General features: G+C 38.8%; 1 protein-coding gene across 1 annotated transcript; it reads right to left on the minus strand.

Annotated features, from left to right (window-relative positions):
• Window positions 1-345: 345 nt before the first annotated feature.
• LOC124875849 (short transient receptor potential channel 4-like) lies at window positions 346-42,545 on the minus strand. Its single transcript, XM_047378246.1, has 15 exons — window positions 41,961-42,545; window positions 33,130-33,359; window positions 32,310-32,528; window positions 20,041-20,181; window positions 19,581-19,757; window positions 17,958-18,158; window positions 7,924-8,269; window positions 7,115-7,254; window positions 6,820-7,020; window positions 6,616-6,737; window positions 5,810-6,005; window positions 5,524-5,718; window positions 4,641-4,682; window positions 4,231-4,320; window positions 346-2,666 (listed from the first exon to the last, which is right to left on the minus strand). Exons 2-15 carry the CDS (start codon window positions 33,286-33,288, stop codon window positions 2,022-2,024), a joined length of 2,874 nt encoding a protein of 957 aa, XP_047234202.1. The 5' UTR covers window positions 33,289-33,359; window positions 41,961-42,545; the 3' UTR covers window positions 346-2,021.
• Window positions 42,546-72,089: the final 29,544 nt, after the last annotated feature.

Raw genomic sequence — 72,089 nt, forward strand, 5'->3', positions numbered from 1 at the left:
TCTTAGAGGCAACATCATACTAAAAATGGTAGCCACAAGGCTGCACCAAAGACTTGCAGTTTGGTAAAAGGCAATTTTAGGCACAGATATGCAAAAACACATCTGTGTTCATTGACCCCAAAGCTAAAATGTCAAACCTCTACTAAGTTTAAGCTGCAAACATTAGTCCCCACAAGCACAGCAGCTGTTGGCCATGTCCAGAAATTTTCATGGCTCTTGTTCACACAAAATCTAGTCATATCTATGCAGTTTTTAAGGGTAACATGGCATAAAATAGCGGGAATTCAACAATAAAAATGATTTCAAGCAATAGAAAGCACATACATAAAAACAGTCAAGAGAAAATAAAGAGAATATTTTATTATTTTGGCTTGTTTTAAATGATCTCCATTAATGTAAACTAACATACATCTTAAAAACATAATATCCTATCAAAATAACATGTTACTTTTCTGCTTAAGTGATGAGACTTGAGAAATGTGTTGTCTGAAATGGCTGATAGGTTGTGTTCACATTTTTTTGTGTTCTAGATAAGAGAATTAACCGGCGGCGCAGAGGTCTGCCCGTCAGAACGACATGAATAACAATCCAAGTTTTTTTTGCATAGAAAAACATTGACAAAATGTGTGCATGATGAGAGCTCGACACATCTGTGAAAGACTGAATGCCGTTTTAAATTGTCTAAAGTGCAGAAACAGACAGTGTAAGGCAAAAAGTCAGGTTGAAAACAACACATCTATTGCTCTAGTGAGATAAGGGAGATGCAGGAAGGTAAAGTTGTCCAGAGATAAACAGGAAAGGAAAAGAGGTAGAGAGATTGTATAAGGAGAGGGTAAACAAGATAGTTTGAACAAAATGCACATTCCCGATAAAGACAAGGGAAATAAAGGAGAATTACAAAGTGAATGGTTTGTTTTGGAAAATAATTACTTTTCGATCATCTGTAAGGAAGAGATAAGATGAAATGATCATATCGGCACATGTTAATCCTCGGCATGCTCACACATGAGTTCAGTCACCTTTGCTGCATATCCTCCGCTGATCCAAATCACTTCAACTACAAGCCGTTCCAAATCTCCAAAGATCAAAGCTAATCGTTAGTTTAGCAACAACTGGAAAAGTTAGACTCTGCAAAAGTCATGGCAAACGTTCTCTGCTGAAACTAGCTCTGATTGTCACTCCTGTCTTCAGTAAAACTTCACCTGTAGTTCTGAGTACAGTGCCTTGCAAAAATATTAATACTCCCTGATTTTTATTTACAGTTTATGTTACAGCCACAAACTTCTATATATTTTTTATACAGTTAATATGACAGACCAACACAAAGTAGGATGTTGTTGTGAAGTGGTGCCAGCAGAAACAGCTGAAGAAAAGCCCACCTCACAGCATGATGGCGTATTGGGTGTATTGAGGGTGATGTATAGCGCAAGTTTTCATCGATGCACAAACTTTTTTTGTAGGGCAAAACGTTCAGTTTTCATTTCAGCTGACCAGAGCACCATCTTTAACATGGTTGCTGTATCCCCTACATGGATTGTTGCAAATCTTGAAATGGGAGTCTTTATCGCTTTCACCCAACAAGTTTTGTTCTTGCGACTCCTCCATAAAGGCCAGACTTGTGAAGTACATGGCAAATAGTTGTCCTGTCACCATTCTCTCACCTGAGTTGTGGAGCTCTGTAGCTCCTCTTGGCTACCTCTCTGAACAATGCTCTTCTTGCCGGGTCAGTCAGTTTAGCTGGAATGTAAGACCTTCACCGAACAGCAGAATTCATGCTGAAATTTAATAACACAGATATGTCCTCTGTTAAGTAATTAGGTTCCTTCTGAAGGCAACTGGATTTTATTTAGGGATATTTGAGAAAAGGGCCTAAATACAAAAGCACATCACACTTCATAATTATGTGGTGTATGTTGGTTTATCACATAAGGTTTTAACAGATACACAGATTTGTGACTGTCACATGAAAGAATTTATGGAACACGAATGCTTTTGCAAGGCACTATATGTATATTCATGTCTCATCCTTCCTTTATTGGGGACCCTGCATTTTCTACCTCTTCTTCAGTTTGTTTACCTTCACATTCAAGGCTGCTGTTAATGTTTAACTCTTTTTTATTATCTGGAAACTCCACAAATTTATTCATGAGTAGTTCTTCTTCAACCTTAACCTTGGCCATAAGGTCTTTGCTCTGCTCTTCCATCTCTGAGCCCCCTGACTCCCCTGCCTCCTCTGAGAGAGAGTACATCTCTCTCAAATTCTTGCTTGACCTTAATGGGACTTCTTTGCTGCTCCAGTGGCGTTTCTGAAACAAACTAATTTCGCTAATATCTTTGGAGCAGTTTCTCCACTGGCTCGAAGATTCGCTGCAGCCCTCATCTGAGGCCAACAGTCCATTAGGAAGACCGTTGGATGCTTCAGAGGGCCTGGGTGAAGCTAGAGAACTGCTTTGTTTAAGGATGGATGCGGTGATCTTGAATCGGTTGAGCTTGTTTTTTGTGTGGCTGGCCGGAAGGCCAGGAGAAATCTTGAGCGAGGAATTTGGATAAGCCAGGGTGGATTCCACAGAACTGCCATTGGCTATTGCACCCTGTAGAGCAGGCTTTCCTGTCTTCATCATGCCCATCACCTCATAACGGAAGCTGGAAATATCTTGCTTTAGTTCCTAAGAGAACAAAGAAATAGTCGGTTCACTCTGAAATAACTAACGCATGTCTTTAATTATTTGTTTCTATGGCTGTAGAAAACTCAGTCTAGGAAAATATTACTGCAGGAATTATTTAAACAGAGCAGCAAAAAACCCTTATGCTGCGTTCAGACCAAACGCGGTTTGAGCATCAGGGGCGTCTGGTTTTCATGCAAAGTCTATGTGGACGCGCCTCTTGGAGCGGCGAGAGGTCCTGCGGCGCGTTTCACGAGTCCGGCGGGGCGCATCTTAACGCGTTTCGAGCATTTCAAACCTCTGACACACGTTACGCGCATCCAAATCGTCCGACGCTCGAGTTGGGAAATTTGAACTTTTGGAGGGTGACGCGCCACGTCAACCAATCAGAGAAGCTCAGCTTTCTGACGTAGTGAGGTTTTTTATCATGTGACGGAAAGACCACAAAGATCCCGGGAAATCCCACAAAGACAATGGAGGATAAACTTATCGTTGCGGTTTGTGCCCATCCAATTATTTATGATACTTCCAGCTACCACTACAAATTGAGCGCCTGTAGTTGGTGTTCTGGTATGAGATGCGGGCGCCGATGCGGGTCAGAAAGTTGTCAAACTGGGCCGGGGACAGACGAAAATAGCGCAGAAAGCAAACTGTTTTTGGTGTTTGTAGAAATGGTTTATACCAGCTTTTAGCCGAGATTCTACAATTTCTGTGGATACCACATTTGTTTATGTTTAGCTAATGAAACTTTCAGTAAAGAAAGTAGAAAAAAAACAAAAGTTAAATTCTGCCCCCAGTACTGGGGGTTGGGCTTAAGAGGTGCTTCGCTGACTAAAAACATTGCAATTTCTCTTTAAAAATTTTGAACCGCTGAAAACTATAAAAAAGAGACCTATTTACACTTACAAATCAAAACCAGACATCTTGCTTCCCTTTCTGGCACTGTAGCTTTTCAATTATTGTTCTGCATCAACAGACATGCTGTTTGTTGATGCATTTGTAGAATGAAAAAGTAGGGTTTTCCAGTTTTGATGTATTTAGTGAACAAGGCTTGATCCAGGCAAAACTGCACAATTCTGATCACTTTCCGACTGAGAGACGTATTATTTTTGTAAAAGCTTTATTTTACTAAACAAAATGGTGTCAAGATGATGTTTTAGCAAAGTCGGTCCAGCCCCTCATAGAAATTGTTTACATTTTTTCTAGCACAGGCCAAGCACCTGGTGCTGCCTGTAAATATTTATGTATATATGTCTGTATATCTCTTGCATATAAACTAGGAGATTAGTCACTATGTTTTTATGTTATTGCTAATTGGTCATAACAAAAACAACTGATGTGATGGAGACAGATTACATCTGTCAGAGAGAACCAAAAATAGCACTGCTATGTGTCAGAAAAACAGTTCTCTGCAAAATATAGCATAAATCACCACTGTGACTCTGACAAGCAATTTTTACAAGTAGATTTGACACTACTAGGGAAGGCAATCATTTGATCTACTATATATAGAAATACTGAAAACAGCTGCTTTTGGTTATTTATACTCTGTGGGACCTGATTATACCTTGAAGTTGTCCTCAGTCAGGCCTTCCTCTGTCTTAGCATCTCTGATCATTGCAGCAACATAACGTTTTACCAGGTTCCTTAATACCTCCTAAAACAAAATATGAATGCCTTATTAAAACATCTGACAAGAAAAGGACAGCAATATATACACAGAAAATAAAATCTATCCATAGCAACATCTTATATGCAGACAATGGAACGACCCCATGCGGATGTTGGCAAATAGGAAATCCTCAGCAGAGAATGATAATAAATATCCCACTGGCTGTAATTGTCAGGCCTGCTGAATGTGACAGTGTGTGCTCAAATTAATATTGGAAGTGCAGAAAGACATTTGTGGGACCCGGTTTCCTGAATGCACACAAACAACAGTGCATTGAAGTCATAGTATTCAACTTGAGTTTTTACCTGATATTGAAGGTTTAGCCTCACATTCTCCGCTGCTCGTCTCTGCAGACATATTAGAGAATTTACATTGAATAAGAAAAGAGGAGAAAAAAAAATAAAAGAAATCTTATCAGGATATTCCTCATAACATTACAGTTGTAAACTAGTGATACTTCTTTAACCTTACGAGAAGCATATTAGTGCTACTTCTTTACCCTTACTAGATGCCTCACTGTAACTGGATTGAAGAAAGATTGGGGCCCAGTCAGATTTTATAACACTACATCTAATTTCACATGTATAGGGAGAAAGGTGTTGGAAATAGTTGTACAAAAAATTTATTATTCTCTTGAACTGTGAATGATTCACAAATGTCTGTTGCTCCTATGGTCCTTTATATCATTTAAAATCTCATGTTGGAGGTGAAAACAGCACAAAGACACAATTTTTCATTTCATGTGACAGGAAGGACAACATACATATAACTGGGCGTCATCACCTTTTCTGCATCAACTAGTAAGGGCCATCTTCTTGCTCTTTCTTCAACTTCTCAATTTTTTTTACTCTTTTTTTTTTACGTTTTTAGTGGGACCAGTGGCCTTTCCTCACAGTAATCAGACAGGAAAAGGGCAGAGATAATAAAGGTGGGAGGGACAGGCAGTAAAGTGCTGGAGTCACTGTGTTGGATGCTTCTGTTGAGAACTAATAACCTCCATACATGGGGGGCCCAGTGTATTGCAATGATTCCTGATTCAAGGATCTGAATTGACCTAAAGAACCTTAAGTCAACAACAGTGGTCATTATGCAAAGATATATTGCAAAGTGTAGGTTGTTTCTGTTTGGTCAACAACATATGACAATGAAAATAAAAAGTATGTTGTTTTGTCCAGTAAACCAACTTACTCCAAGAGTTCCAAGGCTTTCGGTTCTCTTAGACTGTGTCCTCTTACACACTTGTCTCTTGATCCAGCACATGAGGTACCAGAATGTTTTGGGGCTCGGGATTATGTTGAAAGGGGCTGGAACAGTGGCCCCCTCCTCAAAGTAACTCATCCACAACTTTGTCCTGGCAAACTTCCACTCAATGTCTGCATGGTCCTGAAACCAGATTTTGGTACTTTTGAAAAACATGTTCTGGGTGAGTGTTGTGACATTATTTTTTTCTTCATGTATGACCTCATGTACTCACAGCAATGTGCTGGTAGGAGTTGTTCATCATGGCAATGAGCATGTTGAGGAGCACCACCAGGGAAATGATGTTGTATGTACCAAACATGGTGGCACCAACAAATTCAGTGAACTGGTGGTCCGGATCCACATTGGTCACATAGAGGCTGATCAGCCCGAAGATAGACCAGAAAAGGGATTGCAGGGTTTCAAATAACCTACAAGAGATTTAGAAATATTGTAAATGTTCTACATTGTACAGATCTACAGCTTCATTGTTCATCACATGCTTATACAAATACCATTCCATTGGTATTTGTCAGTCAGTCAGTCATTTTCTATACCGCTTCTTCCATAGTGGGTCGCAGGGAAGCTGGTGCCTATCTCCAGCAGTCTATGGGCGGGAGGCGAGGTACACTCTGGAGAGCTCGCCAGTCCATCGCAGGACAACACACAAACACACAACACTCCTTCACACACTTAAGGGCAATTTAGAGAAACCAATTAACCTAACAGGCAAGTCTTTGGACTGTGGGAGGAAGCCGGATTACCTGGAGAGAACCCATGACCTTCTTGCTGCAAGGTAACAGTGCTACCAACTGTGCCACTGTGGGTGGTTGTAACAGGTACCGTAACAGGTACTAAATAATGCACAATCATTTGTGAGTGATAATTTAGGAACGTAAGCAGGATGTTTCAGTTTCTCTTAGCAACAGAAAGCTTTTCACACATTTTACAGTCAGTAACAGTTTACAAAGTAAAAAGTATTTTTCTTTCACACCTATTTTCACAGTATCACACATTGGCTCCACACATGCAGAAACTCACGAAGAGAAAGCGTTATTCTGCTCTACACAGCGGATCCCTTTGCATTTTCCTTTCTCTTCTGAAGCCTTTGTCTCATAATAAAAGTATAGCTGGTTAAGCCCATTAGCGAAGGCCAGGAGAACCTGAAGAAAGAACAACAAATTTCAAATATACTTTCCCATTGTGCATATCTACTGTAAGGCTAGAAGCATTTGTTGAGTTTACCAGACAGTAAATAAAAAGGAACTTCAGAATATCCAGCAGCATTCGCCCAAGTGAAATCTGCAGAGGCCCCAGATGGGAATTAGCTGTGAAGAGGGAGATGAGGCGCAGGGAACTAAATATGTTCGCTATAGCAAACACTGCCTCAGCTACTAACGTTGGGTGCCACATTTCCCACTGGTTCCTGGGTTTAGTACCACTGTACTGAATAAGGAAGAAGAAAGGATGGAACAGGAAGTGAAAGCACAGAAGATGTCACTCTCTGACATTTCTACAGCCGTACAATACAAATGATTACCTTGGTGTAGGCGACAATCTTCAGGGAGATGGTGGCCAGGTACAGAGAGTTCATGACAAAGTCCATAAGGTTCCACCAGTCATGGACGTAGTCCTGGAAACCACCGTCCCACATTTGCTTGATCTCCGCCCAAATAAATCCTAGGACAAAGGTATAAGGATGATAAATGTTTGGGTCTGACTGACTAATTAGCAGGTGTGTAGGGAGAATCAAAGCAGAAGATCTTAGTAATAGTATAAGCATTAAAATATTTTTTTTTAGATACAGTGCTTCACAAAAGTATTTCGTTTTTTAATGTTTTATCACGTTACAACAGGAAACTTTAACATCTTTGTTGAGATTTTAAGGAATAGACAAACTATAACAAACTATAACCTTTGGGTAGAAGAACCATTTACTCTGATATCCATAAAATTGATGAGTGCTGAGGCTACCTTGTGATGAAGAATGGGACAGAAAAGATCCAAAATACTCACAGCTATAATTTGAGTGATAAGTAACTCTACAATCTCCAAAGTTTTGATTGAATAAGAGTGAATCAAACTTTTGTTTTTTTAAACATTTGAAAATGCTTCATTTTTGTCCTTCCGCTTTGCAATTAGGCACTTCTTCATGTTGATCTATCACATAAAATTCCAAAGAAATTCACTGAAATTCCTTTTTGTAAGGTGACAAAATGTGAAACAGTTCAAAGGGTAACATTCTTTTGCATGGCATAGGATCAACAACCAACACAAGGGCTCTGAAGTTTACTTTTGGTGTCATCATGCTTAAGCACTGATAGAACCACTATTTGCTGTTATACTCACCCAGTACCCATGGTAGTATCATCCACTCCACAGTGGTCGGTGGAGGGCCCTGTCGGTCCTGCCTGTCTTGTTCTGTGGTGACAATGTGCTGAGAAGCGAGCAGCAGTAGGAACAGGAAGGTCAGGTATGATGCAGTATGGCAGATAAACTTGATGAAGGGCTTGCGGATAAAGTTGCCATAGCGACTCTTGGGAGCGATGAGGTACCAGAGGGCAAAAACAGGGTAGAGGAGGCCAATGAAAACACAAGTGATGAACTTCCCGGCCCAGTGGCGCCGCCTCCAGCCGGGAAACTCATCGTACCACCTGGACGCCAGAAGCTGCTGACAATTTGGCTGAGCTACAAACTTCAACAAAAATGAAAAAAGTACAGGGTTATGAGAGTTAAATTTACCTTTTTTTCTCATCTACAGACATAAATCAAATGCCTCATAGGACCTTTTCATACATTATTCCAAAGTAAGGCTGTGGCATGTAAGCCTGCTTGGAAAGAGCTTCCTCCCGTAGGCTGTTTTTTTTGTTTCCAATAATATGATGCGGATGGTAATAATCCGCCCAAATTAGGAACTGCAGCAAACGTGAGCAATAAATCATGGAGTGGGAAGCATTAGGAAAGTGAAAACAGTGAAGGGTTGGTCATCTACATAGACTGAAATTTTAAAAAGTTGCACGTTTAAGAAAGATTAAGGTGTAATCTCTACAGCGATGTGCAAATATAATCTCTGCTCACAGAAGTACATGTTTCACATCCACAGGAGCATAGAGTATTTATTTTATTTTTTCAGACCGGCTAAAAATATTGTGTCATTTTCTTCTGTGTCTTTTGCCTGTTTGTTGTGTAGTAGTGCTTTAAACACGTGGCTGCAAATTAAAAGACTTGATGTTGAATTTCTTCTTAATATGGGTCCAAATGTTGTTATGATTCAGGAACAAAGGCAAACAGTAATTATCTAAAGCTACTGAATGTGGCCTTTATGGGCCAGCATACATATATGCAAACAGTTATATAGATGCAAACAATATTGTGAAATATTATGCTGAGTATTTATATCAGCGTGCTGACCGACCCTGGTGGGTTTCAGTTCATTATTTCTGCAGCTTTGTTTCCATGGGAACCACAGACCCCCCCCCCCCCCCCCCCCCCCTATCTGTGTTGGGGTATGAGGCAGAAGGGCTTATCTTCCTCTGCTTCAGCTACAATACAGGTACAAACTGTGAGATCGAAAGGGAGAAATGGCAAATTTCATGAACAAAGGAGAAGATATGTACTTCACAACGGGAATATTTAATGGCCATAATTTAGAAAAAATAAATGTGAAGAGAAGGAGAAAAGGCTTCATCTGATTTCCTTTAATTCCCCCTCTTACATAAGTTATATTAATAAGCTAATTGTTTAAAAGAGATAGCTGGGTCTAGTAATAAAAATCTTTAAGTCAGAAAGTAATGACATAAAATCTTGTACTGCAACTTTCAAAATAGCTCTTTTGGTCTCTTCCAGGAATGCTTTATACATTTTATGTTAAATATGTTTCTATGGGAAGAGTTGGCAACAAAAGTGTATTATGCATTCACAAACAATGGTTGATTTTCAGATTACATCAGAGATGTTCAAAAATTATTTTTCCAAGTTGAAGTTAAGTCTCAAAGCACTAATGACTGAAATGATATATAGCTGCAGACTGCATTTAGCATTTCTGACTTGCATGTATCAGTTTTTACAAGTTTATGACAAACAAGTGATTTTCAGATTCAAGAAAAACACTGACAAGTAAAGAAAAGAATGTAGATTTTATGTAAATTCTTATAAATTAATGAACGGGTCCAAACATATCTTCCTGAAATTCAGATTCAGTAAGCACTAATCAACCCAGGAGAGGAGTAGATTTTTATCTGCACACAGTGCCTTCCTCTGAGACTGTTATCTTTGAGTCATTTTCCAGAACTACTTTTTCTTTTCAGCTTTAAAACTCTTCCTCTTTTCCCTTTTCCCCAGTGAGAGAAAATCTAAACAAGGCAACATCAATGTGATGGTACCCCTTCTTTTGCCTTTCCCAGTCACTTAGAAAAGCTTGCTGCAGAAAAGAGCGAAATTTGCCTGAGGTGGCTGTTTCACACAACTCAAATCCAGCTGGAAAACCACCTCTTCACAAAGCACCTCATCGACTGTCATCTGTCCATAAGTGCTCTTAAAAAAGTGCTCTTTGCCAAGTAAGTTCAGATGGTTTCAACCTTGGTGAGGACAAGTTTACTTGCAGCTTTACAGACATATAGAGTCTGTCTAAACCATACCTCACTTTTAAAAACAAACATTGAAAAGCACATTTTGTTTTTATTTGCAAAGATCTACCATTTGGATAGAGATGAAGGCCATATTTATATTTTTGGAAACCAACAGGCATTATTAGGAATAAATAAGTTGCTACTGTGAAGAAAGATTTTTTGTTTAAACTCATCATGTACATGAATTATTATCTTAGCATAAATTTCTAAATTTAAAAAATCACACCTATGCAATCACAACTGCACTTTTAGTATTGCATGTCACTTCATAAAGGTTCCACAATATGATAAGAATTAGAAGATGGCTTTAAAAAGCATACATCTGGACATTTACATTTTATGGACATTTCGAAGTTACTGTCTAAAAGGACATTTAAGTTCTAATTCACTGGTGGGAACCAACAGAATTAATACTATTCAAAACTGAACCAAGAGAGAATCTCTACAAGATTGAATGCTTTTGTTCACTATGTTTCAACAAGATTTGTCTTGTAAAACCCTGTAGTTTAGATTCCTTGTAAACTTCTGAGACTAAATATTATAATTCCTAAGAGCAGAGTCTCACAGTCTGTAAAACAGATGGTTGTTAGTTCACTCTTATTTCACAATAAATGACTTTTCAACACTTTTGTTCAGAATAGTGAAGTGTGTGCTTCTTAGTTGCATATATATGTTATGTGCATTTCCTGAAGCTACATAAAAACAATTCTCATTATCCCATTCTTTTGCACACTTATTGTCTTGACTGTACAATTTTAAAAGGCAATATTATGACACTACACTCTTCAGATTCATAAGGTAAAAAGAACTTCTAAAAATGTATTATTGTAGTTTTTTGGAGATCAACGCATCTATTACTTATTTTACACAAACCAAATCCCAAATGTTTTCAAGCCATGCTCTAGGATCATCTTGAATAGACATACTGTATGTTGTGTATAATGTAATGTAACATATTACATTGGTAGAATTCTGATCAAAAAGCCCAAGTAATTTAGCAAAGGTATAATCTCAATAATAATAACGAAATTATGAAAATTTAAAAAATATATACTTGTAGTGTTCTAAATGGGGATTCACTTGTATGATTATTTTAGAATTGTACTGGGATCAACTGCATCCATCATTCCCTCTTACTTGTAAAATAAGCACTTTAATTTTACTGACTTGTTAGGAGGGAAGTTTTCTGCAACCAAATGCTAAAATTAAAACTTTAATGGTTGCTCTAGCCTGTCAGTCCAATTTAAAGGAGCTTTTAAAATGCTTTACCTCTAAATTGCAGTTTTTATCAGAAATCACAAGAGGGCAACATAAAACTATAGTATATAAAATTGATAGCATCCCTCTTGGTGCCTTTGACCATTTTAAGCATTGAGGGGGAAAGCTATTTTTATTCTTACCACTTCCAGAATGCTCACCGACAGTTTTGCTAGTAAAACAGTAGAAATACAACCAAACCACAGGCGTGTATGGGGATGGATGTAATCAGTACCGTATCTTTGTGTTACTGATAATATTTATCTGATTTGGCCTCCTGCTGAAAGAAATAGAGTGCTGTGTGAGCTTAGTTACTCCTGTGGAGATTTGTCTTCAGATCATTATGAACTGCCTTTTCTTAACCCTTGGAGCACAGCGGCAATAAATTAAAGGAAAAGAAATAAGAAATGTGATTATTAAGTACAAAATAACTAAATCCCGCACACAGCAAGGGTTAATAGGCAGAGATGTTCTTCATTTTGTGGAGGGTCAAAACCAGCCTTCTCATGACAAACAGCCTGCAATTAAAAACACGAAATCTCACATTCAGGCTGAGCTTTGTGCCAATTATAGGTGCTTCTGTATTTGCCTGGAAAATTGGTGAAGGGGAAAAGATAAAAAAAGGGAAAAAGAGTGTTCTTTGTAAGAGTAAATAAGCCCTTTAAGTCCAACTAAAAAGTGTCTGCCTTTGTGTGTCAGAGGGCTAAACCCCTATTTGCTGCGGAGATAAGGTGTCAAAGGAACAAAAAATTTGTAGGACGACCTTTTTTTATTGTCTGTGTTAGTGTGTTAGGTGTTTGAGGGGTTGTGCACACAGATGGTATTATGTTCAGGACATAGCTGCAGAAAATGTAGCCATTTTTCAGTTTATTCAGTATTTCTAATCTGGGTTACAAGTCTGAGCTCAAAATCTTTTATAGACCACAAACCTTAAGCTTTCTTTTCCAAACGAGCAAGGGTTTACTACAGGAAGATACTTTTTGCACGTGAAGCAGAAGTAAACCTTTTTCTGCAAGCGTTGTTTGCTCACAATAAACTGGAACTGTACTGAAATACGCCTTAGGCCGAATTACCAACTAATTGTATTAAACAGAGTAAACACGTTGGTGCTACCCTAGCACTTCAACAAAATGCTCTACATGTACATGTTGTCAACAGGAACAAGATGTGATCTCAAGGTCAACCCTAATGTAGAATAATGCAATGGGTTATTTTCCTGTATGTATATGGTTATTTCTAATCTAGTATCACCTGGGACTCTATGTTGGCATATGCCTAATCCTAAATCAATTTTATCGATATTGGGAACCATATGCCAGTAGGGATATTCAGATTGTAACACTTTTATTTGTTTACTTTATATTATCTGCAATCCATCTCAGTGGAGAGAAACTTAAAAGCTCATGAGGCAGCAACAAAACATCCCTTTACACAAATTACAAGACAAATTTGTTAATCAGACTTCACAACAAATGTTACCTGTTTGAAGCAAAAAAAATTTATAAAACATCAGAAACTTGGAGATGGTGAAAATAACATCATATCAAGACTGAATAAAATCATTAACCACACAACCATAGTCATCTTTAGCAGAATTACTTCACTATAAGTTGTCTCCCAGCAAATCATCTTTGCAGGACCATTTATCATTTAAAAATGGCAGCTGGGTGTTTTTTTTTTTTTTTTCCACAACAGGACACAGTGTTGTCTGTCAAAGTCCTGCTACTGTTGAAGGACACCAAGATGATGCTATAGAAGGGCATGATGGCACATTTTAAATATAATTAACACACATCAGAAGACTGGAAAATGTTAGGAGATGCAAATGTGATGTAGGTACCTGGCAGGATGTATTCTTGCAATTTTCAGTGGAGATCAAAAGATAATGTTTGTTAAGAGATTAATTAAGATGACAGGGCATGGTCTATCATCTCGGCCACCTGTACACCTGCCAATTCATTGCTTTTTGTAACTCACTGCATTCATCTTCAGTGTGTGTGTGCATATGTTAATGATGCAATATAACTAGGAAGAAACAGTCATAAATTAAGATTCCTCTGAAAAGTGCATCTGCTCTGACGGCCCGACAGAACTCCTAGCAAAGAAAAGCAAAGTGAAATTCAAATTGCCCTTTGGGAGTAATGTACTTGCTCCTTCATCATTTTGCATTCACCTTTATATTTAGCTGAACATTTCTGCAGTGAAATATAATTTTAACGGCTTTTATTGCCTTCAGCCTTCCCCTAACTTTGTAAGTGCATTAAGGATTCTACTTCCCAAATCCATTTTCCATTAAGAAGCATCGTAACTCATGCATTAATAGTGAGGCACTTTGCAAACATTATCTTTCCTTTTTCCAGCATACCAAAAGTACCAAAAGTGTGAAAATGTTAGCATAAACAGTTTAAATGTACCCTCTAAATGACTGTTAAGCACTACATTCTTTAAAGGAACCTCTTTATATAATTTGCTATGCAGTAGATTTGCAAAGAAGCATAAAACAAATATGCTAATACTTCAGCCGATTTAAATTACCCTATTTGCACACTAATTGTTCTGCCCACTAGGAATGCATTATATACTGTGACGGAAGTAAACAGTCGTGACAGCAGAAGTCAGTGGCCTTTAAAAATGTATATATTTTAAACCTATAGGTGCTGGTCATATTAGAATATGATGAAAAAAAATATTTATTTCAGTAATTCCATTCAAAAGGTGAATTTTGTATATTATATTCATTCGTTACACACAGACTGACATATTTCAAATGTTAATTCTTTTAATTATCATTATTATAACTGACAACTAATGAAAACCCCAAATTCAGTATCTCAGAAAATTTGAATATTAATTAAGACCAATACAAAAAAACTGATTTCTAGAAATGCCGGCCAACTGAAACATATGAACATGAAAAGTATGAGCATGTACAACACTCAGTACTTAGTTGGGGCTCCTTTTGCCTGGGTTACTGTAGCAATGCGACGTGGCATGGAGTCGATCAGTCTGTGGCACAGTTCAGGTGTCATGAGAGCCCAGGTTGCTATGATAGTGGCCTTCAGCTCATCTAAACAGGGATACCATAGTCCTTAAACCAGGTACTGGTAGCTTTGGCACTGTGTGCAGGTGCCAAATCCTGTTGGAAAAGGAAATCTGCATCTTCATAAAGTTGGTCAGCAGCAGGAAGCATGAAGTGCTCTAAAACTTCCTGTTAGATGGCTGCGTTGACCTTGGACCTTAGAAAACACAATGGACCAACACCAGCAGATGACATGGCAACCCAAACCATCACTCACTGTGGAAACTTTTCACTGGACCTCAAGCAACGTCGATTATGTGCCTCTCATCTCTTCCTCCAGACTCTGGGACCTTGATTTCCAAAGGAAATGCTAAATATACTTTCAACAGAGAACATAACTTTGGACCACTCAGCAGCAGCCCAGTTGTTGTCTTTAACCCAGGCAAGATGCTTCTGATGCTGTCTCTTGTTCAAGAGTGGTTTGAAACAAGGAATGTGACAGCTGAAATTCTTGCATACGTCTGTGTGTGAACTTTCAGCTGTGAAATATTAGAGGGGTTTCTTGTATGTACAGCCTGCTTTAGGTCATCCAACAGCATATTGAGATCTGGGCTTTGATTCAGCCCTGGAGTTTCCATTTCCTAATTTTCAGAAAGTCTTTGGTGGATTCAGTGGTACGATTTGGGTTTATGTGTATGTTTCTGACAAACTTTAGTATGGCCTTTATGTCTTCCATGAAAGTTAAACTTGTGCAGTCTTTTTCTGTTTGTACAGGTAAAAACTTTAATATTAAAAGTATCAAGAGCATGCTGTAGTTGATTTTAGGGATTTTGGAGATTGTTCTTATCATCTTTCGTCTGCTCCCAGACTGAACTTGCTTGGCAGCCAGACCTGAGCTGGTGTTAGTGATATCGAATGACCTCCACTTGTTGACTAATATACAATGCCTGATTTCAAAGTCTTTTTGATTTCTTTAAACCTCTTTCCAGATTCATGAGCAGTCTAATTTCTGAAGGTCCCAGACAGCTCTTCCAATGTTAACATGGTGTTCATTCTCAGTTTAACTGTCAGGAGCACATCAAACTAAATTTGAGAGGTTTTAAAATTGGAAACCAACTTCAAACTGTTGAGTAACGCTGTTCCAATCATGTACAACTGATGTTTCGTGACTCTGTGTAACTTTAGGCATTATAAGTGCAACTAAATGTGTGGATGTCCTAATTTATTCTTCACCAGAAATTGCATTGATTACTACAATGTAAAAGTTTTTTTTGTTCAGTTTTACTGTTTATTAATATCACAATCTTTCAGCTTTTTGGAACTAGTTAAAGTTAACTGCAGGTTAAGTGCATCCTTGGTTGCAGCTGCAATAAGCTGCATACCTACATATTTTCTGATGAAAAATGTATTGAAACCAAACCAAGGCTCGTAAATGCATTCAAGCTTTGTCATGTGTTTTTGGTATCTGTCAAAACCTCCATAGCTGAAACATACTGGTCCTTCTCAAAATATTAGCATATTGTGATAAAGTTCATTATTTTCCATAATGTCATGATGAAAATTTAACATTCATATATTTTAGATTAATTGCACACTAACTGAAATATTTCAAGTATTTTATTGTCTTAATACGGATGATTTTGGCATACAGCTCATGAAAACCCAAAATTCCTATCTCACAAAATTAGCATATTTCATCCGACCAATAAAAGAAAAGTGTTTTTAATACAAAAAACGTCAACCTTCAAATAATCATGCACAGTTATACACTCAATACTTGGTCGGGAATCCTTTGGCAGAAATGACGGCTTCAATGCGGCGTGGCATGGAGGCAATCAGCCTGTGGCACTGCTGAGGTCTTATGGAGGCCCAGGATGCTTCGATAGCGGCCTTTAGCTCATCCAGAGTGTTGGGTCTTGTGTCTCTCAACGTTCTCTTCACAATATCCCACAGATTCTCTATGGGGTTCAGGTCAGGAGAGTTGGCAGGCCAATTGAGCACAGTGATACCATGGTCAGTAAACCATTTACCAGTGGTTTTGGCACTGTGAGCAGGTGCCAGGTCGTGCTGAAAAATGAAATCTTCATCTCCATAAAGCTTTTCAGCAGATGGAAGCATGAAGTGCTCCAAAATCTCCTGATAGCTAGCTGCATTGACCCTGCCCTTGATAAAACACAGTGGACCAACACCAGCAGCTGACACGGTACCCCAGACCATCATTGACTGTGGGTACTTGACACTGGACTTCTGGCATTCTGGCATTTCCTTCTCCCCAGTCTTCCTCCAGACTCCGGTACCTTGATTTCCGAATGACATGCAGAATTTGCTTTCATCCGACAAAAGTACTTTGGACCACTGAGCAACAGTCCAGTGCTGCTTCTATGTAGCCCAGGTCAGGCGCTTCTGCCGCTGTTTCTGGTTCAAAAGTGGCTTGACCTGGGGAATGCGGCACCTGTAGCCCATTTCCTGCACACGCCTGTGCACGGTGGCTCTGGATGTTTCTACTCCAGACTCAGTCCACTGCTTCCGCAGGTCCCCCAAGGTCTGGAATCGGCCCTTCTCCACAATCTTCCTCAGGGTCCGGTCACCTCTTCTCGTTGTGCAGCGTTTTCTGCCACACTTTTTCCTTCCCACAGACTTCCCACTGAGGTGCCTTGATACAGCACTCTGGGAACAGCCTATTCGTTCAGAAATTTCTTTCTGTGTCTTACCGTCTTGCTTGAGGGTGTCAATAGTGGCCTTCTGGACAGCAGTCAGGTCGGCAGTCTTACCCATGATTGGGGTTTTGAGTGATGAACCAGGCTGGGAGTTTTAAAGGCCTCAGGAATCTTTTACAGGTGTTTAGAGTTAACTCGTTGATTCAGATGATTAGGTTCATAGCTCGTTTAGAGACCCTTTTAATGATATGCTAATTTTGTGAGATAGGAATTTTGGGTTTTCATGAGCTGTATGCCAAAATCATCCGTATTAAGACAATAAAAGACCTGAAATATTTCAGTTAGTGTGCAATAAATCTAAAATATATGAATGTTAAATTTTCATCATGACATCATGGAAAATAATGAACTTTATCACAATATGCTAATATTTTGAGAAGGACCTGTATTTTATCCATCTGATAGCCCCCTCTGTTAAACTTGATGCGGATCTAGCATCATTATTTTGGGCTTCGGCACCTCTGAGATAACTTTGGCTTGATGCATCTTGGCTGCATTCCACAGCACAGGGCGGATGTAGCCTGGAGAAATCATGAGGCAGACCAAGAAAAGAAAGGATTTGATGCCTTATTGCTCTATTAAAAGGCTACATCAGTGGTAGCAAAATCAACCTCTTTAGTAAACCAGCAACCATTCCTGTTGTCATCTTGTTCTATTCCCTGAAGTCTATTTCAAACGGTAATATGAAATAAAACAACACCTAGGTAAACCAAAAAGAAAGGTTGCAATTCTTATTATTGACAGTTTCATGTTTAACCATACCTCTTTTTGATGGTACTTGATCGCTAGTTTGAGTCTTGCAAGATCGTTGTTGCCCTCCTCTTCCAATAAGTTGGCATCGTCTCGGTAGTTAAGGATCATTTCCAGCTCTCTGGAGCTCCTCGTTTGGTCCAGGAGGTCTTTAGCGAACTCTTTACACTGCTGCGAGAGCTCCTCATACTCAGATTTGAACTCATTCTCCACCTGAAAAAAGCCATGTAGCAAATGCATTAAAATACAAATGTGATCCAAATTATCAGCTAATATCGGTAAATGTGAAAACACATAAAAAAATATTTTTACCTAAACTTTGCTTCTGAGTGTTTCATGTCATGAAGTCATTTTTAAATTGGTGTACATAACAATAATCTTTTGTTCTGGATTGGAAAGTCTGTCTCATCTTATCATAATATGATTGGTATGGTTATATCGTAGATTTAAACCTCCTCTTCAGGCACTGAGAAATTATTTGAAAAAGTACAGTTCTATAATATTACAGTTAAATTACAGATTTTGTTTCAGACAATTATCCTCTTCCTATCTTTTGTTAAAAAAATTAAAATGTTTAAATATGTTAATTACCCTGCCTCTATCACTGCTGCTTTCGTGATGCAGCTGCTTAACTCCACTCCTTAAAAGCCCTTGAGTTTTTCTCAATTATGATCAGCAAAAATGTGCCTCTTATTCATTTTAATTTGTCAGCTCTGACAAGATGATGAGCCCTTTTAGTCACATTTTGTCACATTACACCTACAAACATTACTGTATAATCTTTGGATTTTATGTGATAGACCAACACAGCATGGCTTTCAGACTATTTTCTAGTAAATATAAATCTGAAAAGTGTGGCATGCATTTGCATTTAGACCCCTTACTCTAGTGAATCACAAATTAAAACCACTGCAACCAGTTGTCTTGAGAGGTCAACTAAATACAGGGCAATTCTGAAAGTAACAAGTAAAAACTGCAACAGACTATGCCTCTAAACATACAGCTACAATTAAATGATTTTGATTGATCAAAGCATGTGTCTGTGCTGCCCCAGAAAAACTCAAGACCCAAGTTTTGACTGAAAATGAGTTACGTGCAAACTGGTAGAAACATACCCCAGAATATTTTAGGACGAGGTTCTACAAAGTACTGACCCAGTGGGGCTGCATATAAATGCAGTCTACAGTTTTCTGATTTGTATTTGTCAGAGTACTTGATGAAATCTGACAAAATATGAAATAGCTCTTGTCATAAAGCTGTCACTAAGGAAAGGGATCTTCAATTCTGAAACATCTTCCATCATTTATTGACGTGATGAAACCATTAAGCTTTTGGCTTTGCTATAATTTACTAAAATTAAGTTTGACAAAAAGTCAAGCATGTAGATTTAAAGATAACTTATGTATTTACAAAATTTTAAAATAATTCTTTCTTTATGAGTAGTTCTTGTATTAGATATTTCCTTCACTAAATTTAGCTCTGTGCACAGGCACAGGCAAATGTTTGTCTGATAATACGATTGGGAAAGGACACATGGTTAATTAATGAGCATGCTGCCAATATTTCAGGTCTTTAAAGTCTAATTTTAGTAACGTGTGCCCCAGCTCAGCACAGCTGTGTCTCTCTTCTCCGCACCTTGCTGAGCTCCTGCAGCTCCCAGCTGAGCCTGAACGCGGTGAGGAAGGGGTCCTCGCTCGAGAGCGCTATTAATGAGGGGCTCGACAGGGCTTTGTAGATGTTCAGGCGAGACCGAGAGTGCCGCAGGCTGTCCACGTCTGAACTGGACACACACTCCACACAGTTGCAACGCACCTGCAAGATCAAACAAAGCATGGACACATTTTAATGAGGCTTCCCTGTGTTTAGTCATGGATCATGATCCCATGTAGCAAAGTAAGCCCTGAATTTGTTACATCTGCTAAGCACTTGTCTGGTTGTAATATTTAGACAATGCAGTGTATTTCTGTCTTTTTAATTCATGTGTACTTTGTGCAATAAATTCCATTTTAAACAAGATACAAACTAAATACAAAATGAAAATAAAAAAAATTAAACACAATTTAATCCATGACCCAAAGAGGTTTGTCTTGCTCACCTCGTGTGGCTGTGGCATAGACACACCTTTCTGCACCAGAAGCTTGATAATTTCATAGTTATTGGTGTGTGCAGCCAGGATGATGGGAGTGATGTCAGGGGTGAAGCCGGAGTACTGCTTGTCCAATAAGATAGGAGGGACCTAGGAGAGAGGGGGAAAATAAAACCTTTAGTCTCACACACATACCAACTGAAATGTTTCAAGCAGCACATGAGGCCATGGACTGGAAGCCAGTTAATTCCCCTCAGAGTCTTTTTTATTACTATTTCATACAGAATTTTTTTTCAGAACATGCAATGCTGTAAAAAAAAAGCTCTGCCAGAAGAGATTTCTTCTGAATTTGTGTCATACTTAGATGAGTCAGATCATTTTAATAACAAACACAATGGGAAGATTCGCCGCTCTTCTATGTTTTCTTAATTGTGGATAATGGCTTTCTAACTCTTTCCAGGCTGACAGATGTTAACAGCTGTTGCTTATCTGTTCCTTAATTCCTTTAGTTCATCGCACAATTTGCTTTTTGAGATATTTTAACGTGCTTTATTTTGCGAGACAGGTTTTACGAAAGTGATTTCTTCAATTTATGATGAGGCCTGAGCCAAACACATTATTAATCGGGCGTTAGACTGAGCCTGGTATTATGAACACTGGTCATAGGACCAGGATGTTTAGCATTTCACCCTTACTCAATAGAATAATACTTTTAAAAGTATTTGTTATTTAATCAGGTGATCTTTGTCATATTAAAATATGTATGGTTATCTGAATAGTTTAAGTCTGTCACAAGCCAAAAACATACTCTTTATGGGAGAAAATACTTTTTTATGGCACCGTACCTTCACAAAATACCATCTTTGGCCAAAGAGATGAGAAAAATGTCTTCTGTATTGATAAGCTATTAGGGCCATAGTCCACAATTCTGCAGAAATTTTTATATTTCACACATTTTTGAGGGAAACATGCTCAGAGAAAACCTCGGCCAACCTATCCCTCTTATCACACACTGCAACTAAGTCCTTTTAGCTATTTCCATGTCATTCAGGGGAACAAGTGGGCAGCAGTGAGTTTGCTGCGTTTGACTTCTTTTAATTAAAGGCATATTATCTGATTAACTGGTGGGAGAAAAAGGAAAGTTTTTCAGAGAAACATGAGATGGGTAAGGACTTTCACTTGAGGCAGACTCATGACAGATGGAAAAAAAAAGGTTAGAGCTCCAGTGAGGAGACATTACCAAGATGAGTTTTAAAAAGACAGGAGCAGCTGTTATAAAAAGCTATAGGGAAGCTGAGAAAAATGAATTTAAGGTGAGACCACAGCTGTGACACTAAAAAGCCTCTGTTTCAAGAAAGCATAATTTGATTTAGAAATGTACCTAAGTAACATGTTTCTAAACAAAGTTGTGACAGCTGAATAAGGTACTTCACAACCTCTCTTAACATTCTGCATGAATTCAATAGAAAGAAAACCAGCTGTGCTAGTTTAAAAACGCCAAAATGTCTTACTCCTTCTCCTCAGATTGCAGCCTCTCTTGAAGTATTCTTGGATTTCAAAGCACCGGATTTTGACTCATCCAGACTGCACCGGTATCCTTTATTATAAAGACCCAGTGCTTTAATACATGCACAAAATGTTCTGATGTTATCTTACAGGATGGTCGCAAATGTCACTCTTCAGTGGCTCCAACCGGCAAATAATATTCACCATTAATGGTGTCTTCACAGATGTGCAAATTCCCTATGACGTGCACTAATGCACCCGCATTCCTTCAAGGATGCTGGCTTTTGATCTTTATTCATAGACAACATTGATCTGCTCTTTCAAAGCCTGAAGGATGTAGCACTCAAAATTTAAGGTGTTGAATTACTACTAAGAATTCTTCTTGGTTTAGTAAAAAAAAATGCAGTTTGCATGAAAAAAGGTTTATGCACATTGCAGCCCCTTTATTGCAGCTTTACTGCATTAAACTGCTGTACTCCAGACACAACTGCCAGACCAAGTTAGTAGGCCAGAGAGATAAACTTGTCTTCATAATTTATGTATAAACATTTATCAAACAAATAACATAAAGTGTTGTTGGCTTGCAAGTTAACTGTGGAACTACAGGGCTGTTAAATGCACACCCAAGTCAAGCTTGGATATTTTTTTTGTTTTGCTTTAATGTCTTCTCTGACAGTTTACACAACGATTCCTAAAACTGCACATGACTCACTGACAGAGAAATACATAAGCAAAACCTATATCAAAAACTATTGAACACACAGAAGAACAACAATGGCTCTTAAAAGTATAACGTTCTAATTTCCAGTGGTGTGAGGCTGTGCTATCGTGCTAATGCTAGTTTTGAAACAGAGATTCAGATCAAACTGTGTTTTTTTTTTCTTTCCAGCTTTATAGCGGAGTTATGACAAAACTTTTGTTTGCATTTTCACTCATGACAATAGACAATGGGTTTTACTGTTAAATCATGTTACCATTGAGTTAAGCTGTAACAACTTGCCACAACTAGAATCAATGTCAACAGTTTAACAAGTGCTTTTCTTACTTTCTGTAGTAGAAAGCTGTGCTGCAGTGCTACTGCTAATACTAATGCTAACACTAGTGGCAATGCCACCTGTCTGATATTACTGCTAAATTAAGGTGCCAAGTAGTGCAGACTGGCCTGTTTAAATCAGAATTTTGCATGTGCTACTTGCTGGGAGAGTGAGTGGCCGTATAAGAAAGATGAAGTTTGAAGCTAGGTAGTTCGAGGTAATAGTAAGAGTTAATAATAATAATAACAATAATAAGATAAAGAACAAGAAAAGCTGAAGTTAAAAGATTAAATATCAATCCAAAAACCTGGAAAAGCTCACTTTTCCGTGCCTGTTTATATCCGACAGTTTCATTCAGTGACGAGTAGATTGATGGAATTGAAGGGAATGACTCACTTGCCCCAATGCATATCGAAGACAGACCCTTAATAAAGTTTATTTAACTCAACATGAATGTGCTTTGTATGGACCCTGTGAAGGAACATTGAGGGAAAAATTAAACAATGATCCCTCTAGCAGTGCACACATTTAGGAGCCCCCAGGACAGTTTTAGTTTAGTTTTAGTTTTTCCTTCATTGTACTTTTTTTGGTTTCTGGTGTCTTTTTTTTTTCAAATTTGTTTGTTTATAAACATGCGACAATGTTTAGGTTTAATAATTACATTTGCATATCCTTCTTTCAGTATTTTGCATTTTCTGATGATCATATCTGCCTGGTTAGTAGATCAGCTTTGTGTGTGCTATCAGGTTTGCACATGTTTTTGTACACGCAAAACATTAATAAATCAGGCCAATTGTAGGCTAGTTAGGTTAACAGCAATATAGCAACATTTTTTACTTCAAAAGTTAAGATATTTAATGGCAGAACAAATGAAATACAAATTCTGGACTAAAAACAGATCCTGAGTTATTGTGCTTTGGCTCTGAAGGTTAGTCATAACACTTTAATTGTCATACCTCCTAATTAATATCTTATTGCGGCTGAGGATGACTTATGCTGGGCTGCAGGGGGAGGTAGGACGGAGCCATGAGTCAGGGAGTTGTGCCAAACCACATTGATCAGAACAGCTGAGACAATTTACAATTTAGACAGTTGGCCAAACACACAGTGGTATTAACGACTGATCTCCATTCTTCAAACACAATTTTGATGCTTGACCTCGTCAAGGTACAATAGTTATACCAAACTTTGGGGGCAGCCCAGTTTCAACTTCATTTATTTTTTTATGCTTTGATATTTGTAGCAACTCTAAAAGATGAACCAATAAGTTTGCATAATGAGTAAACAAATGTAATCCCAGATACAAAATTTTAATTACGGACTATATATAATATAAAACTATATATAATATAAAACAGTTAATGAACACAAAAGTATTTACATGATTTTAGGATACATTTGAATGTAATTAAAATTTACTGATTTGGTGATTTAATTTTGTTTTTAATAAATTGTACTTATATAAAAAAGAATTATTGTTTAAATATTTATATATTCCACTTACTATTTCCCCCCTAAAAAATGCAAAAGACTGCAAGGTATATAAAAATTTGTGTAAAGACACTGGGGGAAAAAAATAATAAGCTCTTGGCTTGTTAGTTAAACTGATCTTTGAAAGATATACTTTAAACAATGTTGTAAATACAATAGAGGCAAAGCATGTATTTGTGTTTTCAGTGGTTTGGTTATATTGACCTTCAGAAAACTAAGCTTACACATTTAGACAGTCCAGCTTCCTCTTCTGTGTGGATTCATGTGTCACTCTGTTGAAAAGACTCCAATTGTATTATCCATAAAGGGGGAGAGTAAACCAGTACTTCAAATTGTATTTTAAACATAAACATTTCCTGCATATACAGGGGTATACATTTCCGGTATATCTTTTCTAATGCCCCCTTTCCATTTGGTCTACTTTGGTCGTCTGTGCTTCACAGCACGGTTTGCAATCGTTTCCATTACTGGCTTTTCTTGGCTTTTTCCGTATCTGCTGGGCAGCAGGTCATACTGGAGCTGAATACAGCCGAAATGTTACGTTAACAGACTGCTGTTCATTGATTGGCCATGGGTGAGAAATAAGAAGATGGCAGCAGAGAAAACATCTCCAGCCATCAATAGCAACACAACAGGTTTCATGCTGAGTAGAGCAAGGTCAGGTGAAGTGATGCCTTGCAGTGCTCAAATTGTGAATGGTTAAGAGGCATAAGTTACAGAGAGTCGCTGCAGAGGGGCTGGAGACCATCATGTAGCTCCAGAGCAGCAGATTGGAGAACTGTGGTCCAGTGTTTGCTTGGCCCAAGGATCTAATTAAGAAAGCATTTAAGCTGATGCCCATTTTTAAATAACCTGAGTCAGTATGGGGGAAAAAATTGCTATTTTTATCAAAACAGACTGCTATACTTGTGTTTATTGTTTGAACTGATTTGTTTGCAAAATAAAAAAGAAAGTTATTTATTCACTTTACTGTCTTATGTTTACCAACTTTATATTTACTGACTGTAGTTTTGCAGTTGAATTAAAAATGTTTTAGTAAAAACATGGTTGAAGCATTTTATTGTGAAAAGATATAATTAAAGCAACACAATTAAAGTTATCAACATGATCAGAATCAGCTTTAGTGGCCAGGATTGGGTGCACAGATGAGGAATTTGACATCACTTTCCTTTGCTCACAGCATGCAGACATTAAACATGAATGACTAAACCTAAGAGAAAATCAAATAAAAAATAAAAGGAACAATATGTACATACATACGTACACCCATTTTTTATGAATAAAAAGAAAACCATGGCAGGTTGTAGTGCAAATATGCTTTTTTTGTTTTACAGTAGGGTAGCTGACTACTCAGGCTGTAAGGTATTCATTGTGTTCATCCGGGAGAACGCCTAGGGAAAGACACAGTCTCCAACAGCTGTTGGGACCCCAGCCATGGATTTCAACATTTAAAGGCCAGTTTGATCTTTTCTGGAATTTTCAAAATAAATCACAGTAACCTACTCCTACCTCAGTCAGGAACAGAAGGACAGCGGACTTCCCATAACGTCACTGTTTATTCAAACAGGGACGTCACTGTTTGAATAAAAACCCCGCGTTCGAACAAACAGACCTATTCCACACAGGTCCCCAGCAGAACTGGAAGGAGAGACAGCGTGTCTCTTGCTGGCAAGCAGACATAACTTTTCAACTTGGATCCAGAGTGACTACGATCACATGTAACAAAGTTAAGTAATGATTTGCTGTTCGGGTATCCAGCATTCATTCAAGTAAAGGGTGTAATGAGACATGCTTGACTTGGCTTTTCTTCTGAGGCCTCCAGAAGCAGCACTAATCAAAGCGGATTTCCCCACGGCCGGGACCGGGTCGTAGCTAGAGCAACTCCGCCGCATCGCGGCCACTCATGGACTTTTATTTAAAGGGTGGTTTTTAAACACCGAAGATTGGCCATAACACGCTGTTCACGCATATGCATTTAAACTCTTTTATTAGCAGTATTTTAAAGGTATGTATTTGATTCTGGCAACCAGCTATAAGCTTCTTTTCTTAGCTCCAACCGCTAACAACTAAGAACACGTGTTCGCCCACTTTATGAGCCAGCTACAGATCATTTACCTAGAAATGTTGTTGGTTTCCAAACTATGAAGTAATATTTCCTTAAAAATTATTTTCCTAAACGTGATAACTAATTAAACACCATTAAGACCCATTTCTCCAAAAGGTTTGGTTCTTATTCAGAATAATATTTCCATAAATATTATTTTAATAAATAAAGGCAGCTAATTTAACACCGTTAAGACTTATTTTTCCAGAAAGGTTGGTTCTTACTCAAAATAATATTCCGTTAAATATTATTTTAATATTTATTTAATAATATTTCTTTAAATATAATTTTAATAAATGAAGGCAGTTTATTAAACACAGTTGAGAATTAATTATCCAAAAAGTTGGTTTTAGTCAGCAAATTATTCTTTAAAATATTATTTTATCAAATGTAATGTTTTATCTGATCTTGCATTGTGAATGGTTGTTTGAAGGGATACCAATTATTGCCCAAGTTAGTTCCAAGACTAACTTAACTTCATTTCCAGATTCTTCAAGATAATCCTTGGTTCTCAAACATAAATATTGCATGGTAATGTTGCATCACTCTTTCATTCATGGTTTTCAACCATCTTCTTGAAGCCATCATCTTGTACATTATATATACATATATTCTTTCATTCTGTTTGGTATTTAGTTGGGTTGTTTCAGCATAGTAAAGAGCTTGTTGATTGGAATATTTTTGACTTATTTTTGTTAGTAAATTCTTGTATTTTAAGAAATTTTGTGAATTCATTCTGTGTGTGTGCAGAGTTTATGCTGTTCAATAATGTCAGAGCTTGGCTCATCTCTTTCAATTTTGTCCTAATACCATCGCCTCATTGGGCTGGTATTCACAGGACAACCCTTAACAGACTGATATATTATTTAATAAAATATTAAAGTATTAATTTTAAATAATATATTCATATTCATAATAACAACACAGCTCTATGTATCAACAACTTGAAGGTAAAAGTCTAAACAGTTTGTATGCAAGATATGTGGGGTCTGCAGAGATGTTAGCTGCCCTTTTCCTGAAATGTGGATGGTGTAAATCTAAAAAGAATATACAAAATGGGAATTTAGTCAACGGAAAGCAACTTTGTTGTGGACACCACCCAAACCAGAGGTGGTGATTATAGATTCTCACAGGAGTGAGACGTCCTGCAGCTGTAGAGGTGATTTAGCTGCATCAAGGGAGCACACCACCAACAACATTTGGTGCAATAACACTTCGAGCATCATCAAAAAGGCTCATTAGTGGCTGTGTTTCTTGAGGAAGCTGTAGGGGAAAGGGGTGAACACAAGAACTATCATCTGTATGTGTGTTGTTGGAAGCAGTCTGACCTCTAGAATCACTGTGTGGTGTAATAGCTGAAAATTGTTACAGCAACATGCAGGGGGTAAAATTGGTACATCCATCATAGACATTTACAAAAGAGGAAGTAAGGACAAGGGAGAGTAGGGAGTCAATACACTTTCTTACATTTTTAGATGTATACATGTTCTGTATTGTTTTCTATACAGTTTGTTTGAGTGATGTATGTTTTTTAAGTGGAAGAGAACAAAGATGGAAATTAGCTCTGAAAGCTATAATCTGGTATGAAGCATGTTTTCTTTAAGAATAAGGCTAAGGTACATGGTCCATGTCCAAAAAACTAAATATATACATATATATATATATATATATTTTTATGAACTTTCATCCAACATTTTAGTAGTTGCACATTAGCTCCCATGTCACATAGTGGTGGTCATTCATTAAGAGGAGGAATTCCCAATTTTTTTGATAGTATTACCATTATATTTCTTCCATAAAAATGACCAGCAGCTTGATAATTCATGCCTCTTCTCAGGACGTTACTAGGACAGGTTGATGGTTTCCTTCTAATGCAAAAACATGCATGGAGCAAATATGTGAATAGGCTGTTGGGTCAGTCTCATATAATCTTCCCTCTTGAAAGGCCGAAAGGTTTCACATAATCCTTCTGGAAATGTGTCTTTCACTCTGTATTTACGAGTAACTTCATCTTCATTCAGTTATAGACTAATTTAATGTTGGAAGGCCACTTTACAAACTTCACTGTGCATGCTATTGGATTTTTTTGAAGCACAAATTTAGCAACCTCAAATATTATTCAAAGAGCCAGAGAGGTAAAGTCAAAAAGAAACACAAGGAACAGAGACAGTTAAGAAAAGATCACTGACATGCTGAATTAGGACTTCTAAAAATGTATCCCTTAAAAAACTATTATAAGAAGAAACAGAAATATCAGAGTAGTTTTATGTAAATATCAGGAATTGTTGTCTGATTCATCCTCAGAAATGTTTCATCATCCATAATGGACCCAAAAGTCACTTTGTGATGTAGACAATAATTACTAGTATAGTTCCCCCTGAAAGTCACTCTGTCAGGTGGCACATAACCATTTCTGAGTCTTTGCATTTCGTAGAGGAGGATGATCTAATAAGTCACAGCATAGACTTTGTTTTTCACGTGGGAGGAGGACAGACTTCAAATAATCTACATCAAACAGCCCTGGCATGTGCCCAAGCACGGACAAGGAGGTACACAAACAGCTAGATGTGAAGTTATTATAATTGTGGAGAAAGGAGATGAAGCCACAACCCAGTCTATGTTATGCATATCTGTTGGTCTTATTAAAATGAGGAGGCCACCATCAGCATATTGATAAAACATGCAACAATAGCATCTGCAAGAGCTCAGTATCTGTGCCACTTTTCGTTTTTGCTGAGCTCTATTTTGAGCCTCCCTACTGGTTTTCACATGTCATCCCACAGCATCACAAACATCTAGAAAGAAAATGGGACACCGAGCAGTTCTGGTTTTGTATTAGATTGCGGAAAACAAAGCTGAGAGCCAAAATTTAGGAATGGATGCCTGTGTTTACATTTTGCTCTTTGCTGTGAAAGAGGATCCTTATGTAATAGTCTTCATATTTTTAAAAAACTGTCAAAAAGGAGGGAAAACACCTACAAGGGGCCTTGTGAATGTGAAACACTGTGAGCTCAAGTGTGCCACTGACAGATGCTTATCTGTACTCCCAGGATAACACATAGAGCTGTATACACAGTTAATATTATATTTTGAAGCCATACAATCTGTTAATACTGAAATCTGTGTCCATTATTTTGCCAAGCATGAAATATATTTTAAAAGTAATGTATGTCAACAAAAAAAGCCTTTTTTGCCACACCTCTCTTTAAAACAGGAAGAGTATCATACGTGGTTGTCAATGTGTCATCTGGTCATCTGCTGTACATAGGAGTTTGACTGTTTTCTTGAGAAAAAAACAAAAACATTTTTAATGTGAATATGTTGGATGGTTCTGTGGTCGCTTGTTGGAAACCCAGAAAAAGAATGGAGTAAGCAGTTGATGCGAAAATCAATTCTTGCATGTAGTAAGCAGCCAGACCACCAAGGTGACAAAAACTGTTGTTTGTGAGCATAAAGTTTATTGAATAAGAAAACTGCAGTACGAAAAAGCAGTTTTTACTGTTTGTGTGACCTCTATTGATGGCAGAAATTTGTTGGTATCTGCAGATTGTATGAAATCAATAACTCTTCCTTCTTAGCCCAACCACTTAGTTTTATCTATAACTCATTTTTTCTGTTTCGGAGCCAAATGAAGGAGAGAGTGTTTTACTGCAGCTGCTTTCTTATCGTTTATCAGTGTTTTTACCTCTTTTCCATCCACCACATGCAGCATTACCTTAAGGTTGCTTTTTAGGAGCAAATATATTATGGAGAAACTACAGATGGAATCACAGAGTTTGAGTGGAATAACTGACAATGTGCTTTAAAAGCTTTTAAATCTCCAGGAAGGGTACCAGATTGTTAGGTCTCCAAGCTATTGTTCACAACATTTCTCTTGACTTCCTCCTCCTAACTGGATAAATCAGGATATAAATCGGATTATATCAGCTCAAGTTGGAGGCTGCTATAGCATTTCTCTAGGGTGGCAACTGTGTTATGCATTGATTCAAACATAAAATCATCACTTTTCAGCAACTTTTAGTTGCATGCCTTGTGCTTGCTTTTTTTTCTATTATGCATTTTGAAATATTTCTTTATTTTGGTCATGGAAATTGATTTAACTATTGTGAGCTACAACACTAAACCAAAATGTCCTTTCAATTTTTAAAATTCACAGTCTTCAGAGGAAGCGCTAATCAAAAAAGACAAAAAAAGCAGGAATAATTCTGAGATTATTAAAAACCAATCATTCAGACATCCTGCAGAATTGAAAGATAAATATCCACAGCTCCAGCAAAGCATTAAACAAACATCCTTATTAATAAGTCTCAGAGAAGATGCTGTCAACAAACAAAACGCATTTTCTCAGAGAGCTTTTTAATCTAAACAATAGACCTCTCTTGGGGGGATTTGGTTGTGCTACAGTCATCCATCTTCACGGATTACTCATGTGATGCAAAGAAATGCTATCTTACAAAGGAATTAAGTTAAAGAGGTAATGTGTCAGCTGATTGATGTTAATGGTGAGGAGTTTGGACTGTGTGCCGCCTCTAGATCCACTTCTGTAAAGACTATGAACTATCACTCTTGTGCCTTAATTTCTTTCCAAATTCATTCAACCTTTTTATTTTCATTTGATTCTTAATCCTACTTTATCCTATAAAAATGGGCTGCATTATTGCACTAAAACTCAAGAACAGCAGTAAAATCTCTCATCACTAGACTGAAGAAGAGAGAATCACGTTTGCTCCTAAGTGATATGGTGTATCACTACCAGTAGGAAGCAGGATAGACAGGATGAGAAATCTGTACATGTAACAATAAGAAAAAGAACTCAGAGTACTCTTCTGATTATACCAAATAAGCTCCATTCTGCCACCTCTCAGTTCATTTAATTTGGGCAGAAATGTCAAAATGTTCATGATTTAAAGAAAAGGAGAACACTACAATGTTGTGCAAATTACACATCATATTTCTATTTGAGAGAATACACTAATCATGTCTCAATCTGTACGATGTGTTTCTAAAGCAAAACAGTCTGTGATGAAGATGGCTTTGTCAGCTTTTGTTGTTGCCAACAATTCTAGGTCAGTTATTTTGAATCACATAAAAAGCTGAAGTAAACATATAAGACACACAAGGAATAAAAGTGTTATTAGGGCTGAGAGAGCAGTTTTCCCTATATTGGACCCAAAAAATATCCTTTTATTTGGGCATGTGGAAAATCTCCATCTTGTTTAGGGAAAGTTATCATTTAGTTATTATTTAGTTTATTTTCTCTTTGTAAACAAACCGGAAAAGCCCACTGGGGGTAATATACTAACACATTTTTTTTGTCCTCTAACATCTTACTTGTTCAAGTTTGTTTAAGTAGAAACGGCACTTACTGCAACACTAGAAGAGTCAGTTTTAGAGCTCAATGTCACTTTTACGCTGTATAGGGCGGGACCATATGTTTACTGAATCCATGTTGAAATTGACACTTTTAGTGCTGCACTGTTCATTTTACTGTGCAGTGGGTTGGTTTGCCTTTTATTGTAAAAACAACCATGAGCTTTTGAGGGTTAGATCAGAGGCATCGACTCTAATAGACCCCCGAAGGTTTGCTGTGGTATTTGGCATCATGATATTAGATGCAGATCCTATAACACCGATCCTATAACACAGATCATCTGTCCTGCAAGATGAGACCTCTACATATTGGGCACCAGCACAATCCTCGATTGGTTTTAGATCTGGGGTATTTGGATGCCAAATTAACACCTAAACCTCAGTATTTTTCTCCTTTTTTTCCTTGTTTTTGATGGAAACAGGGGTAACCTCTGATGAAGCATGAAAGATAATATACAGAAATACTGCCCAACCCACTGATGAAGAAGCTATTAGCTTTGGTGTCGAGAGATGTAACAGGTGTGGCAACGCTCCTGCTGTTTAATCACTTACAGTGATTAAAGTCTTCACGAAAACACTACTTCATTGGTTTGAACTCTTTCTAAATGAATCAAGAAATTATGACCTCAATAATTACAAAAATAGGAGTGCTAAAAATAACTGCAGCCATAGTTTAATTGCAGTTCTGACAGCCATCTGTGATCTGTCAAGCTGAATTCAGCTTAAAAACTGATACTCAAATTCTTGCCTTTTCCACTTGGTCTTCTTCTTACCTGCATGCCTCCACTGGGTTTCTTATGATTTAGCAGCAGCTCCACGGCTCCCACCACTTCCTTGCGGATAGCGTGAAGCAGGGCATCACCAACGTAGACATTGAAGCTCAGCAAGAGTTCGATGATTTCTAGATTCTCATTCTCAATGGCAATAAGCAGAGCCGTGCGGCCGAGGGGGTCAATGCAGTTGATGTTGATCTTGAAGTAGATCTCCGCCTCCTGAAAAGAAAAATGTACAGCCATAAGATGAAAAGTCTGTGTTGGTTTCATGCGGGCTGTTAGCCTTTAGATGTTTTCGGTGTTTTTTTACCACACAAGGAGAAAGATTGTCTTGAATTAACCGGAACAGAACTGGATGAACAGGTTTTTTGGGGGCTAAAGGACAAAGGAAGGTCTTGTTCACTTAATAAAGGGACAAGAAGGAACTATTTTTAAAAGCAAAGATAATCAGGATAGCTGATTTTTATGGCTAGTAGAAAGTGCAATCAGCAATTGTGAGAGAATTTAATAAAGCTTACATTTGGCCCCTCTTTTACCCTCCGGGCCATGTTATGTGGATCGCAAAGAACTTTTATTTCAGATACTGTGTAGAATAAAAAGGTAAGAGAAAATAGAAATGACATTTCTCCCTTGTTCTTTAGGTCTAACAAGTGTTAATGTCATTAACCAGGATCTCATATATTACTAAAAAAAAAGCTACTTTTATAGTGGTTGTAAATGACAGTAACTTTCCAGTCTAAATAGCTCAAATTAAGATCCATCTAATTGTTCATGACTTTCAAATAGAGTTTCATATATCAGTCAATATACTTCTACTAACCTCCAGGGCTTGTTTGACGCTGGCGTAGTCCCCCTTCTCCACAGCTCCGAGGTAGGCTTTTTCCAAAGGTGACAGCTCCGACTCAGCCCGCACAATTCGCAATGGGATGCGGTCCCGGTATGAAGAGCTGTCAGTCCTCCGGTAATACAGCTGTGACATCTCCCAAGGCTTCAGCGTACCGGCACCCTGCTAACACTGCTACAACTGCTGCTAGGCTGAGGGACTTTACACTAGAAGAAAGAGAGACAAAAGTGTTAGGAAAAGAATGAAGCTGTTAGTGCTCACTATCATTTGTAAGGAAAGAAGGGAAAATAGAAAAAAGAGGTGAATACACCAAAGGTTATGCAAGAATGACAAAACGGAGCAAAATCAGTAAAAACGGTGGTACCTGAAAGTAGGTTTGGCTCTCATGGACACAATATATTTCACTATTTGTTTCTGTATTGAAAGATTTTGGTCATTTTCATGATACATCTTCAAATTAACAGTCCAGTTGCTAAGATAGCATCTGTTTCATTACAAACTGAAATAACTAATTTAAAAAAAACCTTATAAAAAATTACTTTTCAAAAATTGCTATAAACTAAACATAAAATCCACTTAAGCACTGTGGAACATAATAGATTACAAGCAACAAATTAACATATTGCATGTTCTTAACTAGTGCTACTTCCTACTTTTTAAGAGCACAAACATATTTCAGTACAAGCTTAAACAAATCCAAATCAAGTTGGCTTGACCATTAGACAACTCCATATTTTCCCCTTAAAATAACAAACTTTTACAATGTCAGGAATAAATAAATGAAAAATCATAGATCAGATGAAGAATCTATCTTTTTGGGTCAACTTGCCCCTTTGCCATGTACAGTGGCAGTTTGGTCGTTGTGCCGTTTACTGCTATTTGTTTTATACTGAACCTGCTTCTATTAGAAAAATGGTTAGGTGATAATATCTAACAGCAAGAGGTCCTTCAAGAGTAATTTTGGTTTGATCAGGGGTCCTATCCATCCATTGTCTAAACCCACAAATTCTTGAGGGTTGCGGGGGAGCTGGTACCTATATCCATGATTGGGCTTGAGGCGGGGTATACCCTGGACCAGTGTCAGTTCATGACAGGGCAACCCAGAGACACACAGGACAAACAACAATAAACATACTGATTCATAAGAATAATTTAATCTAACTTTTTGCACTGTGGAAGATGCCAGTGCGTGTGGGTAGGACATGCAAACTCAATGCAGAAAGACCACAGGATGGGAATCGAACCCATGAACCTCTTGCTGCAAAGCAACTACATTGTTCAGCTCTTCAATAATATACAGTTAAATACATGAGATTAAAATAGGTTATGATGATTTATTTTGAAAATTCATGATAATATGTGACTATATCAAAAATAAACTCACATACTATTATTTGAGTGAAGAGGTAAAAAATGGTTTGTTTTCCAGAAAGATTTGTAAGTAGCTAGTCATAAAATCACAACACATATGTATGAAATGGGGGTTGAAATAGGTAAAGGGGGCCTATTGACTTGAAGCCCCAACATATAACACCAGCAGAAGAACTGCTTTGTTAACACATCAGAGAAAATAAACTACCAGCAGGTTTAAAAAGTTGTAATTTACGCTATAATTAATATGTTTTGGTGATAGAATCGTGGTGTGGACTTGTTTTTGCCTGCATGGACAAAGAAATAAATTAAAGTTAAGAGAAGATGAGTGGGACTGGTAAAAGCTAAAGTGAGTAAAAACTAAATATTTAATGCAAAGGTCCACATACAGAAGCATTCGCATTGCTGTTGTTGGCAATTTGAAAGGCATAACTCAAAAGATTGCTCCCTTTTTCAGAAGTCCTGTAATCCAAACAAGACACCTAAAAACAGACACGAGTCAGACAAGGCGGTAAATAAAATAAACATGAGTATGAATCAAATTAAAGAAGTTTCATATTACTTTAGTAAAGAACGAGTTCACCAGTGCTTAACAGACCTCTCTTTCTTCTTTCTTCAGGATGACTCATTAGGATTACATTAATGAGCAGCCAATTAGTTCATGAGAGGAGGAAGAAACTACCCCCACAGTAAATATGTGTAAATATATGCATGTTTTGCCTGAACCTTTTGGTCCTAAAAATGGCATTTAACCGGAGCAGTTGAATGTTTATTACGTAATAATTGGGTTTCTTCTGGAAACTAACATGAGACAAAAATGATGCCTGAGGGCTTTTTCCGGTGTTTATGTTGAGAGGATCTCAGTTGTAATTTTAAACATTACCAAGTTATCTATGAGCTAAACAAAAATAACAGTTATTTTACTAAAAATAATGTGGCGTTTTTTGGTTTATTGATTAGGTTTTAAAGCAGAGCCACGTTTTCCATAAAACCGGAGAAAAAATGTCAGTGGCAATTTTACAACATCGAGAAACAGTGATATTCAAGGTCACTGATAAAACAAGATACCTGCGTGGCTCTCTCGGCTGACAGAAGGTGTCACCTTCACCTTAATTAGTATTTGTTTGTTGGTTAGCTAAGATGGCACATGTATGCGAGTGAAGTATTTATTTTTGTAAACACATAACTAAATAGAAGTACAGAATAGACATGATGTAGATAGTAAACATATGGAGTCATGAGCAGATTAATTGATATTTTGCCACAAGATGAATGACAGTTTTTTCTCTGACATTAATTTAAAATAATAAATGACTTGTCACAATACTGTAATGATGTATAATCTTGACATAATTACATGGCATATCGTAACTAAACTGCTGTTTAGAGAAAGCAGAGAAGCATTTGCAATTACATTTTTACTTTTGGCAACTATTTTATTGGAAATACTTGATTTTATTATTTGCAATTGATACCGTAAAACTCAAAATATAAATTATGTATTATTTATCCTCCATTAATGTATTAAATATATGAGATTATGGCTCCTCAGAGACACAATGGAGAAATGACCATTAACATACTGATTGTTAAGGGTAATTTAACCTGACAGTCATCTTTTTGCACTGTGGGAAGAAGCCAGAACATTGTTGCTTTGTTTTTGTTTTCCATAAAAAGTAGACCTGGTCTGAGTCTTCTGTGTCCCTCTCTATCTCCATGACCTCCTCGGATAAGGTAGATGACCACACATCCTGAACATTTCTGGTGGAGACATCCTGTTATAATTGAGTTATCCTTTTCCACTGTTGCCCCATTCTTGTTCAAAATGGGGAAATGTGTCAAAATGAGGATTCGGTGCTGATTTTTTTAATGTATTGATACTCTTTCTAATTAGATTAAATTATAACTGCTATTGAACAGTTGAATTTAAATTTGACTTCACTAAATTAAATTATATTGGAATAAGTTGTATTGAAGGAAATGAATTTGAGTTGTATCAGATATATATTAATTATTTTTTGCCCTGCAAAGACTTATTAACAATAGGAAATTTATAAATATAAACAGATTACACTGAACCGTGTCGGATAGCTGGGATTGAATTAAATTTAATTAGTTTGAAATTACTTGAAGTACATAAAATTGATTTGAATTAAACTCAATAGAATTAAATTGAATTAGCTAACTAAACTGAATATAACAGAATTTCTATTGCATTGTATTGTGTTGAATGAAAGACAATGTGTGTTATTGCTTCTGTGGCAATAAATATACTAAAATAACTAATTAATGACAAATTATTTCTTAAAATAAACAGCCTGCCACAACTAATCTAATTAGCGTCTAAACCATCTTTTTTAGTAAAATTAGAAACATTTTTAAGGATCAATGTCCTGCTCATGAGTTTTAAGTGTGATTGTGATCAGCGGGGATGTCTATTAATTGATGATTATTTGTAGTCCTCAAAAGGTGATGATATACAGTTGGTTCAGTTGCTTCTTCTGCTCACCATCTGTTTTGTATCTTTGAGGGAAGAAGTGTAAACACTGAAATAAAGAGTCAAATAGCTAAGTTTAGGTTAGAGGGTTGATGGTAAAAAGAAAAAATTCAAATGACAGAATCGTCATAAATGAGTTTGAATCTGAAAAGTCAAGTCAACATGCAACAGTTTCCAGTATGGTTTTAGGTGCTTTGAATATGTTTGGTAATTGTTAGGTTAAAGTTAGGGTAAGAATGGGTTTGGCTTAAAATTCACTGTTTTACTAAACAAATGTATGTTAATAGACTGGAATGATCCTTAAACACACTGTTTCACTATGTTTATTGTACCAATGCTTCTACACTACAAAGGTAGTCTTTTTTCCCTTCATTTTGACACTGCGAGAGTCCTGACAAAATTGCAGTATGTGATGTGTTGGTAAAAAATATGATTTAAGGTTATTGCACCTGAAGATGTTAGGTTAGAACCAGAGATTATTGATCCATTCGTTATGTGTTACCTTGTTGCCATGCAACAATATTGTTTCAACCAGTGTCACAAGGGCACTATGTAGTTTGTGTTTTTAAACTGCACTTTTTGTGCTTCTGATCTTTTCAGATAATCAAGATGCCATTCATAAATAAAGAAATTCTGCAATTTTAATTTAGTTATTATTTTAAACTAAACAACATTCAGTAAGAAGAACTCTCTTATCTCTTTACTTTTATGTTACTCCACTAGTGGTGGTTTTTAAAATCAGCAATATGGCCCACTGTCATGGGTGGCTTGGCCAGAGAGGCAGTAGAAACCTCATCAAAAGAAAAAGAAAAAAGATATTGATCATATGCATTCCTCCTCCCAGACTTGGACTAAAGCATCCGCCAACTCCTGGACAGTCTGTGGTGCAACGTGACGTTGGTGGATGGAGCGAGACAATCGGATTCAGGTCTGGGGAACGGGCGGGCCAGTCCATAGCTTCAATGTCTTCATCTTGCAGGAACTGCTGACACACTCCAGCCACATGAGGTCTAGCATTGTCCTGTATTAGGAGGAACCCAGGGCCAACCGCACCAGCATATGGTCTCACAAGGGGTCTGAGGATCTCATCTTGGTACCTAATGGCAGTCAGGCTACCTCTGGCGAGCACATGGAGGGCCGTGCGGTCCTCCAAAGAAATGCCACCCCACACCATTACTGACCCACTGCCAAACCGATCATGCTAAGGATGTTGCAGGCAGCAGATCGCTCTCCACGGTGTCTCCAGACTCTGTCACGTCTGTCACATGTGCTCAGTGTGAACCTGCTTTCATCTGTGAAGACCACAGGGCACCAGTGGCAAATTTGCCAATCCTGGTGTTCTCTGGCAAATGCCAAGCGTCCTGCACGGTGTTGGGCTGTGAGCACAACTCCCATTTGTGGACGTCGGGCCCTCATACCATCCTCATGGAGTCGGTTTCTAACCGTTTGTGCAGACACATGCACATTTGTGGCCTGCTGGAGGTCATTTTGCAGGGCTCTGGCAGTGCTCCTCCTGTTCCTCCTTGCGCAAAGGCGGAGGTAGCAGTTCTGCTGCTGGGTTGTTGTCCTCCTACGGCCTCCTCCACGTCTCCTGGTAGCGCCTCCAGGCTCTGGACACTACGCTGACAGACACAGCAAACCTTCTTGCCGCAGCTCGCATTGATGTGCCATCCTGAATGAGCTGCACTACCTGAGCCACTTGTGTGGGTTGTAGAGTCCGTCTCATGCTACCACGAGTGTGAAAGCACCACCAACATTCAAAGGTGACCAAAACATCAGCCAGAAAGCATAGGTACCGAGAAATGGTCTGTGGTCCCCACCTGCAGAACCACTCCTTTATTGACTGTGTCTTGCTAATTGCCAAAGATTTCTCCCTGTTGTCTATTCCATTTGCACAACAACATGTGAAATTGATTGTCAATCAGTGTTGCTTCCTAAGTGGACAGTTTGATTTCACAGAAGTTTGATTTACTTGGAGTTATATTGTGTTGTTGTTTTTTTTTTTTACATTCTTTATTTAAGTATATGCGTTATTATGAACTCAGCATATATGCATTTGTACATATTTACCTGCACACACATAATACAACAGAAAAAAGAAAACAAACAACCAAATAAACAAAAAGAATTAGTGTCTCGGCAAACAGTTAACATCTATTTCAGCAATGGAAATCAATCAAAATGGTCCTCATGGACTCACATGAGGGGTGGGCGAACCCACCCAGCATCTTCCAAGACGAAACTCATAGAAGGAACTAACACAACTTCTTAGAACCCACAACATCTTCACCTGTGTGACCATCCAAAGTGGGAAATAGCTGGGGTCCATACTCTCAGAAAAACATCCATTTTTACTTGAAGTGTTGCCGTTATCTTTTCCATTGTATACACATCTTTCAGTCTTCCTTGCCATTGTTGAAGGGTGGGAGGCAAAGGCTTGAGCCAGGACAGAGTTATCATTTTCCTTGCAACTAATAGAAGAATTTGTAGTAACTGGATTTTCCTTTTCCCAATATTTCCTCCTGGGGTCAAGCCCAATATGTAGTGCAGTGGGTTCAGCGGTAAGGTGAACTTAAGAATTTTTTTAATTTCTGTCTGAACTCCCAGCCATAATGATCTCAGTGTTGGACAGTCCCAAAAAATATGAGCGTGATCCCCGTTTGTTTGAAAAAAAGTCAATAATCTTGCCTATTTTCACTATGCGTAATATTGTTAAAGGTGCTCCTATTTTCTTCCTCACCAGGGACCAAACCCTGTACGTACAAATAATCCACTCATTTTCAACTTTTAAATCTTTCCATTTCTTTCCCTCCATAAATGGGATCACTTCAAGAGGTACCAACTGGCACGCATTGTTCTCCAGACCAATCCAGTTTGTCTCCTCATCTTGTATAAACCATTCGACCATGACACGAAGTTGTGCTGCCCAGTAATACATTTTCAGATTGGGCAAACTAAGACCACCTTTTTTGGGGGGGACTTAATGGTAGTTTCTGTCTGATTCTTTGCTTCCTCCTTTGCCAAATGAAGTTATTAATGATTTTATCTAAAGTTTTGAAAGCAAAGGCCGGTATCCAAATAGGGAGTGCCTGAAATAGATACATTAATCTTGGGAGTAAATTCATTCTCACTGTTTCTATTCTGCCCAATAAGGACAGAGGGAGAATCTCCCATCTGGTTAGGTCCGACTTTATTTGTGTGATTAGTCTACCATAATTTTCATTAAATAGTTGCGAGGTTTGTGGTGTGATCATAACGCCTAAGTATTTAAATCCCCTCTTTGACCAATTAAAAGTGACCTCTTTATCTAAACCTTTTGGCCCCTTGCCCACCAGCATCATAGACTTGGTTTCATTAATCTTGTAGCCTGAGATGTCTCCAATATCTCTTAAAGAAGTCATAAGCCTAGTGATTGAACTCAGAGGGTTAGAAATATACAAAATAATGTCATCCGCATATAATGAGATTTTATGAGTGACTCCTCCTGCCGTTACTCCATGAATTCTAGAGTCTGTCTGTATACTTTCCACCAGGGGCTCGATACTAATTGCAAATAGTAGAGGCGAAAGAGGACATCCCTGCCTAGTTCCTCTTTTTAAACTGAAGTTCCTTGAGGAATATTCCTTCACCCGCACCCTGGATGTGGGTCCAGAATATAACACACTAATCCAATTAATAAAATCTCTATGAAATCCCATTTTTCCTAGTGTGTATTTCAGGTACTGCCAATCTACCCTATCAAATGCTTTTGAAGCATTGAAGGATCCTGTTTTTGTTTCACCACAGAGATCACATTTAAGGTTCTCCTAATATTATTTATCCCTAGACGCCCCGTTATAAACCCTGTTTGGTCCGGTTTAATTATTGTGTGGATACATTTTTGAATTCAATTTGCCAATATTGTTGTCAGAATTTTTACATCACAGCAGAGCAGACTTGTTGGTCTGTAGGATGAGCAATTTATGAGGTCTTTGCCTTCCTTGGGAATTATAGATATTATTGCTTCTGACCAGGACTTTGGGGGGTCATTATTTGTGAGGGCATAATTAAATACCCTTAGTAATAGGGGTGTGACTTCTGTTTCAAAATGCTTATAAAATTCCCCAGGGAACCCATCTGCTCCTGGGACTTTATTGTTTTTTAAATTTGTTATGGCTTCCTCGATTTCTTTTTTTGTAATTGACTCCCTCATTGCTCTAGCATCATTTTCCGTTAATTTTGGTAACCTAATTTTGCCCAGTACCTTCTTAATCTTCTCTGTTTTATATATATTGTGTTGTTTAAGTGTTCCCTTTATTTTTTTGAGTAGTGTACTAACAAACATAATACACACAATTAAAAAAACATTAGACATCCATTTACATCTATTTTATAGGTTTTCAGAGCTGTTAGTTTTCATATTAATTAAGTTCAGCAAAATATAGAGAACACATAACATTTCACAATATACATTGTGTTTTAAACAAACTCAGGCTTAGATCATTTGATCAACCCTAAACATTTATTTAAACCATATTCACCGGGGCTTGTTGACATGCAGATTGTCCATGCATGGACAAATCGTGAAACTCCCACACAGACTCACTTAAACTTGTGCAGTTCTACGTGTATGAGCTGTACTCTGTGGTATCATAACATGCCGCATGCTAAGTTGCAGAGCAGCAACAGCTGAGAGGATTTTCGGTGTATTTAAACGAGTGCTGCATTCGGGTTAAAACTATTTAATTAAATGGTCATTTTTCAAGCAACTGTTTGTGTGTTTGACTGTGTTAGAAAAGGAATCACAAATACCAAAAAAATGTCAAAGGATTTTTTTTTTTTTTTACGTTTAAAGCAGAGCTTTTGCGTTACATTATTATTTTTTTTCTTTCTGCTTGTTCAAGTCTATTGAAAGCTCTCTGCAGTCAACAATTTTGAATTTACAAACTGAACAACAAACCTTTGGGTTGTTGAGCATTGGGACTTCGACCATGAAGATCAAGGTTCTTCCTTTGGAAAGCAGCATAAAAAATGTTCACTTCAACTTCTTAAATTCAGAGCTGATGTGCAGCTGTGGATTTATATGAAGCGCCTCCTTGATGATATCTTAGTGCCTTCAGGCGCCAGTTCGTCTTTAACCTGTTTATCTGCTTCAGGCTGCATCCTCCACTCTTGTTTTTTGAACACTTAGCCGCACTTCGGAGTACATCCTGATCCGGTGCGTTTTTATTTCCATTCGGTCTTAATGCGCGTCCAGACACTGCATTCAGTACACCGCGCAAAACAAGAAGAAGAAGGTGGAAAAAAAAAATCATGCGGAAGAAAAAGAGCCACGAGTTTCCAAGGTAGAATGCACCTGGTTCTGCAACATCTCCAGTTTAACCCGCGGGGTTAATTTCCACCGATGTGCATGCCCATTCGTCTTAATCCACCTGTTGGGGGTGACTGAGCGGAAAGCGGCGCTTCCAGAAATGAACGCAGAGTATCCAGATGCCTGGCAGGCGGTCTGCGGAGCGCTGCTGCAGACGGGTCGTGCGCACTTGGAGACGCATTGAACAGTGTAGAGGGAGAGAAAAATCACCTAAACGAGCAACTGACACACACCCACTTTATTCTAATACAGCGGATATTTGACTTTTAATTCATTTTACAATCAATGAACTGCTTGAAATTGTGTCAAATTTAACGAGGTTGATTATATATAAAAAAAAAAACATAAAACAAATGGTGCGGGAAATACAAGTAACCCAATAAAATCAGAAAAATCATATTTTTCAGGTATTTTTCAGTAGATTATGTTATGATTTAAAAGTAAATGTATCTCAGTAACTCAATTAGAAAAAAAAAACAGAATAATTAGAGAGGAATATATTTAAAGTCTTTTTTCTGTTAATTTTGATAAAAACCCAAAATTCAGTTTATCACAAAATTAAACAACATAAGACCAGTAACAGGTTTCTCTCCGGGTACTCCGGCGTCCTCCCACAGTCCAAAGACATGCCTGTTAGGTTAATTGGTCACTCTAAATTGCCCTTAGGTGTATGAATGAGTGTGTGCATGGTTGTTTGTGTGTTGCCCTGCGATGGACTGGCGACCTGTGCAGGGTGTACCCTGCATCTCGCCCATAGACTGCTGGAGATAGGCACCAGCTCCCCCGTGACCCACTATGGAATAAGCGGAAGAAAATAACAGACTGACTGACTAAGACCAGTAACAAAAGCAAATTTTCTGATGACAGCAATCTGAAAGTATACAGGTCCTTCTCAAAATATTAGCATATTGTGATAAAGTTCATTATTTTCCATAATGTCATGATGAAAATTTAACATTCATATATTTTAGATTCATTGCACACTAACTGAAATATTTCAGGTCTTTTATTGTCTTAATACAGATGATTTTTGCATACAGCTCATGAAAACCCAAAATTCCTATCTCACAAAATTAGCATATTTCATCCGACCAATAAAAGAAAAGTGTTTTTAATACAAAAAACGTCAACCTTCAAATAATCATGTACAGTTATGCACTCAATACTTGGTCGGGAATCCTTTTGCAGAAATTACTGCTTCAATGCGGCGTGGCATGGAGGCAATCAGCCTGTGGCACTGCTGAGGTCTTATGGAGGCCCAGGATGCTTCGATAGCGGCCTTTAGCTCATCCAGAGTGTTGGGTCTTGAGTCTCTCAACGTTCTCTTCACAATATCCCACAGATTCTCTATGGGGTTCAGGTCAGGAGAGTTGGCAGGCCAATTGAGCACAGTGATACCATGGTCAGTAAACCATTTACCAGTGGTTTTGGCACTGTGAGCAGGTGCCAGGTCGTGCTGAAAAATTAAATCTTCATCTCCATAAAGCTTTTCAGCAGATGGAAGCATGAAGTGCTCCAAAATCTCCTGATAGCTAGCTGCATTGACCCTGCCCTTGATAAAACACAGTGGACCAACACCAGCAGCTGACACGGCACCCCAGACCATCACTGACTGTCGGTACTTGACACTGGACTTCTGGCATTTTGGCATTTCCTTCTCCCCAGTCTTCTTCCAGACTCTGGCACCTTGATTTCTGAATGACATGCAGAATTTGCTTTCATCTGAAAAAAGTACTTTGGATCACTGAGCAACAGTCCAGTGCTGCTTCTCTGTAGCCCAGGTCAGGCGCTTCTGCCGCTGTTTCTGGTTCAAAAGTGGCTTGACCTGGGGAATGCGGCACCTGTAGCCCATTTCCTGCACACGCCTGTGCACCGTGGCTCTGAATGTTTCTACTCCAGACTCAGTCCACTGCTTCCGCAGGTCCCCCAAGGTCTGGAATCGGCCCTTTTCCACAATCTTCCTCAGGGTCCGGTCACCTCTTCTCGTTGTGCAACGTTTTCTGCCACACTTTTTCCTTCCCACAGACTTCCCACTGAGGTGCCTTGATACAGCACTCTGGGAACAGCCTATTGGTTCAGAAATTTCTTTCTGTGTCTTACCCTCTTGCTTGAGGGTGTCAATAGTGGCCTTCTAGACAGCAGTCAGGTCGGCAGTCTTACCCATGATTGGGGTTTTGAGTGATGAACCAGGCTGGGAGTTTTAAAGGCCTCAGGAATCTTTTACAGGTGTTTAGAGTTAACTCGTTGATTCAGATGATTAGGTTCATAGCTCGTTTAGAGACCCTTTTAATGATATGCTAATTTTGTGAGATAGGAATTTTGGGTTTTCATGAGCTGTATGCCAAAATCATCCGTATTAAGACAATAAAAGACCTGAAATATTTCAGTTAGTGTGCAATGAATCTAAAATATATGAATGTTAAATTTTCATCGTGACATTATGGAAAATAATTAACTTTATCACAATATGCTAATTTTTTGAGAAGGACCTGTACTCTATACAGTAAGGTTTGGGCCAGAAAGGTTCATGCCTCTGGCAAATTTGAATACAAAGTATTTTCATTCAGCAAGAAGTTTTGTTTTTCCTCAGGAACGGAGACTGGCATCTCTCTGAAGAAAAAAAAAAAAACTCTGAAAATTTGGATAAGTTAATATATATATATATATATATATATATACATATATATAACCTGGTACATTGCTGCACTGACTTTCACTTCATAAAACACAGTGGACCAATACCAAGGAAATCATCACTGACTGTGAAAACTACATACTTAGCTCATTCCCAGATTTTGTGCCTCCCCATTTTACCTCCGGACTCAGGAACCGTGACTTTCAAGTAAAATACAAAACGTACTTTAATCTAAAAAGAAGACTTTGATCTGCCAAACAACACTTCAACCCTTTTCCTTGTTAACCCAGGTAAGATGCGTTAGGAGTGGCTTAACACATAGAATGGGAGAGTTGTAGCCCATGTCCTGGACACGTATTTCCTTCTATTAATAAGTCTGGATATGATTGAACAATTGGCTCCGTTAGCAGTGAGCTTGTGCAGGGTGTCAGTAACTGTCTGATGGAAAAATTAAAAGTCAGCAGTGTTGTTCCCTATTATTGTGTAGGCCATAACATTTTTGTATTAAAAATAATTTTTCTCATTGCTCTTATTTTAATTTTATAAGAAACAGAGTTTTGGGTTTTTCCATTAGCTGTTAGCTATTATACTCAGAATTAACAAATATGTCATCATGTGAGTACAAAACTATAATATATGAGCTTAATTTTTGAATTCAAATTTTCAACGATATTCCTAATAATTGAGATCAACCTTTACTTATTTAATGATGAATACTCCAGTGATGAAGAATGGATGGAGGAAAAAACTATGAAATAATGGGTCTTTCTTATTAAAACAGTAAATAATTTAACTTTAGTTCATTAGCCAGCCATCTTAAACCATCAGTGTTTCAATATATTTTTATAGTCTAATAACATTTTGTTTTTGGTATAAAGACAATAGATAAATTCAGCTCATGTCTTTGTCTCTTGATCACACTTAAAGTAAGTGTTATGGATGAGAGTGACTGTCAGACTTATTGAAGATGCCATAAGGAAGAGACTTGACAGAGACAGCTCCCATTCCAACTGATTTATTCATTAGTGAACTGCTTCACACATTCAAGTTGGAGGAAAGTTACATATGGCAGACTGCTTATCAGTTCATGCTCATACGTCAGACACCCTGTTAACATAGCTCTGTCTCGCTCTATTTTCCAACATATAAAGACCTGTTGATGTTGTAAATGTTTCCTAATGGTGTGTGAACCTGTTGAATATCTCCAGACATGTTTATACAGTCTCCTGGCCAGATTCGTTCCTTCTCTCTGTGTATACTGAAGAGGGACTGGATGTTGGCAGAGTGTGCACTTGTAGTCAAGGTCCAGTCCCAATGAAATGTCACATAGGACACATTTTTGAATACAAAAAGCCTTTGATTGCTTCTGTTTGGATGGAGATAGCAGAGCATTTGTTTAAGCAGACTAGACAGAGAATGGATATATGGAATTATCCTGTCATATTAATTTTGTTTTTTTTTCCCTCTATGCCTAATCTATGATCTTAAAGCCGCATTTAGCTTTGAGAAAGAGCACACTGACACCCATTAATAATTTAATTGTTGTGGTTTCTAAATAATCTGTGATATGCTGTGGATTTTAAACCCACACTTTCTTAAACATTCTTCTCTTGAATGTCATGTCAACTGTAAATATTTATTTTCCTTAAAGAAGTTCTCTGTTTTGTGAGACTTAATAAAGCTAAAGCCAAAATGAAAAGCAATAGGTGGGTGATGGCCATGAGTAGAATACTACAGTGTCAGCATTATCAGCAAGTACACTACAAATACAACATTGTACATTAGCATTGTTAGCATTGGTGTTTTCAGGTTTTATGTGTAGCAGTAATTAATGCAGTAATAATTTTTTTTATTTTGGCTGCAACATAGTCTCTTTCCCAACATGATTGCAACATTAGGAAATTCTTTATGTGAATGTGCCTTAAAATGCACTTAGTTTTCTCATTCTATTTTAAAATGACTAAGCAAGATCTGGCACAAAGCACTTTAGGGTGGATAATCCTGTTCATAACTACTCTTAAAAATGCTAAGGTTTTCAGATAGTCATCTGGGATTCAAAAATAGTAAATCAAACAACATGATATTCACAGTGCTCCCCGCTTTATCCAGAGGATGGTGGGTTGGTTGAAGCAGGATGGTGAGGCTTTCATGAAATGAGCCTATTAAAGCATGTGTTCGGTTCATTGGCTCTGTCCGGACTTACATCGAGCTGATCATCCTTCTGCTTGAAGCCGGGGATCTTATTAATTCCTGACCACACATTTATTATATTGTTCAGTTGGAGTTTACTCTCCAGCTTCTTCCATTACACCCTTTAATGTCTCTAATCTTGACTTTAAGTTGCTTTGTATACTTCTAAATAATTTTGCGCTCACCTCCCTGGAGGCTCTTTTTTCTTGTTTAGCAGAGTTACAGGATGAGAGAGTGAGAGAAAATTAACATCCTTCCAAGTTTTGCCACTTAAATGGCAGAAATACATCACGTATAGGGCACACATGCGAAGTCAGGTCAGTTTGCCCTGATTAGACTGAGACAATCAGAATATTCTGACTGCCACATATACAGTACATGACACTTTTTTATTCCAGCCGGCCCTTGATTCCAAATGCTAATGTCTATAAAAACATGCCCATTGACTGCTTGAGATTGGTGCCACCCCTCTAAACAACCCTGCAAGAATTAAGTGGGTAGATAAAATAGAAGGAGGCTTCACCTTTAAACCAAATATTGCCTATTTAGTTATCCGATCTATGATTTAATCTTTTTTAACAACTTTGGTAGCCATAACATTAATTCCTTTAATGTATCTTTTGGGTTAAAAACCAAACTCAGTATGTTGGGTCAAACTCATAATCCAGCCATGTTACGGACCGGATCAGTCCGTATTTGACCCAATATAAGCAAAAAAATCACAAATTCAATTGTAGATACAATCCAAGTGTAATTCATTAAGAAATTGATCAAGATTTTTAAATAACAGATTAGTAAACTGTTTCTTTATCAGTTACTTCAATGAAAAAAACTTAAAATATGCTTGGTGGCAAACAATCCGTCATGACAGGAAGCATGTTACATATTTGCAATGCAAGCAATGAACTTATTGTTTATTGAAGATGTGAATTCCGGTTGAAAAATAGCTAATTAGTGAAATTAGTAACACCATCTGATCCTTTTGTGATGTATTGAAGTGACTTTTTTAGACTCTGGCTGAGGAAGCTTTGGTTGAAAATGGAGCGTGTTCGGATAAGCCCCTGAACATCGCAGAACATCTATGGCTGACAGGTCCAAAAACAGAAACTACAAAGGGCACTAAAAATAGCTCCGAAGCTAATTTTTCCACCATAAAAGGACATTTGAAAGAGGACTGATTGATGCAGACATTTAAACAAAATCTAACATGACGTGTGGAGAGGGACATAAAAAATACTGAAGGATTCTGTTTTGGCTCACTCACACTGATTTATTCACTTTCTCAAAAGTGCCGCATGGCAGCACAGATAATTTTGTTGTAACAAAGGTAATGTTTCTTGCCCTGATTGAATAAATTCCTCCTCGAGGGGAAAACACAGTATGGCTTCAGCCGCAGAAGGATATAGACACAGTAGGTTAGGGTTTTCTATTTATTTTTGAGTTGTCTGCAGTAGCTAAATTGTCAGACGTGGTTTTGTTTTGCTGTTAATGTGACGAAGAGGTCTGGCTTCTTAAAGATGCTGGTACTCATGTTTGGTGGGGGTAAGACTAAATTGCCACAAACTATCTTGCTGCTGCTGGATCATAATGTATTAAGTGTTTATATTTTCATGCAAAATGAATATGTTTTAAGCTACTTGATTAAGAACAACAGACATGTCTTTTACTTGAGAGTTTTCTGTGATTCAACAGATGGTGCTGTTCACATTAAGAAGTGACGAGGCTCCAGAGAATGTGGTGCAGGCAGGCTTCTGCAGCTAGAAACAAGCACCCTGTCCTCTGTGAAACCTAACATGCCTGGTATTCCAAACCAGCATCCAGCTGGCAGTGACATCTCCTTTTGCAGCATTTCCCCAGTCATCTGTGTGTCTCTCTGCCCCACCTATTCCGCTTTTTCTCCTATCACTCCCTCACACTCTCACACAGCCGCAGGTTAAACCCGCTTTTGTCGAAAGCTTGACAAAGAAAATAAATGATCTCCCCAACGAAGGTGTACAGTATTTTCTCTTTCATCTCATCAAAATGAATTGGCAAACTCATCTTGTCCCTAGCTTCTGAGATAACTTTTTCATGAAGTTACACGCACTGAATGTAGTTGTTCAAATTTTTCTGTTGACACCATGATTATGTAATTCACAGATTTTCAAAACCCCTCTGTTCTCCTGGGTGCAACCGTGGGAATTGTGCTATATTTTGTATCTGAGCATCTGGGGGTTCCCTGTGGTTGTTGCATGCTCGCATCACAGTTAAAATTCCCATTATTCTTCTGCTATTGTAGAGACTACAGGGTAATTAAAATTGATCTGTTATCTCTTTTTGTGGCTCCCCACTGCACACACTGAGTAAAGATTATATAGAAAAGGAAGTAAATTGACTCAGAGATGCACACTATAGGAGAGTAATATGCATTTATACGGCTTCACAATGGCAAGACACCCTGCCATTGCTAATTATCTGCTGTAAATTTAATTTCCCAGACACATTATTCTACAAAGAAAAAAGAAAAGTGAAGTAATAAAAAAATATAAAGTTAAATTGCGTAGCATTTCTTGTAAGAATTGGAATATGTTTTGGAATAGTTGTTAGAATTTCCCATGACTGGACAACACAATGGGAAAAAACATGTTTACAAGGCTTTCTGTTTTTTTGTTTACAAATAAACATCTGAAAAGTATGGTGTGTATTTATATTCACCCACATTTACTCTAGCCCTGAAGAGTGCCTTTAGAAGTCTCCCAATTACTAAATAGAGTCCACCGTTATTTGTAATTTAATCTAAGTATAAATCCAGCTTTTCTGTCAAGGTGTCAAAGGTTTGTTAGAGAACATTAATGAACAAATAGCAACATGAATACCAAGGAACAGAGCAGGTTTAGGCTTTGAACAACTCACTGAAAATGACAAACTCATTGACAAACACATTTTCCATGAAAATGGAAATATCATCGCAGAGAAGTAGTCCTACCAAGACATGGCTGCCCACTTAAAATGAGAGAACAGCAATAAGAAAATGTTGAAATAAAGCCATAAGATGTCCTGTTGCAGTTTACCACGGGCCATTTAGGAGACACTGGAAACCAACACTGCTCGTGCTTTTTTTCAACAGGGACTGGGAGGAATGGCCAAAGTTGAGGGGAAGAAAAATGAAATTAAATACAGAGCCATCTGGAAAGAAAACCTGTTTGAGGCTGAAAAAGACTTAAGACTAGAGTAGAGGTTCACCTTCCACTATAGCACAACAACCCTTAAGAAACAGCTAGAGCTGCAATGGAATGGTTTAGATTATGACATAGTCATTGTAATTTCTATCCTAATTAGAATCTGTGGTGAGACCTTAAAATATATGTTTATAGATACTCTCAATTCAGTCCAGCTATTTTGAAAGATGAAAAGACAAAGATTTCCATCTACAGATTCATAAAGCCTAGACACATACTCCAAAAGACTTACAGCTGCAAGTGGTACTACAAGCAATGTCTTACAGGGACTGAATAAAAATGTACTTTTTCAGATTGTTCTGAATGTTAAAAACAATTATGAGCTATCCTTTGTGTGATACAAGATGTGAAAAAGTCCAAGACATGTGAATACCTTTTGCAAAGTACTGTAAGTGTGATGAATTTGGTCATTTGTAAAAAAAATTAAATAAAATAAAAAAAAGTGAGAGAGAGAAATTGGTACATACCCATGAAACTATTAGATTTTTTACAGTCACAGTAACATTCAATGCTAGATATCTGACTCAGTGTGTTTTCTCTTCAACTCAGAACTAGATGGATGTGTTTGTTTAGACTGTTGAGAAAGAAAGTATTGTAGTTCTTGTTCGTTTTTTTCTGGGATTTCTTGGGTCTCGTCCTTCTTCTCTTAACCCCCGCTGATCAAAGCAGATCTCTGACCTATTGCCACATGCTTGGTTAGAATGAGAGATGGCTAGATAGTCAAGGACTTTTTTGTGTTTTGTTTTTTTGACATTAACCTTAAATATACTTCAGTAAGGGTGAAGATGATGACTGCCATTCTTTTGTGTGTACACATCGTATAATATGGGTTTAAAACTACCATTAACAGATTCTGTGAATAAATGAGTCTATTAAACGCTATGTGTCTTCTTAAAGCTGCTTTCTGTGTAACATTAAAACACTGTAGTTACTTATCAGTTCTTTTGAATTAGCAATGCCAAGGCTATGTAAACAACTCTTGTTAACAGATCAAAGACAGCAGCCGCTGAAATGGTTCACTCAGTGAAGCTATCACCTTCCAGACCTTGAGAAGAATAAACAGAGTGTCTTAGAGTACACCCACATCCTGACTGAGAACGTCTTGCACTAAAGGATGTTTCTCCAGTTCTCACGCAAACAAATCCTGCTTTACCTCCACTTCGGTTATTCATCAGGAGCACAGCAGGAAATTGCAGCTTTCGTTGGCTTGGTCTTTCCTTTTTCCAAATTAAATGCCTTTTTTTCTGGAAGAATAATTAGAATATTGAAGCAATGCTAACACGGTCTGACTGTTGAAAAAGTTTCATTAGAGACTTTGTAAAGCACTAAAAAAGCCTCACATTTGGCTGCTCTTTGTTTTTTTTTTATTGTCACCATAACCAAAGCAATTTTTAGTAATAAACATAATTTTGTAGTCCTTTTGTCTAAGAAGTCTCCAAGGTTTTTGCTAGTTGGTAATACATTACCTTAAGGATGATGAATAATAAAAGAGCCGCCTTTACCCTGAAGAAATGCTTTAGCATACTTTCACACAAGCCACACTGAGATGGATGAGGACAGGACAGACTGACTGATGGCAGTGCAGAAGATGACCAGCAGCTCCTGTGGAGGATGGTCATCTTAGAGGCTGCAAAAGACTTGAGACAAGGGCAGAGGTTCAACTTCCAGCAGGACAACAACACTAAACATATATCGGAGCTATAACGGAAAGATTTAACTAAAATCATATGTGTGTTAGAATTGCCCGGTCAAAGTCCAACTGATCTGTAGCAAGATTTAGAAACAAATTTTCAAACATACTCTCTATTTATTCTGACTCAGCTTGAGTAAGTAAATTCAATTCAATTCAGTTCAAAATTCAAAGGAGGAGGAAGTACATTTTTATTTGGGACATATATGATTTAAACAAAAACTATTTAATCCTCACTAATTAAAGAGCCAACAGCATCTACTTCCCAGCTTACATTTAAGATGCTAGTATGTAAGAGCCCCAGGAAAATGAATGACCACTCAAACTGTCGGATGACAGTATGCACTCTGTTGCACTTTAGAGCCGCCTTTACCCTGAAGAAATGCTTTAGCATACTTTCACACTCTAAAGTGCAACAGAGTGCATACTACTAATTTTATAGTGCCATTAAGAAAGGGCTTTTTGAAGTGTCATCCGACAGTTTGAGTGGTCATTCATTTTCCTGGGGTTCTTACATACTAGCATCTTAAATGTAAGCTGGGAAGTAGATGCTGTTGGCTCTTTAATTAGTGAGGATTAAACAGTTTTTGTTTAAATCATATATGTCCCAAATAAAAATTTACTTCCTGCTCCTTTGAATTTTGAACTGAATTGAATTGAATTTACTTACTCAAGCTGAGTCAGAATAAATAGAGAGTATGTTTAAAAATTTGTTTCTAAATCTTGCTACAGATCAGTTGGACTTTGACTGGGCAATTCTAACAAACATATGCTTTTAGTTAAATCTTTCCGTTATAGCTCCGATATATGTTTAGTGTTGTTGTCCTGCTGGAAGTTGAACCTCTGCCCTTGTCTCAAGTCTTTTGCAGCCTCTAAGATGACCATCCTCCACAGGAGCTGCTGGTCATCTTCTACACTGCCATCAGTCAGTCTGTCCTGTCCTCATCCATCTCAGTGTGGTTTGGCTCATCCACAAACTGGACAGGTCCAGACTGCAACGAATAATCAGGACTGCAGAGAGAATAATCAGGGCTGACCTTCCCTCCATCCAGGAGTTATACAGGTCAAGGGTCAGAAAAAGAGCTGCAAAAATCTCTCCAGACCCCACACACCCTGCACATAAACTGTTTAGAGTTTTACCTTCAGGCTGCAGATACAGAGCACTGTTCACTAAAACCAGCCGCCACAGAGACAGTTTCTTCCCCCAGGCTGTTTCTCTGTTCAACATTTAATACAGTACCAAACAACAGCATACAGATGTTGCAAATGCACCTTTTTATTTATATATGTGTATATTTGTATATTGTATATTCTTTAATGCAAAAAACAAAAACCAAAGAGCAAAGTGTACCGGAGTCAAATTCCTTGTTTGTATGTATGAACTTGGCAATAAAGATGATTCTGATTCTAAAAATTTTTTCCCAGGATTGGCCTGTATTGAGTTCCATCCATCTTTCCATCAACTCTAACCGACTTCCATTTCCCTGCTGAAGACAAGCAATTTGGCTGAAAATTGATTCATTCATGATCTTTATAGTCTTAGAGTCGTAAATAACCCAAATTTAGTCAAATGCAAATAAGCTATAATCACATATTTGCTGAAAGAAAGATCATATTGCTCAAAATGAAAAAATATTAATATTTCACTGTGGATGAACTTTAGTTAAGATAAAGACATAGTTTCAACAAAGGCAATGTATCATAAGAAATGGTAAAACTGCCCTACCAGAATGTGTAAAGGACTCCACAAAATATCAAAATAAGAATATGCGAGAACTTCATTTTTTGGTGTAAATGTAAATTTGTAGAGAACAGAACTGTCATTAAAGTCCTGGGATTTTGCTGAACCAATGTGCATACAAGAGTGTGGGAGCCACATGGTGAGTAGAAGTGTTTTATTAATTAAAACTGGAAACTTACAGGTAAACGCAGGTTAACAGTGAGATAGAGGACATGGAGCAGGTTTTAAACAGGAGGATCCAGTAGCCAGCAATGAAAACTAGAAAGAGCTGGTGAGGAAAATTACCAATGAAGAAGAGCTGATCATGGGAAACGCGGAGCAGCTGGTGTCATGGAGAATGCCGAGCAACTGAAGGAGGGAGGCTAATTAACACAGATGAATGGAAAAAACTGAGAAATTCAGTGAAGCGACAGAAATATCACAACATAAGAATGAAACAAGAACCTACCATTAATGAATTAAATAACAGCTAGAGAACCTTAATAGGGAAGTGCACAGAAACAAACAATAAGGAACTCAAACTCCTAACACAGGTGAATCATTAATTATTTCTATTTGATTATCATTTGTAAAAATTTAACATGAACTGGAACACATTTGTAGCGTACTCGTACTCGTCGTCTTCCGCGGGGGCAGCGGACTCAGCAGAGATACCCAGACGTCCCTCTCCCCAGACACCTCCCCCAGCTCCTCCGGGTGGAGCCCAAGGTGTTCCCAGGCCAGCCGAGAGACATAGTCCCTCCAGCGTGTCCTGGGCCGTCCCCTCCTCCCGGTGGGACGTGCCTGGAACACCTCCCGAGGAAGGCGTCCAGGAGGCATCTGGTATAGATGCCCGAGCCACCTCAACTGGCTCCTCTCGATGTGGAGGAGCAGCGGTTCTACTCCGAGCCCCTCCCGGATGACCGATCTCCTCACCCTATCTCTAAGGGAGTGCCCGGCCACCCTACGGAGGAGGTTAATTTCAGCCTCAAGTGGAGGAGTTTAAGTATCTTGGGTCTTGTTCACATTTGTAGCCTCTGCAAAAAAATGACAAAAATAAATAAATAACTGCTTCGTTCATCCATCCAACCATCCACTGTCTATACCTAATTATCCATGCATGATCACAGGGAGAACTGCTTTGTGGTGCACTAAAACTAAGGGTTAAATATAATTACCAATGTCAAGAGCTGCTATTGTCTCCCCTTTTCAATTGTGCCTCATCAGTCTGTTTTTGTTGTTGTTACTCTCTTTTCATGTCAGCTCCATTTTCAGCTTCATTTTACTTCAGCCCGAAGCTTTGAGGTATTTTCGGGCCTGCAAGCTGTAACCAATGAAGACGCAGAAAAAGAGCCACCCTGTCAGTCAAAGAGAAAGGTCCACTGGCTGCCTGCAGGCCTCCAGAATCAGAGCTTAGGTAGAGTAATTGTAGCAGGGTAGGCTTTGTCCTCACTCCTGAGGAGGAGTTGATCCAGAGAAGGATTGCACTTTAAGCCCCTAAGGGGCCCAAGACTATGAATGAGAAAGCTAGTATCATAACTGGAGCACAGATTTTTTCACCAGCCATTACTGCTTCCCAAAAAACCCTTACAAGGAATTAGGTAAACATTAGCTTAAAAAAACTGACTGTTTTTATTCATTTTTTCTGGCCAGTTCACCTAACATTTGTATTAAGAGGATTGGTTCTAGTAATGACAACAATCCAGACCTTTTTGCATATGAGCAAATATTCCATTACACCACAGAACCTACAATTACACTTGGCCCGCTTGCTGTATGAATACCTATATGAAAATACATACATGTATTCACTCAGGTCAGATACACTTTGCATCTGCTTGAAACACAGTTAACAGAGCCAGGTTTGGACATAACTACAAGCGAAAAAAATAAAAATAAATAAAAACTGGTTGGGAAATATGAACACTTACACCATGTCAGCAGTTTCACACATTTACTTTAGGCATACCAAAAATAAGCATGGAAGAATTTAGACCCCCTTAAGTGAACTGTACCAGCTATTAACCAAGTTACTTAAACTTCCCACCACTATCCGTCAAACTTGCTATAAACTGAGCCCCCTTACTGAAGTACCATCATCTACTGACTCACGGTAAGTAAACAAGTAAATACTTAAAGAAATTCACTTGTAGGCAGCATTTAGAAGGTTACTTTAATATTGTAAGTGGTCACACTTACAAATTACCCAATTTAAAATGTGGTAGTATTGTGACTATTTCATTGACTTTGTCAAAGTAAGTCAGTAAATTATATTTAGTTACATTTTATTAACTTTTCCTCAAATTTGGATCTTTCATAGCAGTGGCAGTTTTAAAGGCTTGCAGGCTGGAAGCCAGTGAAGTAGCAGACTGGCGGGCTGCGCTTTAAACTCATGTGGCTAAGAAACAAGTAGATTTGGTATTTAAGGTTTTTTGAAGGGAGCCAAAGGTTGCACATTTGTTCCCTTCAAAGAGCCACTCAAATGACGGTTTGAGTGGTTCTTCATTCACATCCATAAAGGCAGTGTACATCATTTGCTCACTCCGAATAAAGAGCTGTGAAATGATGAGCAGAATAATAGTCCCTGGACATCATTTGCTAGATTTGATAACTAAGTAAACACCATTAAGCCCTATTTCTCCAGAAAGATTTGGCTCTTTTCCAAAATACTCCCTTAATAATATTTCTTTGAATATTATTTCAATAACTAAAGGCAGCTAATTAGACACCGTTGAGAAATGGTCATCCAGAAGGTTGGTTTTATTCAGCAGATCATTATTTAAAACATTATTTTATTAAAATATTTTATCTGATCTTGCATTATGAATGGTTGTCTAAATGTTGCTGATTATTGCCTAAGTTAGTTTGAAGACTAACTTAACTTCACTTCCAGATTCTTCAAGATAATCCTTGGTTCTCAAACATAAAGATTGCATGGTAATGTTGCATCACTCTTTTTGGTCATGATTTCCAATCATCTTTAATCAACTTGTTTATATTGTACATAGCCCATTAGTCTTCATTATTCTTTAATTCCGCTTGGTAGTTTAGTTGGATTGTTTTAGCATAGTAAAGAGTTTGTTGATTGAAATATGTTTGACTTTGAGTTGACTTATTTTTGTTAATAAATTCTTGTATTTTAAGAAATTGTGTGAATTCATTCCATATATGTGCAGAGTTTATGCTGTTCAATAATGTCAGAGCTCGTCTCACACCTTTCCATTTTGTCCTAATACCATCGCCTTACTGGGCTGGTATTCACAGGACAACCCTTAACAGACCGAAATATTATTTGATAAAATATTAAAATATTAATATTAAATATTAAATAATATTCTTAGATTCATAATTACAACATAGTGGCGTCCCTGGGTGGGCATTATCATGAACAGCTTGCACTGTACATAAATGCGAATGAATAAACCACAACTGCACATTATTGATGTACCAAGTGATTAGCTTAAAACCAGCTGTCACTGGTCACAATAGGACTCAAAACATCAGAGTTCTAACATCAGATGTCACTGATTATATTTAGGAGAACGTTATAACTCGTGACACTCCAGGAGTTCACAAATTTAGACTTTCGTCAAAATTAATAACTCCAATATATCCATGCTAGTAACAATCAACTCTGCTACATAAGCAAAATTTTAGATGTTCTGACTCAGTCTGGTTTCTTCTGTGTAAGCAATAACTTGAGACTTGGTTAACCTCACTGTCCAGACAGTTTCTGCACATCTGTATCCAGAGGCTTTGTGTTGTGTAAGACCACAATTTGAAACTAAATTAACTTTGCAGTTAGTTTAGTATCTGACCTAATGTTGATGCATGTATCCATTCACGAACTTTATAGTTTGTTTTATGGTTGAAATAACAGGATTTTTGCCAGATTAAATCCCAAATTTAATCTAATCATCCTACCTGCCATAAAGGGGGGGTGACTCAAAAGTCAAATTGCAATTATTACTCTTAGGAGGTGTAGCAATTTTCTTTTTCCTTTGCATTGTAAACAAAATTCCCTTAAAGGTTAAGAGTAGTGTCTAATCACTAGCTCCTCCCAAGAAAGGTGAAAAATTAACTCTAAAATCACAAATATCCTTAGAGAAAGGAGTAGCATTGTAACACTAGGAGCATAGTGTTGTCATAAGTCACAGGTTGAATGATCAACTGGTGCACCCATTTTACAATCAAATGTTTCCAATATATGTATAGTCAGATATACATATATAGCTTGTTAGATGTTGTTGCTTTTAGCAATATTCTCATAACTTTGTTGTTGTTTTGTAGTGTCGGCCAGAATAATGGAATTAAACTCCATTATGAATTCAGCAGACGTGGAGATGCAGAAAGTGGTGGTTGCTGATCTCATCCGTTTGTCTCCAGATGAGCGGGATGCTTTAAATCAGTTTGACCTTGCCGCATGTGATGAGAGGATTCAGGAGTTGGTAAACTTCATTAAGTCTCCGACTAGAGAGGCTTTGATTTCAGATGTTCTTTGTCAGCTTACCTTGTTGTATCAACAGAAATCACAACTGGAAGCTAAAAGATATTCTCAGTTACAGACTGACCAGATGACTCTTCAAAGAAAGAATGCTGCAAAGCTTGTGCTCTCAAAAGCTGAGGAGAGGACCAAGAAAGCTGAAGCAAAGTTAGTGGACCTGAAGGCAGATGAGCCCAAGAAAGCTTTATCCCAAAAGCAGGAACAGTTCCCCACAGTTCAGGTACCCAATTTGCATTTTCACTCACAGCAGCTGCAGCAGCCATAGCAGGGGGCAGACTCAGACAGCAGGCATCCAGCACCTAGGTCAGAGTCTCCCCTTTCTAAATTTAGTCAAAGTGTTCAACTTACTTCCACAGACCTTAACAGAAGTGTTGGAAGTCAGATGGTCTCCAGTGGTTTCCTGTCAAATCCCATTGCAGTGAACAACCACCAAGATGGCCAAGTGCCAGACTCAGCGTGCACAAGTGGTCCAATTCGGTGGGAGGAGCACCCTTCTGGCCTGATCGGCACCCCTCTCCTTTCTGACTCTGTGTCGACCCCTAAGGGCCAGGAGAGATGCACATGGCTCTCAGGTGACTCAATCCAACCTGACCCACCACCACTTGCACGAGTCCATTCATTAGAAAACTGTCATTTAAAGCATAAGAAAACTTGTTTTCCTCCCCAGAGCTTAGATCACGATCTTCCACCATTTGATGAACCTAACCAGCGTGACTTCTCAAATGGATGTGGTCCACCTTGGGAGCATGGTGTCCATTTCAAACAGCTTGAATTCCTTGCTAAAGACATAGAAGTTTTTGATCCAGGTAGCCAGGAGTCAAATATTGATGCTTACCTGCTTGAGGTTGAACATTGCCTTCTTGACTTGCGTTTTCCTTCTCATCGTGAGAAGCTAAGGCTTATTTGGAAAACAACAGCCAAGAGTGTTCATGTGTTCATAAAAACTCTTCCTCGAGAAATTAGTGACAGTTATCCAGCTCTCTGTCAGGCTCTTAGAGAAGAGTACTATGTTTACAGAGATGAAGCCGCTGCCACTATTAATGCTTTGACAGTTTTGCAAAAACAGGATGAACCTCCTGGAGAATATTTCCACCGTTTAAAGACGGCTTATTTTCAGGGATGTTATGCTCCAGGTCTTGAAGAAGACCACACTTTTAAGTCTTTGTTTCTTCACAACCTCCACGTTAGCGTGCAGTATGAAGTGACTATGCATATGCATGCATTATCCAAGATGGCGCCGCAGATGGTCGCCTCGGCGTGTTGGTACGCATTGTTTTGTTTTGTTTTTTGCTTTAAAACGGTCTTCTGTGATGGTACCCGGAGCTCTCTCACCAGAGAAGAACTCATGAACATCAGGGCTACGACACCAGATGAGTTATTTCCAACTTTTCTGCCTACTGCTCTGGAATTTTTGGACATTCTGGTCAAAGGTGCGGTCACCTTTGTTCACGCGGTGAAACGCCGGAAGAGAGGGAAACGGGCTGGGGTGCTGGTACTTCTTTGCCAGCGTGGACTACGAACACCGTTACCTGGACTATTTCTCTCTAACGAGCGCTCACTTCACAACAAAATTGAGGAACTACAACTGCTGTTGGAGAAAAACAGGGACTTTTATTCATCGGCAGTTTTGTGCTTCACGGAGACGTGGCTGTGTGGATTAATACCGGACTCTGCGCTGCAGCTGGCAGGATTCCAGCTCTACAGAGCGGACAGAGACACGGAACTCTCCGGCAAAGCGAAAGGTGGAGGAATCTGTTTTTACCTCAACAGTGGTTGGTGCAACGACGTGACAGTAATTCAGCAGCACTGTTCTCCAGACCTGGAAGCCTTCATCGTAAACTGTAAGCCTTTCTATTCCCCCCGTGAGTTCGCTTCGTTCATCCTGGTCGGTGTTTACATCCCCCCGCAAGCTAACGTGCAGGTCGCACAGCGCATGCTCGCCGACCAGATACTGAGTGTGGAGCGGACCAACCCGGACTCCTTAGTAATCGTTGTTGGTGACTTTAACAAAGGTAATCTCACCCACGAACTCCCCAAATATAGACAGTTTATAAAATGTCCGACCAGAGAGGACAACATTCTGGATCACTGTTACACCACCATCAGAGACGCTTATCACGCCGTCCCACGTGCTGCACTTGGCCAATCCGACCACATCATGGTCCACCTGATTCCTGCCAACAGGCAGAAACTAAAGCTCTGCAAACCTGTTGTGAGGACGACAAGGAAGTGGAGCAGTGAGGCTGTGGAGAATCTCCAGGCGTGTTTAGGCTGTACAGACTGGGATGTGTTCAGGACTACTACCAACAGTCTGGACGAGTACACAGAGGCTGTGACTTCCTACATCAGCTTCTGTGAGGACAGCTGTTTACCATCATGCACCAGGGTGAGTTACAACAACGACAAACCCTGGTTCACAGCTAAACTCAGAAGGTTAAGACTGGATAAGGAAGAGGCCTTCTGTGGGGACAAAGACATATACAGAGAGGCGAAGTACAAGTTTGGCAAGGCAGTGAAAGAGGCCAAACGACTGTACTCTGAGAAGCTCCAAAACCAGTTCTCAGCCAACGACTCTGCGTCTGTCTGGAAAGGGCTCAAGCAAATCACCAACTACAAGCCGAAAACCCCCACTCCATCAACGACCGACGCCTCGCCAACGACCTGAACGAGTTCTACTGCTGCTTTGAAAGACAAAGGGACAGTCCTGCAACCATCCCCCACGACGCCCCCCAACAGCTGCAGCCACAATCCACCACCCCCACCTCCCCAACCTCAAGAGGGGCCTTGGCACCTCCAACCCCCACCCTGAAGTTCCCCCCCACCAGCCCCCTACCCATGCCAAGGACGGCTCTTTCCATCCAGGAGAGGGATGTCAACAAACTCTTCAGGAGACAGAACCCCCGGAAAGCTGCTGGTCCGGATTCTGTCTCACCAGCCAGCCTGAAGCACTGCGCTGATCAGCTGTCTCCAGTCTTCACAGACATGTTTAACACCTCACTGGAGACATGTCATGTGCCAGCCTGCTTCAAGTCCTCCACCATCGTCCCTGTTCCCAAGAAGCCAAGGACCACAGGGCTTAATGACTTCAGACCCGTCGCCCTGACCTCTGTGGTGATGAAGTCCTTTGAGCGCCTTGTGCTCTCACACCTAAAAGACATCACTGACCCCCTCCTGGACCCCCTGCAGTTTGCCTACAGAGCCAACAGGTCTGTAGATGATGCAGTCAACTTAACCCTTCACTTCATCCTCCGGCACCTGGACTCCACAGGAACCTATGCCAGGATCCTGTTTGTGGATTTCAGCTCTGCCTTCAACACCATCGTCCCAGCTCTGCTCCAGGAGAAGCTCTCCCAGCTGAGTGTGCCCGACTCCACCTGCAGGTGGATCACTGACTTCCTATCTGACAGGAAGCAGCGCGTGAGGCTGGGGAAGCACGTCTCTGACTCCCTGACCATCAGCACCGGTTCCCCCCAAGGCTGTGTTCTCTCTCCTCTGCTCTTCTCCCTGTACACCAACAGCTGCACCTCCAGTCACCAGTCTGTCAAGCTTCTGAAGTTTGCGGACGACACCACCCTGATAGGACTCATCTCTGATGGTGACGAGTCTGCGTACAGATGGGAGGTGGACCATCTGTTGGACTGGTGCAGCCAGAACAACCTTGAGCTCAACGCTCTAAAGACAGTGGAGATGGTTGTGGACTTCAGGCAGAACCCAGCCCCACCTGCCCCCATCACCCTCTGTGACTCACAATTGACACTGTGGAATCTTTCCGCTTCCTGGGAACCATCATCTCCCGGGATCTCAAGTGGGAGCCAAACATCAGCTCCCTCATCAAGAAAGCCCAGCAGAGGATGTTCTTCCTGCGGCAGCTGAAGAAATTCAACCTGCCAAAGACTATGATGGTGCACTTCTACACAGCCATCATTGAGTCCATCCTCACCTCCTCCATCACCATCTGGTACGCCGCTGCTACAGCCAAGGATAAGGGCAGGCTGCAGCGTGTTATTCGGTCTGCTGAGAAGGTGATTGGCTGCAGTCTACTGTCGCTCCAGGAACTGTACACCTCCAGGACCCTGAAGCGGGCAGGGAAGATTCTGGCTGATCCCTCCCACCCCGGTCACAGACTCTTTGAGACTCTCCCCTCTGGCAGGAGGCTGCGGTCCATCCGGACCAAAACCTCACGCCACAGGAACAGTTTTTTTCCATCTGCCACCAGCCTGGTTAACAAAGCCCGGAAACCACCCTGACACTCTCCCTTTCCCCCACACCCCCCCCTTTTTTGCTGACAGGACACCTGTAACCTGCAACTCTTTGCGTTACATTAACGCTCAGCATGGACTCCTGCTTTACTTGCACTGCCATACTTGCACAATGATCACCTGCACTGTTGTACTGCTCTTGCATCTTATACTGCTCTACTTTTACTCTCACTCACTTAAAACTGTGCACATATATTTATATTATATTGTAGATATGTTTGTACTGTTTAATTTGTACTGTATTGCACCGACTACGCCAAAACAAAGTCCTTGTATGTCCAAAAACGTACTTGGCAATAAAAGCTTTTCTGATTCTGATTCTGATTCTGATAACCGAGAATCTCTCCATGCAGGAGACTCTTAGAAATGCTCAGCTTGTGTGGGAAACATGTGTCCGTTCAGACAGAGCAGGAAAAGGCAAAGTTACAGTGTTAAACATTCAAACTTAGAACAGGTCTAAGAAGAAGCGCAAAGTAACTTCACAAGTGATGCAACAGAACCAGGGGGGTGGTAGCTGGCGTCAGCCAAAAGACAAGCCACCAGTTAAAAGACAAACACCTTTTCACAGTGCAACATCGAACTGTAAGGTTGGTGGTAAAGAGTGGAGCCACTCCAAAGATGTCATCCCAGAGGAGGAGTTTGAGATGATCTGCAGGTGTGTTATAACTGAGGTAACGGCGTTCCTAAAAGACATGGCAAGCCGTTGCAGTCCAGAATCAACCCTGTAAAATCTATCAAACAAGGTAAATAATTTCCAACACCCTATATTCTGTTTTAATCTGTTTATTTCTATTGGTTTTGAACTTCAGAAATTAAGGGTTAAAAGCAGTGTTATTATGGTGTGAAAATTATTACATGACTTTGTTTTGTTTTGTTTTTTCTTTTTAAAACATTTTATTAGTGTTAGTCTCTGCCCAAGCCTGCCTCACTCCTGTCCAAACACTAACCTCTGAACCAAAATGAACTGTTGAACTCTGCCGACCTACAGGACCCCAGTGACTCTGTTCACATGGCTGAGGACCGATTGTTAGCCCCAAAGACTGTGGATTTCATCCCATTCTTCAGAATTAAAAGGGGGGATGTTGGGACCTACAGCCATGGATTTCAACATTAAACTCCGGTACGGACATTTCTGGAACTTTAAAAATAAATTGCATTTTAACAGACCTTCCTCACAACTTCAGAAGGGGGAAGAGCGGTAGCAGAGGACCTCCCAGTGATGCCACTGCCCGCATAAAACCCCCACCTTCCCACAAGTCGCCCTCTTCCACACCGGTGACCATCGGGATAGGAGGGGAACAAAGCGCGCTGATGTCTTTTGCTGGCAAAAGACATAAATTCAACTGGATCCAAGGAAGCCATATGATCACCGATCATATGCAAAGTTAAGTAGAATGAAATACTGTCTGAGTATCCGGTATTTTCATTCATGAGCGGGGATAATTAAGGTACAAGCATTATTTGACTGTCTCTCCGAGGCCCCGCAGACGCAAGCGGTGTTCGAGAGAAGCCCCGGCAAAGACACGGTCTCCCAGCCTGGAAGGAAGACAGCAGAGACCGCAGCGGACAGGACGAGCCCCCCCGCTCTCCAGAGCTAACCCTTTTGTCCACAGAGCGAACGCAGAGGTTAGCTGAAAGCTAACCGCTTGTTGACTGTGGACGTTTCTTCAAACTTCATCGCCCCTTGGACAACATTTCCTCACCATGGTCAGAGGTTAGGTTTGGGCAGATTAACAGTTAGGATGAAATAATCTGAACGTTTTCGTTCTATGAAGTTTGTTTTTGTGAAACTCGGCTATCTTAGTGCTAGCATGCTATCTGTAGCACACGTGCCAGTTTGTGTTCTTTATATGTTATAAGGTTAAGATAAACTTTATTTTAAAGGGTGATTTTAAACAGAACATTGCTCATAACGCTTCGTCCGTGCTTATGCATTTTAACCCTTTTATTAGCCCTGGTATTTTAAAGGTATGTGTTGATTCTGGTGCTAAGCTATCCGCTTCTTTGTTAGCTTAACGGCTAACCGGTAAGAACACGTGCTTGCTTCTAAAGAGTACTGAACAGAAAGGTTGTTAGTTTTCAAGCTAGTGAATAATAGTCCCTGAACATCATTTACTAGATTTGATAACTAAGTAAACACCATTAAGCCCCATTTCTCCAGAAAGATTTGGCTCTTTTCCAAAATACTCCCTTAATAATATTTCTTTGAATATTATTTCAATAACTAAAGGCAGCTAATTAGACACCGTTGAGAAATGGTCATCCAGAAGGTTGGTTTTATTCAGCAGATCATTATTTAAAACATTATTTTATTAAAATAATATTTTATCTGATCTTGCATTGTGAATGGTTGTCTAAATGTTGCTGATTATTGCCTAAGTTAGTTCCAAGACTAACTTAACTTCACTTCCAGATTCTTCAAGATAATCCTTGGTTCTCAAACATAAAGATTGCATGGTAATGTTGCATCACTCTTTTTTGTCATGATTTCCAATCATCTTTAATCAACTTGTTTATATTGTACATAGCCCATTAGTCTTCGTTATTCTTTAATTCTGCTTTGTAGTTTAGTTGGATTGTTTTAGCATAGTAAAGAGTTTGTTGATTGAAATATGTTTGACTTTGAGTTGACTTATTTTTGTTAATAAATTCTTGTATTTTAAGAAATTGTGTGAATTCATTCTATATATGTGCAGAGTTTATGCTATTCAATAATGTCAGAGCTCGTCTCACACCTTTCTATTTTGTCCTAATACCATCGCCTTACTGGGCTGGTATTCACAGGACAACCCTTAACAGACCGAAATATTATTTGATAAAATATTAAAATATTAATATTAAATATTAAATAATATTCTCAGATTCATCATTACAACATCAGTTATGCTTTGCCATCAGTCTTGCACACGTCTCTGACTCTAACCTTACTGATAAGCAGGGCAGGATGTGGCAACACAGGGCTGGTTTAGATGATCAGACAGGAGTAACTTTCAGCGACATTGGTAAATTTGAAAACATTCTAAAGAAAAAAATTGTAGTGTTTCACAGAACCGTTACAGGCTCTGCAGCTCTGTGTAAATTTGAGACCAGTTTCCCAGATCAATCAAACCCACTCTTTCTGCTGTTATTTCAAGGTCACTACTATGGGATAAAAAATCTCAAGGGTTTTATAGGATTGAGATACATCTGTGCATATTGTTACAGGAGCTATGAAAAGCCAGACACACACCATTGTGAAGGCTATTGTCCGGTTTGTCACTCATACCAGTGTATGCGTGAAATTAACGAACCTGTCGCCTGTGCAGGTTGTCACAGAATCTGTCGTAATTCTTCATGTTTCAGCAGACATAGGGAACGCCATAATAGACCTAGTGCTGACAGGCCTATGAGTGACTGTGAGTTGGTAAAACTGTGCAAGGTGTGCAAAAGGATATACGTTATTCCAATCAGCAAGCAGGATAAACCACATGTGTGTCCTGTAAAATGCCGTATTTGCGTTGAGAATATACCTCCTGATTTAGATGTGACGTGCAATGGTCATCTGTGTTACATTCAACCCAGCCAAGCCTGTAATCAGTTAGATAATAAACTGATTTTTTATGATTTTGAATGCTTCATCGATGAGAACGGTGTGCACATCCCCTATCTGGTCTGTGTTAAAACGCTGAAAGGTAAGGAATGGCATGCTTATGGATTGAATTGCACCCAAACATTTCTTCTCCATTTTAGGAGACCGATGTACAGAGGCTTTACCTTAATAGCGCACAACGCACGTGGGTATGACAGCTACCTGATTCTCACAGTTATGCTGCAGTTAGGCATTAAACCTCATCTCATCATGCAGAGAAGTAAAGTTCTCTGTTTAACCGACCCTGATTACAGCTTAAAATTCATTGATAGCCTGACCTACATCTGTATGAAGCTTAGTGTGATGCCGAAAGCATTAGGTTTTAGTGATCAGACCAAAGGTTTTTTCCCCCACCTATTCTCCTCTGAACAACGTCTCCAGTATGTGGGGTCATTTCCTCCTCCATCCTCCTACGATGTAGAACGCATGAGCCTTCGAGAACAACAGGCGTTAGAAGTGAGCAAAGGGGTGTTTGACTTTGAGAAGGAAGCTCTTCGTTATTGTAAAAATTATGTGGAGATTCTATTTCAAGGTTGTGTTAAATTCAGGGATGAGTTGTTTAAGGAGACAAGTGTGGATCCGCTTAAATGTGTCACGATAGCCTCAGCCTGCATGAAGGGTTTTGTAACCAATTTCCTTCCTCCTAAAATCTTGGCCATCCCCTCACCTCTGGACTACAGGCGTGGTAGTAAGACGTTTTCCAGCGCGTCCATTCAATGGCTTGGCTGGATTTCAGACAGCAGAAAAATAGACATCGAACATGCATTAAACAAGGGGGAAAAGAAAATTGGTCCATATTCTGTGGATGGGTATGCAGAGATTAACGGTGTCAAAGTTGCATTCAAATTTCACGGCTGTTTTTTCCACTGCTGTAAAAAGTGTTACATGTCTCATGACAAGTCTCCTTTGAGAGGGGTAGCATTTCAACAGTTTTACGCAGCCACTGTTGAGAGAAGCACGGTACTCCAAACTGTGTACAGCCTTTGTATCGAGGTAATCTGGGAGCATGAGTGGACTGGTAAAACTGTACACTATGTGGATTACACATCTCTGTACCCTTATGTAAATGCTAACTGCGTCTTTCCCATCTAGCACCCCACCAGCATTTACAAAGATTTTGATGACCCCAGCAGCTACTTTGGCATCATCAAAGCTGTGGTCTACCCACAAAGTCTCTTTTTCCCTGTTTTGCCTCACAGAACATCCCAAGGTAAACTTGTGTTTACTCTCTGCCGCACATCTGCTGAAATAATTAACCAGTCAGGTCCCTGCAGGCATAATGATGAGGACAGAGCTCTGACAGGTGTGTGGGTGAGTGTAGAGTTTGGTAAAGCGTTGCCGTGTGGTTATCGCCTTGCTAAAATCACTGAAGTTTGGCATTTTGAGAAGAGCAGTGACACAATCTTTAAAGATTTGTCACGGAGTGACATTTTGGACTTTGTTTTATGGTTTCTTGTGATGGTTTATTTTTTCTAGTTGTTTCTATTAAGTTTATTAGTTTGATTTGCTCCCTCTACTGCCTCCTGGTATTTTGTTTTTCTTCTCCCTCATTAAGTTCTTTTATGATTGTTTTCTTATTACTTGGTATGGTTTATTATTATTATTATTGTAATTATTATAGTTCTTGGTCTTCCCTGGATTCTCTAGTTTTATTTCTTTTTAGTATCTTTGTGTTTAATTGTGTTATATTACTGGTTCCTTTGCACTCTTCTTGTTTACTAGTTTATTTTCTGTTTCCTTTCCAGTTAATTCAGTCAGTGTGGTTAGGTTTGTTTACTTTTGTATTCAGGTTTTCTTTATGGGTTCTTTGTTTGTTCTTAGGTTGTTATTGTTGTTCCTATGTTCCCTCTGTTTACTTTAGTCATGATTATTCTAGTTTTCTTATTGCCCATTTGATTATTTATCTTTGTCTATAGGTTTGCTTGGTCTGTGTTTCTGTTTATTGTTTATTAGTTACTTTGCCCATCCTCATTTATTGCTGCATTCACCACCGCTTATGCACGTTTAAAACTTCTCAGCAGCATGGAGCAATTGCAAGACAGATTGATTTATATTGACACGGACAGTTTGATTTATGTGACAAAAGTGGTGAAACTCCTTTGGAACTGGGAAATTATCTGGGTGATCTTACTGACGAGTTAGGGGGAGACAGCATTTTGGAGTTTGCATCAACAGGACCCAAGAGTTATGCATACCAAACCAAAAACCAGAAAAAGCTAGTGATACGTGCTAAAGGCATCACTCAGACACATGAATGCAGCGAGAGGATCAATTTTGACAGCATCAAAGGGCTGGTTGAGGGTTACTTAGCAGGATCCAGTGAGGGTGTCATTGAAATTCCTCAGCACATGATCAGGAGGGATAAAAAGAGATTCCGCTTAAGAAATGCTGCATTTGTTAAAAGGTTTCGGTTGGTGTATGACAAGAGATGCCTTTTTTCTGACGGGACAACTCTTCCTTTTGGTTATTAGAGCATAAGAAGAAGAAGAAGAAGAAGAAAGATAAAGTAAAAAAAAACATGTTGCATTCTGCCGATTTACAGGAGATTGATTTTGATCCTAGATTTAGAGCGCCTTTCTCGTGTATGATTGTCGGACCCAGCAGCTGCGGGAAAACGTTTTTTGTAATAAGTGTTTTGCAAAATTGTAACCATGTCATGGATGTTGCTCCAGAAAATATTGTGTGGATTTACACATCTTTTCAGCCCATGTATGCTGAATTGCAGAAGATGAAAAAAAATATAAAATTTGTGGAAGGATTGCCTCATTCTTTTGAAGATGAAAACCTGATCAGAATCATCTGATTATTTTAGATGATGTAATTGCTCAAGCCTCAGATGATCAAAACGTGATGAAGGTCTTTACCCGGTTTCGTCACCATCGTAATATTAGCGTCATGATGTTGACTCAGAATGTATTTCATCAGGGAAAGTTCAGTCGCACTATTAGTTTAAACTGTAATTATATGGTGTTGTTTAAGAACCCGAGAGACAAACTGCAGGCCCGCCAAATGTTTCCATCACAAAAGGGTGTCTTCCTGGAGAGTTTTGAAGACGCAACGAGAGAAGCTCATGGTTATTTAATCATCAATTTCACTCCTACCTGCCCAGAACATTTCAGACTGAGAACAGACATACTTCCTCACCAGTGGCTTGCTGTGTACGTACCCAGAACAAAGTAAGTCATCATGTCTGCGCGTATAAAAAGGAGTGTTCCATTATTCAGAGCTCTGTACCAAGCCAGTCCATAGAAACGTAAAGATATTCTCACACACTGCTCACCCGACTTTCTTCAGGCTCTGTGTGAGATTGCTCTGAATATTTTAAAAGGTAACATTAAACTATCACCCTCTCAACACCGGAAATTGAAGAAGCAAAGAAAAATCATCAGGTCATTGGCTGATAAAAGAACTGGTATCAAACGTAAAGAGCTGGCTCTCAAAAACCAAGGAGGTGGTTTTATTCTCCCATCTTAACGGCTCTTGCTCCCTTGATCGGTGATCTAGTGGGTGGAATCATCAGGAGATAATGTCTCTCAGAACATCGCAGAAGATGTTTCTCATTTCCCCTCATCAGTTCAGGCTTCTGACCCAGTCAGAAACATCCATCAGACAGATGGCGGAGGAGAATTTGGATGCTGAAATGAGAGTGATATTGAATGACCCCGGTTTAACTTTTTATGAAAAAATAAAAACATATGATGCACTTTTGCAGAGGTATCTCACTTAGGGTTGCCAACTCCTGGATAAATAAATAAGGGACACCTCCTGGTAGGACCATCCAACCCCACTGTCTGCACCTCTACCGGCCTGGTGATTTTCTTCACCCTTTTTCTTTGTGTGAAATGACTTTGGAAACATTTGACTCGAACCAGAGTTTAATTTGATGCATGTTTTGACTGATACAAATATCCATGGAAAAACAATTATTCCGCAATTTATAAAATAATTCATTATTTTTGCAAAATAAAATTACCAGACTAAAATAAATATCCTTCTAAAATAAATAAACCACTCTTGAAAAGACCTCCATCCTGCTTAACCTAAAACAATATAAAAATGCATAACAATATAATGCAAAACATTTTTGTAATAGTGCAATTAGTGCAAACAAAAAGTCTGTAGAAAAGTTGTAAACATAAACACCAAGGCCATGACTGTACAGTTGTGAAAAAAATATTGAACTTGTGAACTAAAACGTGCAGTGCTAAATCATGTGGAAACAACTTATTTTTTCCATTTGTATTTCATTTGAGCTCTTGCTGCTGCAAGGAGTTGCTTATTTTTCAGGACCAAAGAGCAAAACTTTGAGCAGGACATTTCATTATTTAGACTGACAATTAGCTCAATTCTAATTAATTCAGTAGAACATTTGTTCTTCACATCAGTCCACTTATTTTTCATGAGGGAGAAAATATTTTCCACAAACCCAGTAGAAGAAGGGATGCTGATAACAAAGGGTACAATAGCCTGGATGTTGGGGATGTCAGCTGCCTGAAGAACTCGCATCCTCTTCTCTGCTGTTCCACTGGACTGCCGCTTTTCCTTTTCCTGAGAGACTGTAGTGAGGCACTCTAGTAGGCTGTTTGCAGTAACACATTCCTCATAAAGCTCATCCATATCATAAAGCTCATCCATAGACAGGTTTAATCTATCTATCTATCTATCTATCTATCTATCTATCTATCTATCTATCTATCTATCTATCTATCTATCTATCTATCTATCTATCTATCTATCTATCTATCTATCTATCTATCTATCTATCTATCTATCTATCTATCTATCTATCTATCTATCTATCTATCTATCTATCTATCTATCTATCTATCTATCTATCTATCTATCTATCTATCTATCTATCTATCTATCTATCTATCTATCTATCTATCTATCTATCTATCTATCTATCTATCTATCTATCTATCTATCTATCTATCTATCTATCTATCTATCTATCTATCACCGGTTTGAAGTGTAGTCTTACGATGGTCTTTCCATAGACAAAATTTACAGGAACATTTTGGTCCGATTTAATCTCTATATGGATATTTTCAATATGTCTTCTGGAAACTGGAAGGTAGTGGGCGTGGTTAAACGTCAGAGTAACCATATCACGGAATTTGCCTTGTACTTTGATGGTCCTCAGTAAAGGTACAAAAGCGTTGCCTACTATTTGCGGGCTGACCACGTCGCTGTAGCAGTATAGGTGATAGAAACCAGCCTTTATAGTCACTAGAAAAGGAGCCAGCTACATGAATCCATTCCCCTGGTTTCACACCCAACATATAAGCTAGAGTACTGAAGAAGCGTATTTCATACTGACCGCTTGCTTGAAATGCAAATCTCTTTTGAACTTTACTGAATTTAATGTGGATACCCGAGTTAATTTTTTTGAAAAACATTTCCATCTCTGTCTCAAGTTGAATAACGCTGTTATAGTAGCCACCTCTGATCCTTTGCGTATGGATCTCCACATCACCAACCTTCCTCCATTCAAAGTAGGCTACATTATTCGGTAAATTATACCATGTATGGGGATATGAAATCTCTGCTAATGCACCCAACCATTGGCCTTCTAAATCAATATGTTGAGCTAAATTTACACGGAAGCTTGAACTGGTATTATTTTTAAACACTTCCTTGCTAGCGTTAGAGGGAAGGATAACATAAAAACCGCCATCCTCTGCCTTGCTGTCCATGATGCTGTATGAATCGTAAGGTTTTAGTACACACCTATTTTATATGTTTCGTAGTTCATCAAACCTGATCCAACTGTTGAATTTCTTTGGCCAATTTTTCCAGCATACAAAAACCTGTTTGACACCCTTGACGGTGCGTCGATTTAATATTTTCTCGACTTGATACATCTTGTCC

This window comes from Girardinichthys multiradiatus, chromosome 11, assembly GCF_021462225.1.
Source record: "Girardinichthys multiradiatus isolate DD_20200921_A chromosome 11, DD_fGirMul_XY1, whole genome shotgun sequence".
In the NCBI taxonomy this organism is placed as follows: Eukaryota; Metazoa; Chordata; class Actinopteri; order Cyprinodontiformes; family Goodeidae; genus Girardinichthys; species Girardinichthys multiradiatus.

Bases quoted from the DNA above. Each gene is read 5' to 3' on its own strand.
- LOC124875849 (XM_047378246.1), bottom strand. From the start codon at position 33,288: ATGTCACAGCTGTATTACCGGAGGACTGACAGCTCTTCATACCGGGAC. The intron at 18,159-19,580 runs GTGCGGAGAAGA...GGCTTTTTTCAG, and splicing joins AGCTGCAGGAGCTCAGCAAG to GTGGAGAATGAGTTCAAATC. The intron at 5,719-5,809 runs GTGAGTACATGA...ATCTGGTTTCAG, and splicing joins ACTCCTACCAGCACATTGCT to GACCATGCAGACATTGAGTG.